The sequence below is a fragment of the Pan paniscus genome, chromosome Y, assembly GCF_029289425.2.
Source record: "Pan paniscus chromosome Y, NHGRI_mPanPan1-v2.0_pri, whole genome shotgun sequence".
NCBI classification, from domain to species: domain Eukaryota; kingdom Metazoa; phylum Chordata; class Mammalia; order Primates; family Hominidae; genus Pan; species Pan paniscus.
The window spans coordinates 9,207,315-9,279,403 of record NC_073273.2 but is presented as its reverse complement, the minus strand read 5'-3'; the positions used below and the strand labels follow the sequence as shown (position 1 = coordinate 9,279,403).

Genomic DNA, 72,089 nt, shown 5'->3' with positions numbered 1-72,089 from the left:
GGATTTAGCACACAAGTTATGTGATATTTTGGACAGAACCCCTCCTGCAAAAAGAATACTGGAATATTTCTGGCCCAGCATTTAGGTGATGTGGCTGTTAGGCCTGATTCATAACCACAGAACAAATTATAACAAATACCTAGGCAGGGCTTGCAGGAATAATAATGACTCTTATATGTGGACTCATCCAACAGAGAATATTTTTACTCTTATAATTCAGTTTAGGGACATGCGTGATGTCCTGAATCACTTTCTTGTACAAACATCACAAAAGATTACAACACACACACATATTTTACAGAGTCTTTGGTTTATACAGAAGGAGTCAAAGCAGGGTTCAACTCAGGTGAAATTGTGAGTCTTGTATGCACACCCACCTGACAGTAAGGACTGTCATCATCTCTCATGGATGAAGTCAACTGTCACACATGAAAACAGGACGTGTGTGGTATTGTAAATCACATCTTTGGAATTTTCTGACAGTGTGATTGTGATATAAATCTTTGCTAAGCACCAGTGTAATTTGACTCTCCAGACTTGTTCCAGCCCATATATGGGATTGTGATATCTACCTAGGCCAACCTCAAGGAGATGTGACTCTCCTGCCTGGGCCCTTCTCTCAGTAAGGATTGTACATATCACTGGATCTAGCATCCAGTTGATGTTCACATTCTTGCCTGTGCCATGCCAACCAAAATTATTGTAAACATATTTGTGTGTGCACCTCATAGAGATGAAACTCTGATCTCTGGAATGGGCCTTGCACAAAGGAAGGATGGTGACATATTGTGAAGCCAGGCATACAGCTGTGGGTACTTTTTGCCACAGCCGTGCCCAAAGTAGGGCATTGTGACATATCTCCGCACCTATTACCTAGGTTAAGCGGCTCTCCTGCTTGGGCCCTGACAACCTGGAGAATGACATATTTCTAGGCCAGGCACACAGGTGATGATACTCTTTTGCCAAGACTATGCTTCACAGGGGACTTTGTGACCTATCTCTTGGGCCAATAAACTAGTTTATGGGACTAAATGCTTTGGCCTCACACACATAGGGCATTGTGACATGAAAGTGAAACCTGAACCAAGGAGATGTAACTCTTTCACCTTGGTTCTGAACTAATCGGGATTTGCAACATACTTTAGGACCCAGTACCCAGGTTATATGGCTCTTCTGTCTGGTTCTGCCCATGTGTTAGATTGAGACATACACCTAAAGAAGCACCAATGAGACACCACTCTCCTCTTCTGCCTGACTTCTGCCTACTGGGGACATTGGGACATGTTTCTAAGCCCATGACCTAAGTAATATGACTCTCTTCCCTTGCCTCAGCCTTTAAAATGCTGAAATTGTGATGTATTTCTGAGACCAGGATTTAGGTTATGTGACTATTTCCTTTTTTCTGAACCATGCCCACAAAGGGAAAATTTCACCTATTGCACTCAGATGATGTTACTCTTCTGCTGCAGTCCTGAATAATGAGGGAGTGATTGCTAATGGTAGGCCCAACACTCTAATGATGCTTCAGTCCTGCCAGTGCCAGAGCCACAGAGGGCATTTTGACATATCTTCAGCCAAATCTGTAAGTGTTTTGGCTTTCATCCCTTGGTTGAGTTTCTTTTTTTTAACAAGTAAAATTGTGTCATATTGCTAGGTCCAGCATCCAGATAACGTGACCCTGCTTTCTGTATTCTGCCTAGAGACAGCACTGTGACATGCTGCGTGCCACAGCACCTAAGTGACGTTACTCTTTTTTGTAATTTTTTGCCCACAAATGGGATTATAAAATATACCTTGCTTCAGTTTACAGGTATGATGGTCAAACTTACATTGTGATTCAGCAAATAGAAGATATTTTGCCTCTCATCGCAAGGCTTAGGGCAATAGGTAAAATCCTGGGTTGCGTATTTGAGGAAAGCTCACAGAACAATAATTAATATTGTATAAACTCCTTGGGTGGTACAGCGTTTCCTAACAAAGCCCAGCAAAAAGTTAAGATTGTGATTCTGAATTACACACACAATTGAAAGTAAAACTTGTCACCACCCCTCATTAAGAAAGCCCATTGCTGAGATACTGAGTCTAACAAGTAAAACAGTACAAAGATGGAATTGTGACTCTCATTTGTGGATTTTGCCACAGGTGCAACCATCACTCATTTTTAGACCCAGCTCACAGGCATAAAAATAAGTCTCATTCCTGAACTAAGCATAAATGAGAGATATTGACTCTCATATCTGGGTTTAAGGCAATATATAATATTCAGAGTCAAAATGAGCATGTGGACCTCAGAGTAGTTTGTGAATCTCATGCATGTTGTATAAAACTCTCAGATGTTCTAGAGGATGTCATACAATGGCCCAGCACACACGTGACAATGTGACTTACATACATATGAGTTAACAGTTAAAGGTGTCACCCTAAAAGATATTGTCATATCATGGGGCCTAGTACCCACGTGTAAAAACTGCTTTGTTTCCCATGTGTGCATTGTGACATATCGTTGGGTCAGAATCACAATAATGTGACTCTTTACTACTTGATCCTGCCAAGTAGGGATACTGTCACATATATCTGAGCCTATTTCTTGGGTGATTTGTCTATTTTGCTTCTGCTTTTTCACCAAAGAACATTGTGACATCATCGGGGATAACATCTAGGAAATGTGACTCTTCTCTCCTGCCTAGGTCCTGCCCACTAAAAGAATTGTGACATAACGCTGACTGCAAAAACTGGGTAATGCAACTCTCCTCTTTATTCTGGAGTCTGCCAAAACAAGGGATTATCACATATTGCTGAGTCCAGCACCTAGGTGATGTGAGTCTTCTCTGTTTCTCTAAGATTATAATGTATCCTGAGCTCACCATCCAGGTGATGAGACTCTCCTGCTCTGTTTCTGCCCACAGGTAAAATTTTGTCATATACCCAGCTTCAGATACCATGCAATAATACAACTATCATACCTGGACCCAAAAAGGAGAGATATTTTGATTCTCATTGCCACTCTTATGGCCACAAGCAAAGTAATGGTTCTCATAGTGGTATAAAGTTCACACAGTATTATGACACTCCAGCGTATCATAGAAAATGTGAGTAGTACAATGAGTGTTATAACAGGGAACAGCAAACCAATGCTATTGTGATTATTGGATTCACACCCAGCTGACGCGACTATCATTCTCTCACAAGAACAGAACCTGCAAATAAAATACTAAATCTCACCAAAAGAGCAGTAAAAGATTGAAATTGTTCCTCTCATATGTGGATCTGACTCACAGGTGGTTTGGGGTTGCATGGTTCAGCACATCTGTGAGGCTGGGACTCTCCCCCTGGAAGGCAGTTATCAAGTGGGATTGCCCTCTTCTACATGGATTATGCCCATTGTTTAGATTGTGTCTCCTCTGTTTCGACCCAACTCACAGAAGGTGTTTACTTTCATACATAAAGCCAGGACTTGTGTGGGGCTGTGAAACTTATTTCAGAATATTTCCTGGTGTATGATTAGGACTTAAAAGTTAGCCCAGGTCCTGAGTAATTTGACTCTCCTTTTTAGGCCATAACCCGAGATGAAATTGTGACATATGTGGACCAAAAACCTAAGCAAAGGTGCCTGGGCCTGCCTACAAATGGCACTTTTACATATCACTGGGATGAGCAGCCAGGAGACGTGTATTATTTGCTTGATTCCTGCCTATATAAAGCATTGTGGCTTTTATCTAGGTCCATCATGTAAGTGACGTGACTCACTTCCACTGCCTTTGCCCTGTAATTATGGTGCATTGTGACACATAACTGGATACTATACTCAGAAAATGTGACACTCCATTCTGGGTTCTACAAACAGAAAGCTTTGTAACATATCACTTGGCTTAGCACTTAGGTGATGTTTCTACTCTCCTACCTCACCCTGACCACAGGGGAGATTGTGACATATTGATAAACCCACCTCCAAGGTGAGGTCATTTTCATACTTTGGTTTTGAACCTAGTGGCCATTGTGACATATATCTAGGCCAACTGCCTAGATGTAGGTAAAGTGATTCTCCTCACCTTCTTAAGCCCTGCCCAACAGAAGAAATTTTGACATATCACTGAAACCAGCTTCCACGTGATATGCCTCTTCTTCCAGGGTCCTGTCCACAAGAAAGATTGTGACATCTCACTGGACCAGCACCCTCACAAGTGATGTGACATTTCTGCTTGCTCTCTGTCCATAGATGATATCATGCCATATACTTGAGAGCAAACAAGAGGACTAATCATGATTGTTAGACCTGAAGCCAGGTCACATCAAAGATGGTGACTCCCATTGCTGAAACTTTCCACCAGTGTTATTGTGACATAGTCTATTTCCCATCTCTTGAGTGACTTAATCATCTTGCCTAAATGTTGCCCACAAATGAGATTTGGACATATTACTGAGCTGAGCACCTTGGCAATTTGACTCTCCTGTCTTAAGAATATCCTCAGGAAGGATTGTAACATGGCTTTGGACCCCTCTTCTAGTTGTCTTACTCTCCTCTGCTGTCTGAACCCTCCTTCCACTGGGGATTCCAGCATCTCTAATCATGCCATCCAAATGATATGACTCTATTTCCTGGTCCCTTCAACATGAGACATTGCGGCATATCTCTGGTCCTAGCATTTAGGTGATATGAGTCTCTTCTTCTGTCTGGAAACTGCTCACAGGAGCATTGTGCCATATATCTGGGTGTAACCCCCAGTTTATGCAACTTTACTGCCAGGAGTATGCCTACAAGGAGAATATTGGAATATTTCTGGCTCAGCATTTAGTGTACTTGGCTGTCGTGCCTATTTCATAATCCACAATGTAAATTGTTACATATACCTAGGTACAACTTAGAGACATGATAATGACCCTCATATGTGGACCCCGTAAATACGGTTAATTCTGAGTCTCATAACTTGCTTCAGAAACATGAGTGATTAAATCACTTTCTGGTAAAAAAGAAGACAAGGAAGGTTATAACAGCCTCAGATGTTTTGTAAACACCTTGGCCCATACAGAGAGTTTTATAACAGAACCCAAGAGAAAGGTGAAACTGTGAGTCTTATATGTGCACTCAGCTGACAGCAAGTACTGTCACCGTCTCACATATATGACGCCAACTGTCAATCATGAAAACAGGACATGTGTGGTATTATAAATCTCATCCTCAGAATTTTCTGCCAGTGTGAGTGATATAAATCTTCGCCAAGCACCTGTGTGATTTTGTTCTCCAGACTTGTTCCAGTCCACATATGTTATTGTGATACCTACCTGGGCCAAACTAGGTGATGTGATGCTCCTGCCTCAGCCCTGCTGTCATTAAGAATCATGACATATCACTAGATCCAGCACCCAGGTCATGTTACATTTTTGCCTAAGCCATGCATAGAGAAATCACTGGGCCATACCACTGTGTCAACAACTTAGGCAACACAACTCTCCTTATTAGAATGGGCACAGCACTCAGTGGGTGATAGTGACATGTGGCTGGGCCAGGCACAGAGGTGACAGGACTATTTTGCTAGTACCATGTCCTAAAGAGGGCATTGTGACAAATCTCTTGGCCTATCCTAGGTGATACTGCACTCCTGCCTGGGTACTGCTTACCTGGATAACAACATAATGCACAGAGGTGATGGTACTTTCTTGCTAGGGCCATGTCCTAAAGAGGTCACTGTGACAAATCTCTGGGCCTATCAGCTAGATGATGTTGCTCTCCTGCTTGGGTCCTGCTTACCTGGATAGTGGACATATTGCTAGGCTACGCACATGGGTGATGGCACTCTTTCACCAGGGCCATGACTCAAGGAGGAACTTGTGACATATCTCTGGGCCAGTCCCCTAGGTGATGTGACTCCCTGCTTCTGCCTTGCCCACATGGAGCATTGCGATATTTTTTTGTACTTATTTTTTGTAACTCTCTTGTCTGTGTCCTGTCTTAAGGAAGTCTTATGACATATCTTAGGACCCAGCATCAAGATAATGTGACTCTTCTGCCTGGCTTCACCTCACATGTTAGATTGTGTCATATACCTAGGAAGCACCTAGGTGATATGACTCTTCTCTTCTGCATGAGTCCTGCCTACTTGGGACATTGGACCATATATCTGAGCCTGTGTCTTAAGTGATGTGAATCTTTTTTTCTGCAAGAGCCTTTAGAATGGGGTGATGTGACATACTGCTAAGCCCAATACTTAGGTAAATTGACTCCTTTTTTCCTGAACTATGCCCATGAAAAGGAACTTTGATGTATCACTGATCCCAGCATGAAGATGACAGTTCTCTTCTTACTAGGTCCAGCATAAAGAGAGAATTATGGCATATTGCTGGGGCCCCCACCCTGATGATGTAACTCTTTTGCCTGTGCTAGAATAACAAAGTATTTTTACATACCATGAGCCTATTCTGTAGGTAATCTTGTTCTCATCATTAGTATGCATTTCTTTTTCCTACATGTTCTACATTTGGGTTCGTGTCTCATTGCTGAGTCCAGCACCCAGTTATCATAACCCCAATTTCTAGACTTGCATTGAGAGGGCCTTGTGATATATTGCTTGGCACAGCACCTAAGTACGCTACCTTTCTGCAAAGTTTTTTTTTTTCTACAAATGGTATGAAATTTACATTCCTTCAATTCAGACGCATTATGATCAAGCTGAAATTGAAATTTCACCAATAGTAGATGTTTTGCCTTTCATGGCTACACTTAGAACAATAGGTAAGGTTATGAGTTGCAAATTTGTACAAAGTTCACAGAAGGTTACAACAGTAACACATAATCTATAAACTCCTTGGTTGGTACACAGAGTTTTATAACAGGGCCCAGCAAAAGTTAAGGTTTTGACTCTTGATTACACATGCAGGTGGGAGAAAAAGTTGTCAAAATCCCACATTTACAAAGCCCACTGTTGAAGTCCTGAGTCTAACAAGTAAATAAAGTACAAAGATGGAATTGTGACTTTCATATATGCATCTTGCTACAGGTGAGATGGTAACTCACTTCTGGACCCACATCAGGGGCATAATAATGTGTCTTCTGTCTGAATCTAGCCTATAAGAGGAATGTTGCCTATCATAACTGAGTTTAAAGCAGTATGTAAGATTGTGAGTCAATAGGAGCATGTAGGCCTCAGAATGGATTGCAACTCTCATGCATGTTGCTTAATGCCTTTGTATGTTGTAGATTGTGTCATAGGATTACCCAGAATACACATGAGATTGTGACTCCTATATACTCACCAAACAAACAGTCAAAGTTGTCACCCTAATAGATGAAGAGATTGTGCCATATCACGAGGCCTAGTACCTCTAGGTGTTGAGAATTTTAGGCTTAAATTCTTTTCCATGGTTGCATTGTAAAACATCCCTTGCTTAGAATCATAATAGTTTAACCCTCTGCTTGGACCCTGACAACAGGGGATACGATCACATGTCTTTAGGCCTATCAGCTAAGTGGTGTGTCTCTCCTGCCAGTGCCGTGCCCACAAAGGACACTGTGACATATCACTAGATAAAGCATCTAGGTAATGTGAATCTCCTCTCCTGCTGAATCCTGCCCACTGAAGAAATTGTGACATACCACTGAGTGAAAAACCTAGGTGATGTGACTCTCCTCTTTGTCCTGGGCTCTGCCAAGAGAGTCCGAGAAGATGTGCTGAGCCCAGTCCTTAGAGAATTTGACTATCCACTTTTTTTAATCCCTGTATTCAGTAGGCATGATGACATATTATTTGAGAGTGTACCCAGGTGATATGATTCTTCTGACTGAGTCCTGCCTACAGTGCAAAATAAAATGTATCCCTGGATCAGAATCCAGATGATGAGACTCTTCTGTCTTGTCTCTGTCCGAAGGTGAATTTGGGACATATACCTGGATTCAGCTCACATGCACAATAATAACTCTATGGCCATGGGTAAAGTTCTATATGACCCACCTGTAAGAATACACAGAAAAGTATCCCACTCAGGCATGTCGTATAAAGCCTGAGTGGTACAAAGAGTGTCATAACAGGCACCCAAAACCAGGTGGTATTGTGACTCTTGAATGCACACCAAGCTGACACAATTGTTATTCTCACACATGAACAGAGCCTACCAATGCAGTGCTAAATATCACACACATAAGACATTGAAGCTTGAAACTGTTACACTTGTACGTGAATCTGATCCACAGGTGTTTGATGGCATTGGAACCATGATTAAGTAGAACTGTGGTGCTGTGTCTCTCTTATTAGAACACAGTCTTCAGGTGGGATTGGGGCTCTTACACATGGATCTTCCCATTGCTGAGATTGTGACTTCTGTACTACGACCCAACTCATAGAATGTGTTGATTTGCATACTCAAAGCTCGGACTTGAGTGAACTGAAAATTATTTCTGAACGTTCTTGAAAGTATGATTGGGTCATGCAACTCTTCCCAGCACATGAGTAATTTGATTCACATTTCTAGGCCCAGACCACAGATGAAATTTTGCCATATGCGGAACAAGCCCCTAATCAATATATAACATCATCCTTGTATCTGCCTATAAGGGGCACTTTTATATATCACTGGGACCGTCACCCAGGTGATGTGATTTACCTGCCTGAAAACTGCCTAAAAAGAGAATTGTGTCTTACATTTAGGTCCATCACATAAGTGATGTCACTCTCTTCTACTGTCTTGGCCCTGCAGTTACAAAGCACTGTGACACATAACAGGCTACTGCACCCAGGAGATGTGATTTTTTGGGGGGTTCTGCCAACATAGTAACATACCACTTGGCTCAGCACCTGGGTGATGTTTCTTCACTTTTCATTGTGTCCTGACCACAGGGAGCTTGGGACATATTCCTGGGCACAGCACCAAGATGAGGGCACTCTTTAGCCTTCTTACTGCAGTTAATGGTCATTGTGACATAATCTAGGCCAATTTCCTAGATGAAGTGAGTCTTCTCTCATGCCAAAGCCTTCCCACAGAGGGCTTTTTAAAAATATATCACTGAAACCAGCATCCAAGTGATCTGACAATTCTGCAAGGGTTTTGCCCACCAGGTGGATTGCGACATCTCACTGGACCTGCACCCATGTAGGTGATGTGAGTTTCTTGCCTTCTTTCTGGCCACAGGTGATATTGTGTCATATACCTGAGACCAAAACAAAAGCCTAATAACAACTCATATGTTTGGAGCCAGGACATGTGCAAGATGGTGACTGTAATTCCTAAATCTTTCCACAAGTGAAATTGTGACACATACCTTTGTCCAGCTCCAGAGAGATTTAATAATTCTTCCTAGGTATAGCCCACAAATCAGATTTTGACAAATACCTGGCCAAGTAACTTGATGATTTTACCATGCTATTTTAACAATGGCCTCAGGAGGGATTGTATCACATTTCTGAACACATCATCTAGGTTACATGATTCTCCTCTCCTGCCTGTACCCTGCTTACATTGGTAATTGTAGCATTTCTAAACACTGCATGTAAATGATACGACTCTCTTTCCTGGGCCCTGTCAACAGGAGGCATTTTGACATATTTTGGGGCCTATCATTTAGGTGATATTACTCTCCTCTTCTTCCTGGACACTGCCCACAAGGGACATTGTGCCACAGAGCTGGACCCAGCACACAAGTCATGTGGCATTTCTGACAGGACCCTGTCTACAAAGATAATATTGAAATATTTCAGGCTCAGAATTTAGGTGATGAGGCTGTTCTGCCTGCTTCATAACCACTCATGGAATTGTAACATATACCTAGGCAAGGCTCGCAGGAATGATAATGACTCTTAGATGTGAACTCAGCAAATAGAGAATATTTAGGCTCTTATAACTAGGTGTAGGGACATGTGTGATATTGTGGATCACATTCTTGTACAAACATCACAAAAGATTACAACATTGACACATACTTTATAGAGTCTTTGGGTTATACAAGCAGAACCAATGTAGCACTCAGCACACAGGTGAAATTGTGAGTCCTGTATGCAAACCCAGTTGACAGAAATAACTGTCATCATCCCACATGGTTGCAGCCAACTGTCACACGTAAAAACAGGACATGTGTGGTATCATAAAACTCACCTTTGACATTTTCTGACAGTGTGATTGTGATATACATATTTGCCAAGCACCTGTGTAGTTGGACTTTCCAGAATGGTCCCAGTTTATATATGAAATTGTGATATCTAGCTGGGTCAGCCTCAAGGGGATATGACTGTCATGCCTGGGCTCTTCTCTCAGTAAGTGTTGTGACAGATCACTGGATCTAGCAGCCAGGTGATGTTACATTCTTGCCCGTGCCATGTCCACAAAAATTACCGTGACATATTCCTGTGTCCACCTCATAGGTGATGTAACTCTCTTCTTTGGAATGGGCCATGCCCAAAGGAAGGATAGTGACATATTGCAATACCAATCACACAGGTGAGGGTATTCTTTTGCCAGAGCCATGCTGAAAGTAGGGCACTGTGACATATCTCTAGGCCTGTCACCTAAGTTATGTGGCTCTCCGGCTTGGGCCCTGCCAACCTGGAGAGTGACATATTTCTAGGCCAGGCACACAGGTGAGGGTACTCTTTAGCCAGGGCTGTGCTTCATAGAGGACACTGTGACACGTCTCTTCAGCTATCACCTGGTTGAAGTGACTCCCTCTCTGGGATCTACTCACATGGAGCATTGTGGAATAAGCAGAGAATTTGTACCTCATTTATGTAACTCCCTTTCCTGGATGATATCCTAAGACAGCCTTGTGACATATCTCAGGACCCAGCACCCAAGGGACATGGCTCCTCTACCTTGTTTCTGCTTACATGTTACATTATGCATATTTGAAGGGAAGCACCCAGGTGATATGACTTTCCTCGTCTCAATGAGCCCTGCCTACTGGAAACATTTGGACATATTTCTGAGCCCATGATCTAAAAATGTGACTCTATTTTTCTGCCTGGGGCTTCACATTAAGAGGATTTTGGCACATTGCTGATCCCAGCACTCAGAATATGTGACTCTCCTCTTGTTCCCGAGCCATGCCCACAAAAAAAGAATTTGGACCTATTGCAGGGCCCAGCATCCCGATGATGTTACTCACCTGCCTGGGTTTTGCACAAAGAAGAAACTATGGCATATTGCATATTGATAAGCCCAGCATCCTTATGATGTGACTCTCCGGCCTGTGTTGGAGCCACTGAAGGTATTTTGACATATCTTCAGCCCATAATGCAGATGTTTTGGCTCTCCTAACTTGGCTGGGTATTTTCTACATGTGAGATGTTGTCATATTGCTGGCTCCAGCACCCGGTTATTGTGACCTAATATCCCCTATACCCTGCCTGAAGAAGGCAATTTGACATATTGCCTGGCACACCATATAAGTGATGTTTCCCTCCTGCATACTTATTTGGCCACATATGGGATTATGACATATATCTTGCTTTTAGTTCACAGGCATGATGATCAAACTTATTTTGGGATTCAGCCAATAGGAGATATTTTACCTCTCATCATCAGGCTTAGGGCAATAGGTAAGTTCCTGGGTTGCATATTTCTACCAAGGTCATAGAAGCTTAACACTGAGTTATATTTTTTCAAACTCTTTGGTGGTAGAATGTTTCATAACAGGGCCCAGCAAAAAGTTCATATTGAGACTCCTGGTTACACACCCAGGTGAAATCAAAAGTTGTCATCATCCAATGTTTACAATGTCCAAGGTTGAGGTCCTGAGTCTAAAAAGGGAATACAGCACAAAGTTGGAGGTTTGACTTTTATATGTTAATCTGACAAAAGTTGGGATGGTGACTCATTTCTGGACCCAGCCCACTGGCATAATAATGGGTCTTCCTCCCTAACCCTGCCTATAGGGAGATGATGACTATCAAACCTGAGTTTAGGGCCATATGTAAGATTGTGAGTCCATAGGAGCACGTAGTCCTCAGAGAGCTTTGCAATTCTTATGCAGGTTTATAAAACCCTCAGCTCCTGTAGACAGTGTTATATATTGGCCCAGCACACATGTGAAATTGTGACGCTAATATACACATTCAGGTAAAAGTTAAAACTGTCACTCTCAAAGATGAGGAGATTGTGTCATATGACTGGACATAGTATGCAGGTGTTGAGACTTTTTGGCTCATATTCTTTCCATGGGTTTATTGTTACATGTCAATGGGACAGAATCATAATAACTTGACTCTTCTGCCTGGGCCCTGTCAATAGGGGATATTATTACATATTTCTGGTCTTTTCGGCTAGGTGATGTGTCTCTCCAGCCTGTGTCCCGCACCCAGAGGACATTTTGAAATATCACTCTGCTCTCCTGCCTGGGTCTTGCTTATTGAAATGTAACTCCGCTCTCTTGCCTGGGTCTTGCTTATTGAAGGAATTGTGACATATGGCTGAATGCAAAACCTAGGTGATGTCTCTCCTGTCTATTCAAGAGTTTATATCTGTGCTGAATTTTGTTTCATGACTTTGGTGTTCTACCATTATACTGGCAGCACAATCCTTTGATTAATGTAGGTTTGCTTTGTGTTTGGAAATTGTTATGTGTAATGCTTCCTACATATATTTTTAAGATTGTCAGGCTTTTCATGGTTTATTGGAATCTCAAGTAATTTTGTGGAGTTTTGTCTATTTTTGGAAAAGTAAAATTAAAAATTGAAAAGGTGTGTGTTGCCGGTGTGCTTCACTTTAAGCAGTATGGACATCTTCATAATATTTTATCTTCCAACCCTTGAAAAACAGCATGCTTAAAAGTGCGTTGTTTTCTGGGCATGGTGGCTCATACCTCTAATCCCAGAACTTTTGGAGGCCAAGTAGGGCTTGAACCAAGGAGGTGGGGATTGCAGTGGAGCTGAGATTGTGCCACTGGACTCCAACCTAGCTCCAGAGTGCCAGAGTGAGAGTCCATCTCAAAAGAAAAAAAAGAAAAAAACTGTGTTGCTTAATTTTTATATTTTTGGAGTTTTTCTGCTTTTCTTTTGTTACTAAATTCTAGTTCCATTCCGTCTGGGCTATAAATAATTTTCCGTAAAATTTCAACTGAAAAATAATTAAGACTTCTTTTGTGGTGTCACATGTGGTCCATCTAGGAAAATGTTTTATGCGCTATTGAAAAGAAAGTCTATTCTGTTGTCTCTATACACTTCTTAGGTGTAATTGTTGTACAGTACATTCAAGTTTTTGTTCCCTTATTGATATTCTGTCTTGCTTTATTTATTACTGAAAGTGGGGTATTGATGTATACTTCCATTATCTCATTGCTGCCTGCCTATTTTTGATTCAATTCTGTCAACGTTTGATTTATGTGTTTGTCCTGCATTTATAGATTCTCAGTGAATGAACCCTCTTACTGCATTTGAATGTCCTACTTTGTCCCTTGTGAATTTTAACATAAAATAAATTATATAAATATAACAGTTTTCAACTTAATAAATTGTTACCTCTTCTCCTCTCATTTGATTAACACTTGCATGGAATGTATTTTTATACTGCCATTTTCAGTCTAATTTTTATTAGATCTGAAGTGAGTCTCTTAAAGGCATGACATAGTTACATCCTGATATAGACTACAATATAGCCACATTTTTTTTTTTCATTTGGAAGGATAATTTTGCAGGCTATAGTATTCTTTATTAGGCTATTTATTTCAGTGTTTTAACTATGTCATCTTATTCCCTTCATGCCCAAAAGATTGACATTCATAAATTTACTGGTAATCTTGCAGAAGCATACATATGAATAACACATCTATTTTTTATTTCTGAATTCCAGATTCTCTTCTTTTCTCTGACTTTCAAAACATTGCTTATGTTTTGTCTTGTTAGAAATCTCTTTGTGTTAACCTTAGTTGAAATTGTCTGAGCTTCTTGATTTTCTTAAAATTTTTTACTAATGTTGAACTGCATATTAGTCTTTTTTTGTGCTTCTGCTGCACAATTTTCATTCCTTTTTGTGACTTTTATCTTTTGTTGGTTTCATTTATTTATTTTTATGCTTTTTTCTTTATTTCTATTTAACTGATTAAGCATCATTGAGACAGTGATTTTCATTTTTTAGCACTTTTTTTTTCTTTTTAAAAATAGATCTAAACTAACCCAAATCGCCTCTGGTAATTTTTATATCTCCATTTTTTATAACTGATTTCTGGATATTCATTTTTATCTTTGATTGAGCCATATTATCTTGATGTTTTGTATATGTTGTAATCTTAGGTTGCAATTTGTATAATAAAAAGCAACATTTCAAAATCTCTATTAAGTGGCTTTGGGGGGAATATGATACCAATTTCTTAGTCTAGAGATTCTTGGAGTCTCTCAAGCCTGTTCTTTGGATGCTTTTTCTGATCTTGTGTGTTTTTTAGTTAAAAAAGATTCCCCATGTGTTTTTTTTTTTCCTTTTTATTACTTATTTATTGATTTGAGTTGGAGATTCACTCTCATTGCCCAGGCTAGAGTGCAATGGCATGATCTTGACTGACTGCAACATCCACCTCCCAGGTTCAAACAATTCTCCTGCCTCTGCCTCCTTACGAGCATGGCTAACTTTTGTATTTTCAGTACAGACAGGGTTTCACTATGTTGACCTGGCTGGTCTTGAACTTCTTACCTCAGGTGATCCACCCACCTCAGCCTCCCAAATAGCTAGAATTACAGGTGTGATCCAATACTCCCAGCCGTTCCCCATATTTCTCATTGAGATCCTGCAGTCAGCTGGATACCCATAGTCTGCCTATGATACTGAAGTCTTTCTTTTTTTGTAACAGTTATTTGTCTTTAGTCTCAGTCAAAGTATACCATCTTTCCTTTCAACACTGTCTTGGAATATAGGAATTTGTCTTTGGTAAAAAGTCAAAAAGCCAGAAGCATGGACATGTCACTGTTTTATTTATTTTTGAAGGGGTAAGACAGGAGTTGTCAGTCTCTACACTTTTCATAGGATAAAATATGTCTGTAGTGGGTAAATATGAAATACTTTTATTACACTTCTATGTGGTTCTTGGCATTTTGCTCACTTGGTGCTGCAAATGCTTAACTGAGTCTTGGACTTCTCACAAAGGCATTTTGGTAAGTATATTATGTTAAACTTATATGTTTATAAAGGAATTAGGCCCTGTGTTATTTTATTGTCACCTTGCTAATGTGCTTTGTATAATTACACATTTGTCAAGTGTATTCACCTGAGTCTAATGAGGGAGAAATTTTGTCTTTTGTTTGTTTGTTTGTTTCAGCTGGCTGTTTTCATTTTACTACAGAGATATTGATGGAGCACAAAATAAAAGATTCATTCCAAAATGTGACTGATAAAATATGAAAGCTGTGACTTTAATAACTTACTTTTAAAGAAACACTACCAAAGTGTGGGTTATTGCAAGGGCAGAAAAGCAGTTTTAATGGCTTTCCTCAATGTCTGTCATCTACTCATAGCAAAACAAATGCGGCAAAGCTTTTGAGTTGTGCTCAAACTTCAGTGAACATAAAAAAAAAATTAGTGGGAGAAATGCTACAAATATGAAGAACGTGGCAAATACTGTACATTGTTCTCACATTTTACTATAAAAAAGGAAATTCCTATTGCAGAGAGATGACACAAATGTGAAGAATGTGGCAAAGCCTTTAAAAAGTTATCAAGCCTTACTGAACATAAGAAAGTTTATACTGGAGAGAAATCTTACAAATATAAAGAACGTGGCAAACCTTCACCTGCTCCTAAACCTTTATTAAACACAAGAGAAATCATGCTGGAGACACATCCTAAAAACGCGTGGAACGTGGCAAAGCCTTTAAGTGCTTCTCAGACCTTACTAATCATAAGAGAATTCACACTGGAGAGAAACCCTACAAATGTGAAAAATGCGGCCAAACATTGAGCTCATTCTCACACCTCATTAGACATAAGAAAATTCATACTACAGAGAAAGTCCACAAGTGATAAAAATGTGGAAAAGCCTTTAACAAGTCCTCATATTGTGTTCAACATCAGAGATTTAATACTGAATGAATGCAATATAAGGGTAACGACTGATGAAGACCATTTACTTAACATCTTGGAGGGTCTCTAGAACTTGGTTTATAATCTGTATGTTTCTGTATTGGGTGCATATATAGCACTTTACTCTTATGTAATGTTCTTTTTTGTCTTTTTAAAAAATCTACGTTGACTTAAAAGTCTGTTTTGCTAGAAACTATAATCTCAACCGCTGCTTTTTTCCTGTTTTCTATTTGCTTGGTAGATTTTTCTTTTTCAATTTATTGTTATCTTATTTTAGATGGGTGTCTCAGTTACAGCATACCCTTAGCTATTAACTCTGCATTCAATTTGCCACTCTGTTTTTTAACTGGGATATTTAGCCCATTTACATTTAAAGTTAGCATTTTTATGCGTGGATTTGATTCTGTCCCTGTGATCTTAGCTGGCTCATTTACACATTTATGTAGTTGCTTTATAGTGCCAGCTGTTTATGTACTTTAGTGGGTTTTTTTGGGTTTTTGTTTTGTTTTGTTTTTATTTTGTTTGTAGTGACTTGTAATAGTCTCTTATTTAATGCTTTCTTCAGAAGCTCTTGTAAGGCTGGTCTTGTGGTAACAGAGTTCCTCAGCGTTGGCTTATCTGAATAGGATTATATTTATTTTTTACTTCTGTAGCTTACTTTGGTAAGATATAGAATTCTTGTTGTGAGAAGTCAGGGACTCTGAATGAAGGCACCTGCTGAAGCCATGGCAGAAGAACATAAATTGTGAAGATTTCATGGACATTTGTCAGTTCTCCAAATGAATACTTTTATAATTTCTTATGCCTGTCTTTACTGCAATCTCTGAACATAAATTGGGACGATTTCATGGACATTTATCACTTCCTCAATCAATACTCTCATAATTTCCAATGCCTGTCTTTACTTTAATCTCTTAATCCTTTCATCTTCATAAGCTGAGGATGTATGTCGCCTCAGGACCCTGTGATGATTGCGTTATCTGCACAAATTGTTTGTAAAGCATGTGTGTTTGAACAATATGACATCTGGGCACCCTGAAAAAGAACAGGATAACAGCGATGTTCAGGGAACAAGGGACACAGCCATGAGGTCTGACTGCCTACGGGGCCAGGCAGAACAGAATCATACTTCTCTTCTTGCAGGAAGTGAATAGGAGAAATATCCTTGAATTCTTTTCTCAGCAAGGAATAGCCCTGGGAAAAAAAAGGCATTCCCAGGGGGAAGTCTCCAACATGGCTGCTCTGCGAGTGTCTGTCTTATGCAGTTGAAGATAAGGGATGAAATACTTCCTGGTCTCCTGCAGTGCCCTCAGGCTTGCTAGGATTAGGAAATTCCAGCCTGGCAAATTCTAGTCAGATCTGTTGTCTGCTCTCAAACCCTGTTTCCTGTTAAGATGTTTATCAATGACAGTGCATGCCCATTGGGACATGGACTTTCATCAGTAATTCTAATTTCACCTTTGCCTTGTGATCTTGCTCTGCCCCCTTGCCTTGTGATCTTTTATTGCCCTATGAAGCATGTGAACCCTGTGACCCACTCCCTATTCATACACCCCTCCCTTTTTGAGATCCCTAATAAAAACCTTCCTGGTTTTGTGGCTCAGGTGGACATCACAGAACCTGCTGACATGTGATGTCACTCCGAGAGGCCCAGCTGTAAAATTTCCCTCCTTTTTTTTTTTTTTTTTTTTTTTTTTTTTTTTTTTTTTTTTACTCTTTCCCTTTATTTCTCAGACCAGCCAACACTTAGGGAAAATAGAAAAGAACCTATGTTGAAATATTCGGGCTGGTTCCTCTGATAATTCTTGTTTGGAATTCTTTTTTTTTAGAGAATGTAGAATATTGGCCCCTAGTCTCTTTTGAGTTGTAGGATTTCAGCTGAAAGGTTTGTTGTTTGTCTGATGGTCTTCTTTTACAGGTGGCCTGGCCTTTCACTCTAACTGCCTTTAGCACATTTTTTTCTTTCATTTTGACCTTGGAGAATCTCATGATTTTGTGTCTTGAGGATGACCTTCTTGTAGGGTATCTTACTGGGGTTCTCCACATTTCCTTCATTTGAATGTTGACCTCTCTGTCTAGGCTGGAAAAATTCTCATGGATGATATCTGGAAATAGGTATTTCAAGTTGTTTTCATTCTTCCCATCAATTTCAGATGTTCTTTTTAATCATAGATTTGGTTTCATTACATAATCCTGTATTTCTTAGAGACTTTGGTTCATTTCTCTGTATTCTTTTTTCACTATTCTTGTCTGTCTTATTTCAGAAAGCCAGTCTTGAAGTTCTGAGATTCTTTCCTCTGCTTGGCCTATTCTGTTCTTAATACTTTTGATTACATTATACAGTTTTGTATTGTGTTTTTCAGCTCTATCAGGTTGACCACATTTTCCTCCTGATTGGCTGTTTTTTTCCATTAATTCCTGCAATTTTTTCCCTTTATTGCATTGGGTTGCAACTTACATTTGTAGTTCAATGAAATTTATTTCTATCCATATTCTGAATTCTACTTCTGTCATCTTAGGCCTTGCTGAAATGACCAAATTACATAATTTGGTCATTTGGATGAAAGAAGTCACTGTGGTTTTTTGTGTTTTCAACATTTTTGCACGGATTTTGTCAAATCTTTGTGGGCATATCTTTGAGGTTGCTGACATTTGAATGGAGTTTTTTTTTTAAATCCTATTCAATGGACTGTAATATCCAATTGTGGTATAAAGTGGATTCAGCCTACAGGCTTTGTTCCTGGGAATTTTTTTTTTTTTTTTTTTTTTTTTTTTTTTTGGTGGCAGGGAGACAATGCTCAGCTCACAACTCAGAGGCTGCATACTCTGGGGCAGTTGTATTTATTTCCAACCATCTTCTCTGGCTCCTTGATATTTCAAGTCCATCACTCTGTAGGACTAGCATGCCGCAGCTGCAGCAAAGTGGTAGTGGATATGGGTTTTCTGCCTGCCTCTTGGCATTTACCTTAGTGTCAGGAGCAAAGAAGTTGGGAGGTGAGTGAGGAGGTAACTGCTGGACACTGTGTGTGCTGTTGCACTAATAATGGTTGGTTGTGTTAGCTTGGTGCAGGAAGCTGGCCAGTGAATGTTTGATGCCTTCTTTGTGCCCCACCAATAAAGAAGTGATTGTTCAGAGTGTGGGAGAATACACAGTTCTCTGCACTGTGTTAACACAAAGGCAGAGTTGTGCCTTTCTGACTCTCTGCTCACCAAAGCTTCATCTACAGTGGAAGCTGCTGTGGGTGGCAGGGGAATACTGCATTCTTATTTGCTGATGGATCAAGCAAAGTCCAACCCACCTTTGCAGACATGTGCCGCCAAAGTAATATCAGGAGTTGCCATGGTCTCTGGAGAAGCTGCAGTATGGGGAACATACCTGTGTGCTGGCGCAGCCACAGGGGCTGCTTTGCTGGAGCAGTTAGGGCTTAGGCATCGTCCACCAATGCAGATGCCATGGTATGGTAAACTACTCTTCCAGAGGAGCTGAGACTGCCCTGTAAGTGGCTGCAGCCAGACTGGGACCCTGGGAGAGACCAGCAGACCAAGGAGTGCTCAGTTGGAGCAGCTTCTTCTCATTTGCAAGACTATCCTGCAGAAATTAGGTCCAACAGGTTCTCTAGGGCTAAAGTCTCTTATGAGAGAAAGTTTAGCCTAGAGAAATGGCCATCATTGGCCACACTTTCCGACAGATGCTTTTGTGCCAAACCCACTGGACACCACATAAGCTGGCTTGCTGGCCCACCTCTTTGCTTCTCTTCTGGGGGGCTGCATCTCAGAGAGATGTAGGTCAGCAATCCCTCAGTGCAGTCAGCCCAGGATGGAGGAGCTCTGCTTTTGGCCAAGTAGAGGTTCACTGTCTGGTGAGGAGCAGTGAGGAGTGTGTGAAACCCAAGGAGGATGGACTGGCCTCTTCTCCTTGGGTAAACTGCAGCTTGTTTAAGGTGTGAATAACGCACTTAAGTTTTTGGACTGTTCATTAGCCTGAGGGAAGCAAGGACAGTTCTACTGCAGGGGCAGTGGCAGAAGTATTTTCAATTGCTGCTGGAGTCTCTGTCCAGGGAATTGCTAACTTGCTACTGGCTCAATAACTCTGGGAATGATTGGCTAGTGGGCCAGTCCTGGAGAACCTTCCCAGTGAGAATATAGGAGAACAGGCCCTTACGTAACAATCTGGCCACTTTCTGAAGGGCTGCTGGATTATCCTGAGTGTCCATTGCAGTTTCTAGTCATCTCCAATTTTCCAGTATCTGAAGTTATCACCAGTAAATGCTGCAAAACAACAACAATGGCAACATGCCCTTTTCTCTGGGAGCCCTATCCCAGGGAGGTTAGACCTGTTTCCAGCACAAAAGCACATATAGGAGGTAGCTAAAAATCTCAGTTGAAAGATCTTACCCAGTGAGGGTGACATAATTGGGGACCTACTTGAAAAGCAATCTAGCCACATTTCTGTAGGACAGCTCTGCTGGGCAGAGGTACCACTTCCACCCTCAGTTTATTTGGATTCTCAAAAGCCAGAAGGCTGGAACAGCTAAGTCACACAAACAGCAAAAAGGGCAGCTCACTCTTCCCTCCAGGAACTGTATCCCAAAGACATTTCAAAATTCCATCGATCAAATAGCACCAGTGGTGGTAGATGGACACCCTGGTTGGAAAGTATTTCCCAGTGAGGAGGAATGAGATTGCAGACCTGCTTTAACAGGCAATCTGGACATGTCTTTTTACAGCACCTGTACTGTGCTAGGAGATTCTTTCTGTCCCCAGTCGGCTTGAGCTCTTCAAAGCCTGAAGGCTGGAATGGCTAACTTGCCAAAGCAGCAAAGAGGGTGAGCCACCCCTCTTTCTGGTAGCTCCATCACGTGGAGGTGAAATGCTGTTATCAATGGTTGGCTGAAATTGTAAGCCAGTAGATCTTACCCTGTGATGAATTGTGGAAATGAGTCCTACAGACCATCGCTGCTCAGGCCCCTGGATTCTGCCTGTTTCCTATGGGAGTGTACAAGAATGTAACCTCCTGCTTTGCTGGAGTTGCAGCTAATTTTTCTTGGAAGCCTGGAGAGCCAGACTATCTAAGGCTCTTGAATCTCTGCACTGGCCTGGGTGACTGCTCTGCTGTGACTCCATGTAGCTCTATTTGTTAAACGGAAGGCCATAATGAAGTGGGTTAATGAGGGTATCTCCTTACCTGAGGGTTGCAAAATCAGTGACAGAATTGTGGGTTGCCAGGGTCACACATGCAATTACTGATTTACTGGGTGGAAAGTTTCCCTTGGCTTCTTGTTTTTCCCGGATGGCCCATTATTCTACCTTCCTTTACTCCATTCTCCATTAGATAAGTCGTTTCTTTGATTGTTCCCAATGCTAGTACCTGGATGTTTCAGTTTAAGGTGCTGTATTTATGCATATTTTGCATTTCTCTCTGTGAGAACTACGCAGTCCAGCAGATTCTAGCTGGCAATCTTGACTACTTTCCTTTAAAAGAAACCTACTTTCTTATTTTAAAAGAAATTTGGCCAGGCCAGTGTCTCAAGCCTGTGATCCCAGTGCTTTGGGACACTGAGGGGATCAGATCAAGAGGTCAAGGGATCAAGACCATCTTCTCCAACATGGCAAGACCCCATCTCTACTAAAAATACAAAAAAATTAGCTGGCTGTAGTGGTGAGCGCCTGTGCTCTCAGCTACATGTGAGGCTGAGACAGGAAGATGGCTTGAACCTGGGAGGTGAAGGTTGCAGTTAGCTGAGATCGCACCACTGCACTCTAGCCTGGCAACAGAGTGAGACTCCATCCCAAACAAAAACAAAAAATAAAATGTAATATTGTTTTCAAAAGCAAATATTGATGTAATTTAACTCTTACATTTGATGCTCTCTTCATTTCTAGTGTTTATGTGAAAGAACATGGTCAATTGTTGCTGTACCAGAGTTATGAGAGGTTCTTCTATATTAGATAGACAGATTTATATTCTTTTTCATGGAAGGTTAAGAAAACTGAAATCTAATGTAAATGAAGAAAATCTTAGTAGAAAGGCTACTTAATGGTTGGTTTACAGCAGTATTTTTGTTTTGTTTTGTTTTGTCTTGTTTTTGTTTTTGTTTTTGTTTTTTTGGAGTTGGAGTTTCACTCTTGTTGCCCAGGCTGGAGTGCAATGGCCCAATCTCTGCTCATTGCAACCTCCAATTCCCAGGTTCAACCAGGTTCAAGTACTTCTCCTGCCTCAGCCTCTTGAGTATCTGGGATTACAGGCATGCACCACCACGCCTGGCTAATTTTGTATTTTTAGTAGACACGGGGTTTCTCCACGTTGGTCAGGCTGGTCTCAAACTCCCGACCTCAGGTGATCTGCCCGCCTCAGCCTCCCAAAGTGCTGGGATTACAGGCATGAGCCACCGCATCTGGCCATGTTAACAGCAGTATTATATGTGACAGGATGATAGGAATGTTTTAAGTGATCAGGATAGCATTCTGCACAGTAGGAGAAACCATATGAATTTTAGAAGAAAATTCCTTTACCATTTGCAAATTAATGTAATTAAAATACAGTGAATTTAAAAATGCCTTTTTAATGGCAATGTGTGAACTTAATTTGTTTTAATAAACCAAAATTGTTGTTTTTGTGTTATGGCTATTTTACATTGAATGTGTATTTTGCCACTGATGTTAACTTTTCCCATCTTACTCAAGGTTGTAGGTAACAGATGGTAACAATATACTATCTGGTGACAGTGAAATAACATCTCTAGTGGTTACTTTGTTAGTGGTCTTTAACTGAAAATAATTTTGAGAATATGGTTTCTAGCACTTACATTTTTGTTTTTCTTGTAACTACAGATTATTATGATGGTTGCAATGAAGACTTTGAGTATAATGGAACTACATGTTTCAGAATTCTGAACAACTATTTAAAACATTTTATCCTACTTTTTTTTAAAAATATGACTTCTCTGGTCTGCTAAACATATACAGACTTTCAGTTTTGGTTTACATGGTTTTAAATATACAGATATATCACTGTAAAATAAACTTCAGGTGTAACAGATTTATAGAGCATAATCGTATTTGTTTATGGTCACATACCTACTTTGAGAAGAAAAGAAAAATATTAGAATGAAATAGGTAGTTATACAAGCATTGATAAGTCACCAGCAAACCAGAATCTTCAAAGAATTTGAAAGCAAATTTATTTTCTCTGCTTTGTATTAAACGTATTTATCTAATATGTCATTGCTCCTGGCTTTGAAATATCTTATGCAAATTACTTTTTTTATATCTGTTCATTTGTGGCTAACTGTAAACATAGTACACAATTTTGTTCTTGTCCAATTTTGTAAAACATTATTTGTATAATTTCCTCACAGATTATGAAAGTGGCTTTGGTAAAATATAATGGTGTTCACAAAATAACTTTCACATGTGAGTAATTTCACAGTGTGTGCATTATTGAATGTTATTTATTTAGTATATTTTATATTTTGTTTCAATTAGGAAATGCGATTAATCCAATTTTTGTTTAGTTATTGTTCATTTTACTTCATAAAATTGATATAATTGAGTTGATTAAATGCATAGGGCCAATTTATTCAAGTAAATAGTTGAATGTTTAATAAGTCATGAGGTCTTTTTGGCATATACACGAAGTAAAAAAGACAAAACTAGCTATGTAATAGAAGCTACATGATTAAAAAATATTCTTTTTAAAATTAGCCTACTGTCTCTAGTGAAAAATTGAAAACATCTATAATAAATGACATTAATTGTTCTCAAAAAGAGATCAAAATTGTATGAAAAACTTGTAAAATTATTGGATTATGGTGCTACATTTAAACATCTATGGAGGAAGGCAGAGCGCTAGCCTATGCAGTCAAACCTGGAATGGCTGACACATGTTAAGGGTATTCACCACAGGTATTGAAACCTAAAATGCCCTGAACTCTTTTCAGTTAGATTAACAAAATATGGTTTTAGTCTTCCTCCTCTATATTCTGGCATAGAGAGAATTATCATGCCATTTTTTTACATTTGATTTTAGGTATTTTTTCTTTCTTTGAGATGGAATCTCACTCTGTTGCCCAGGCTGTAGTGTAGTTGCACAATCTCGGCTCACTGCTACCTCTGTCTCCTGGGTTAAATCTATTCTTTTGCCTCAGTATACCAAGTAGCTGAGAATACAGGTGCCCTCCACCAAGCCTGGCTAATTTGTTGTATTTTTAGCAGAGACAGTGTTTCACCATGTTAGGCTGGATGGTCTTGATCTCCTGACCTTGTGATCCACCCACCTGGGCATGCCAAAATGCTAGGATTACATGCATGAGCCACCACACCCGGCCTTATTTCTAGGTTTTGAAACAGCTCATCCTCAACTTAATGTCTCTGAGGATAGAAATACTGTGTGATATGGAAAAACAAAACAAAACATTTATTATAACCTAAGTAGTCTTCCTTTCTGCCCTGCTGTCCTGGACTTTCAGAAGTGTAGTTCTGGCAGACATTACTGAAAGGTTGATGTGGGAAACAAGCTTAAATGAAAATGGGTTGTGTGTGAAGACTGTCTTTTTAGGAACTGGCAGGATTAGCCTTCAGTTCTGGGTAGATTTTGGGCAATCAGATGATATATAAAGAGTGGTTATGTTGTATCAGGTCATAAGAAACGCTGGATTCTGCCAGTAGTAAACCTCTGTAAGAGTGGTATTTTTTGGACTATGAATTGGGTAAATTTTTAAATATAATTGATAGGTTTGTTCTGTATATTTTCAATAATTCTTTCACAAGAGCTATTTGCTTTATTTCTATACTGATGCAGATTCTGAGCATCTTTAATTCTGTTCATTATCAGATACTGAAAGATAAAGAATAAGTAAATGAATCTCTTTCAGTTTTTGTCATTAATTTAGCCAGTAAATATAGTCTCATTTCTATCATCTTTAAGTTTTACTAATGAAGGCCAGAATAGATTTTTTTCTCCTAAAATTTTAGCAACTATAAAAGCATGTTTATAAATTCACTTTTATAGATACTATAAATATCAATTGTCAAATGTGTTGATTTCTAAGATAAAATATGTGAGAATTATACTACCCAACATGACCAATAAAATGTTTTTAAGTTGTCTATATAAAACATCTATCAATTTTGAATTGCATAGCTAGCTAAATTTTTTTAAGATTGAGGATAAGATGAAAAATAATTTATACAAGTAACACAAACTAAGTTTACTGAAATTGTTTACTCATTTAAGAAATCTAATTGCATTTTAAATAAATTGCTGTCACTTGTTAGTAATTGTGTATCACATTTTTAAAATATTTTTCTCTAAAACAGGTAACAGTTGGAACAAAGAAGAAAACAAAAATTCAATGATTGTCATAAAAATAAGTTTGAAGAAAATGAAAGGTTTATTTGATGACCTAATTAAAATAATGTAAAGGATTAACAATTTTGTTTTTTACACATTTTTTTTTTTTTTTTTTGGCAAAGGAATCCCTGACATAGTAATCTGCAGAAAATACTACTAATTATATTCTTGAGACACTCTTACTGAATTTGGCAGTTTGAGAATCTCCAGCACAGTCCCAGGATTCCCTAGGAATGTCTTCTAGGAGAACATCCCATGGAAATGAAGCAGAAGGCCATGTCCACACACACACACACACACACATACACACACACACTCACACACACACACAATTGGATGTTCACCCCTTAGAATCCAGTGGTTGCAAGTTGCAGAAAAAGTAGGCTGTCCTCGGAGGTCCAGGGAGGGGCTATGGTCACCATCCTAGAAAGGGGGCCTGGACTTCCAGTGAGCCCTCCTGCCTGGAAGGGCCTCAGAGGGCCCTGTGCAGGCCAGCCTGGGTGCTGTGTTCTGTTCCTGGACCTTGAATCCTGCCTCACCTGCTAGCTTTTTTCACAAAGAAATCAGGATGGCAATGCCCAGTGCAGTCCCACCTGAGGAAAGAAATCAAGAGTATCAAGTCCCACAGCCATCTTGTAACATTAAGTGACTTATTGATTTATTAGTCAATAAGTTAGAGCAGATTAATTAGTCAATGAGTTAGTGCTCTCTAACTCCCTAAGATTACAATCTAAAAGGAAAGCTGGGTGGCATCTGCATGAGGCTGTGCATTGGAGAAAGGATAGGTCACCTGGGCTTCAGTTAGCATGTTCCCCTAGCCAATCAGTGGAAGCACAGGATGAAACTGGAGGTGGTGGGTGGGCACTGTGCAGTGGCCAGGCAAATGTGGGGTGAGCAGCCAGTCACTGAGGGGATTTCATTGCCCATTTTTTGATGAGCAAATTGAATCCCCAAAGCCACAAGGCAGGAGGGGCAAAAGCACTGGCCTGAGGCATTACCATTTTTCTTCACTGGCACCCATAAGTTTCAGACCTCCCTGGGCTTGCCTTGAGGAAGAAGATGCCTCTTCCTTGAGAGTCTAGGCACAAAAGCAGCCAGTCATGTGTGGCAAAGCCACCCACAGCCCATTTTATGGGCTCATGTGGGCCTCCTTAATCCACTGGCCTGTGAAACCCAACTGGAATTCCAGAGTCCAGAGTTCACATTTGGTTCTAGAACCAAAATTTTAGTACTCAGGCCAGAGCCAAACTGGACCTGTTAATTCCAAGACACAAGGCTCAAATCAGAGAACAGACTTGACTGTTCAGCTGCACCTAGGCAATGTGTATACTCTTCCAAGCAGATCCCATTCTCTTCCTGCTTCCAATTATTTCACCTGCAAGTTGTTATTTGTACCAACTCTTTCTCTACCCCGCATATCCTATGATTTTTTGAAACTTCTGTGAAGACCGCATGAGCTAAGCATTACGGGTCACCGTGCTCTAGCCTACTCAGGCTGTGCCAGGAAGGAGATCTCTCAACCTTTCTTGACACTTAAGAGAGTCATGAATAAATAGTACCAACTCTATGAGGAGGGCTGTCACATATTCAGACCCTTTTCTGGTCTCCATACTAAAATACTCTTTTCTGGTCTCCTTATCAAAAGATGCATTAGAATGACAAGGAAAATAAGGCACCAAGCTGGCAGTTCTGCTTTTTAAAGCACAGCCTCAGCCTGGTCACAGTGAACCACAATTTCAGGGTCTTGTTCAGCATGTCATACTTTGGAAAATAGTGGAACTGGGGCCCCATATTGTCGTGGTCCGGTGAATATGGAGACGGTCACCTCAGCAGCCTGTATATACCCAGTCACACCCGTAACAAAAACAGACTCTACCAACTAAGAAGCCATCACATTAACTTACACAACTGTACCTGCAATGTGCACACACATCAGGACTTTCAGATAAACTCCTGCCAACACAGCAATTCAAGTAAAGCAATGACTATTTTGAATCTAAAATCTCAGGAAGAAGAAACTCCACTGCCTAAACCAGCCTGTATGATGGATGAAACTGACGGTGTTATCTTGACTTGGGCATACCTGGTTACTGACCCTCTATAAATAGATACTTCTGAGTGTTCAGAGTTCCAAATCTAAAAAACCTTGTCATGGTCAACCTGGAGCTTACTCTTTATCTATGAGTAATCTGAGATACTGTTCTGAGTTCTATCGGAGAACAGTATCTCAGAGAGATCTATCTAAGACGGTGAAACCCAGTCTTAGCCAGGATGGTCTCGACCTCCTGACCTCGTGATCCACCCGCCTCGGCCTCCCAGAGTGCTGAGATTACAGGCATAAGCCACCGCGCCAATAATGTCTGAGCCCCTGTTCTGTCCCATCATGTGGCATAGGAATACAGGTCACACAAGGAAGTGAGGCTATTCCATTTTTGTTAAATGAGGGCTGACAGGTGAAAGCTTGTTCAGAAAAAAAAGTGCTAAATAAAAAGGCCATACAAACTGCATGTTTTTTGCAAGTGGGCATGGTTATTCAGCTAGGCCCACTGACACTGTACTTTCTGCTCTCTGTGGAAGTTTCCACTAAAAGTTCATATCTCATTTACTGGTTCTGAGTCTCTTCTTTGACATCTTGATCCTTGTGCCATTTCAATGGGTGTCGAGTTTGACACAACTTACCCCATAGTGAGGAAGGATTTCAGACTCTGCTCAGTGTGCTTCAAAGCTCACCAAGGCATCAACTATAGAAGGATGAATTTATTCTTTTTACCACTCTCATCCAGGCCTCTTTTTTTAAATGTACAATCAGTGGAATACAAAGAAAGACCAGTAAGAAACATATCATGGTCAGAAGCAAGATTAATGCCAAAATGAGCTGTGACTGCTTTGGTAGTAAAAAGTAGCATTTTTTCTTTATCCTCTGGGCAGCCCTCAACTTCTTTCACCACTTTTTGGCTTCAGCAATGGTTTTTAAGCTCCATTCTGCCTCTGGAGGAACCATAAGCCACGGTTGGCAAATGTCTTTACTTAATCCTGCTGCAAGAAAGCTTTCTCCTGACAAACATGACCTCTGTGATTATGAGCTTATAAGAAATCTAAACAATGCCCAATCTTAAAACTTATGAAACGGAGTTGAGTAGGTCTGAGGGAAACAATTTCCCACAATTTCCTTTGGCAAGTTCAAAAAATTGTGATGGTAGACAAGTGTATAGAAGAGGACAGCATAGTATAATTCCTCATCATGTGAGTTTACAGCCAAGAGTTTTTAATCCTAGCTGTGAGAGCTCCAAATAAAAACCAGAAGTTAACTCATTGCATCTGTCAATGACTAATTGAACATTTTGTCTATCACAGTGAGGAGTCTTCATTGAGGATTTTCCCATTGAATATATAGAGATAAAGACTGGAAAAGGTAAAATAGCAACTCCATGAAATCCTTAGATAAAATGTAGAAATGTTCATCTCCTCGTATCATTAGCATTTTTTGCACATATTTGCATGTATAGCTACCCATAAAGCTGATATTTTCTTTTTTTTTTTTTTTTTTTTTTTTGAGTTGGAGTCTCGCTCTGTTGCCCAGGCTGGAGCACAGTGGTGCGATCTCAGCTCACTACAAGCTCCGCCTCCCGGGTTCAGGACATTCTCCTGCCTCAGCCTCCCGAGTAGCTGGGACTACGGGCGCACGCCACCGCGACCAGCTAATTTTTTGTATTTTTAGTAGAGACGGGGTTTCACCGTGTTAGCCAGGATGGTCTCGATCTCCTGACCGCATGATCTGCCCACCTCAGCTTCCCAAAGTGCTGGGATTGCAGGCATAAGCCCGCACCAATAAATCAGTTATATGTCAAGTTAATATAAAAAAAAAATTCAACCAGGCGTGGTGGCTCACACCTGTAATCCCAGCACTTTTGGAGGCCGAGGAGGTTGGATCTCTTCAGGTCAAGAGTTTGAAACCAGCCTGGCAACTATGGTGAAACACCATCTCTACTAAAAATACAAAAAAAAAAAAAAAATGATGGGCACTTGTACTCTCAGCTACTTGGGAGGCTGAGGCAGGAGAATCACTTGAATCCACGAGGCAGAGGTTGCACTGAGCAGAGATCATGTCCCTGCACTCCAGCATGAGTGACAGAGCAAGCTTCTGTCTCAAAAAAAAAATAAAATAAAATGTAGAGACACACATATGATCTAGACATGTCCTGGTGGAGTAAAGCGTGTATGATCCTGTTCTGGGAAAGGAGAAGAACAGTCAGGACCTTGGATTATGTTTGGGAGATCCATTGGGACACTAATGAAGAGGCAGTCAGTTCTCGGCCTAGCAACACTGAGGCTTGCAGGGGGCTTCTGAAAGCAGCAAAACCGGCCCGTGACACTGAATGCTAGATAGGCCTGTAACAGTGAAAGATCTGCCCAGAGATCTTAGCAATCTTACTAGGATGCCATGACTATGATTTGGATTGAAGACTCTGGGGCAGAGTAGCTGAGAGAGAACCTCAGCAAACACGAGCCTTGATGACTATGGCTGGGGCAATCTAAAATATCTTATCTCTTCTGTTTTATGAAGCAGAACATAGAAAGGTAAATTAAAAAAAAAATCAAGAGAAATAAAATGTAAAAATAAATTTAAAGCAAGTGAAAAATAGTAAGGACAAATAAAATAAACCAAAATAGAGAAAAACAGAGAAATGCAATTAAGATAAGTGAAAATAAAATGAAGATAAACAATAAATACAAAAAATAAAAGAAATAAACAGAAATGAAATAATTTCCAATAAAAAATTTCAGAATAAGGAGAAAAAATAAAAAAGAAATATGGATTAAAAAATAAGATAATATGAAGGAATATGACTAGAAACAAATAACAGAAAAAATATAAAATCAAATAAACTGCTAAAAACAAGATACAAGTTGAAGTATATTTGAAATGAAGAGAATGTAATGAGAAAAAAGAAAAATAGAAATAAAATTAAATTAAATTAATAGATGAAATAAAAAATAAAGAGAAACAAAATAAAGATAAAGAGAATGCACAAAAATAAAAAGTTAAATAGAGAAATAAGACGTCAGGTTAATCTACAAAACATTTCACCCAACAACAGCATAATACATAATACTTCTAATTGTATATGACACATTTTCTAAGATAGGCAAACTTGTGAGGTAGCATGCTAGTTTTAGCATATTTAAACTGATGGTAATCACAAAAAGTATTATTTCTGACTACAATAAAATACAACTGAAAGTTAAAACAAAACCATCATGTTTGCATATATTTGAAAACTGGACATATTCTTGAGTATACTATTTTTCAAGTGTTAGAACGTGCAAGTTTTTTAGATGTTAATGGTATACCAGGTGATATATGGATCAATGAGATGTTTAAAAATGGTGATAGTTTTTGCAGAAGTACTAAATTATTCTAAAATGTTTGAGTCAATATTTACCTGTGTAACTCAGGCTGCAGTATAATATCATAATCATGACTTACTGTATCTTTGACCTCCAAAGCTCAGTTGATCCTCCTACCTCAGCCTCACAAGTGCTGAAACTGCAGGTGCATGTCGGCATGCTCAGAATGTTTTTGTATTTTTTTTTTTTTTTAGAGACAGGGTTTCACCATATTTCCCAGGCTGGTCTCAAACTCCTAGGCTCAAGCAACCCACCTACCTTGGCTTGGCTCCCCAAAGTTCTAGGATTACAGGAGTGAGCCAACACATATTGCCCTATGATTTCTATAAACACTCAAAAAACCACAAGTAACCAAACAACCTGTAAAAAAATAAATAAACTCAGAGGAATAATTGTTTTGTATTTCAAAACATATTGCAAAGTTACATTAATCAAAACAGTGTGGTGCTGGCATAAAGACAGAAAAATAAATGTTGAAACTGATAAGAGAAGGCAAAAATAAATCCACATGCATATACTCAGCTTATCATAAATGAGGGTTCCCAATCCTCATGTTGCAGAACTTTCTCCTTACTTCAGCAAAATTGGGTTCTTCTCACATGACTAGGAAAGATTAGGCCCAGGGATACTCTGAAGGATGAAGGGTAGAGTTGATTGGGTAAAAAGAAGAAAAGAAAAACTGTCAACAGAGTGAGTGGGAGTCCTTTTTACAAGTCCCACCTCCTGGGTAGATTAACACTAAACCATCACGTAAGAACTGCAGAGGCCAGTCTCCTTCTCCCTGCCCAAGGAGTGAAGTTTCCCTGGCTCTAATCACTTCCCCCAGTGTGGACATGGATACTATTCAGAGAGAATCAGTTGAAAAAAGGCAGGCTTCATCTGGGAGAAGCAGTCTGATTTTTCAGTCTTTATGCTGTTTTAGGCTTGAAGATGGGGTTTCACCCAGGACCATTGGCTGTTTTCTAACTCTGTTATTTCCCCATATAAAGAAGTACATCTAACTGCCATTAGAATGAGGAGAAGGATCAGGACCAACACCACTTTTAAGAGCTTCCTATTGACAGGGGGCACTGTTTTGGAAAACTGGCAGTCAGATTTTCCTAAGAGGCCTACCTAAGTGTCTCCAGTGAAAGGGGCCTTGTCTGAGGCTCTGGTGGCATGAATTTGGTAACCTAAATGAGAGAAGAATCAAATTGGGTTATTAAAAATCATGTATTAAAATAAAGTAAAATAAAACAAGGGGAAGGTGGCAAGGACGGCTAAAAAATTCCAAGGTATTTTTCCAGTTTACATAGGAAGGAGAAGGACAAAAGCACAACTTGAAAATTTTCTTTCACCCTTTTGCCCGCATGTCTGGCTTCTGTGTTCTTTTGCCCTGAGTCCAATCCTAAGTTAAGCCAACCAGTCTAAGGTTGGAGAATGCATCTGAGGTGACTGTCCCATAGTATGAAGTCATGATTACCTGTCTGTAAAAAGAAGACAGAGGAGAAAACAAGGTAAAAAGTAAGCATTTTTTCAAAGGAGGCCCAAAATTTCAGGATGCATTTAAAAGGAATATAGACTGATAATGAATGGCTACTCATCTAGAAGGAGAGTGAAGACCCTGTATCCCTGATTCCTTTATCTTTCTAGGAAATATCCAGTGTATGTTGAGGGATAGAAGAAAGAATGTTGTCTTTCCCCCTTGCATCCTTGTATCCCCGAGTTCCAGGGATTGTGATAGGTTGCAACCCATGGATGTCAAAGCAGCTTTCACTCACGTTAACAGGAAGGCCTGTTGGGGGTGGAAATATCTGCTCTTACCTACATATGTCCTATCTTCCCTGCTCTCAGTAGTTCTGGAGTTCATTAGACTTCATTTATACAACAGATACTATCATGGCCTTTATCCGTGAAATGTGAGGCTTGGCTTAATCCACTGGAATTAGTCATGCTCACTTCCACGGTGAATTTTAACCACCATAATCATCTGCCTCTGGATTTCTCAGATCCAGTATTCTTTCTTAGGGCTTCAACCTGAGGCTTGGAATTGAGGTTGGGACAAAAATGTTTCTCAGGGGATTGCATGGACTCCTCATTAGCAGCTAAACGCTAAGATAAAGCTGTGGAATTGAGTCCTCTTTCCACAAGGAAGAGAAAAAAATGCTTGTGACAGACCCAGATAACTAGTGGCAATAGTTAACTTTGCTAAGATTTGGGGGCCACCCTATTTATTTTCATCACTGAAAAATTTGCAGGATAATTGCCCAGAACTAGAATATTAAAACAGATTTTTCATCACTCATCCCTTTTTGTTTCTTCTGAGCTGCGGTTGAAGACTGCAAGTTTTTTCATAGGAATAAGCATGGTTGGTCTAAAATGTAGGCAAAAATTCAAACTTCATGGTTTTAAAATTTAATGACAAATGTATAAGTTTTGATACATGATCTTTCTCTATCCAGTCCTCTAATTAAAAAAAAAAAATCATGAAGACCTGCCGGTAACAATATTTAATTTGTTTATTGATTTGTCATATTTTGCCTTAGCTGTGTTGAAGTACATATCATCTATACCTAATTTGTTCAGTTGTTTTTAATTACAAAGTCATGTAAAATTTTCCAAATACTTTTTGTTTATCTAGAATAAAAAATAAAGATGTGTAGCAGTAAACTTAATTAAAAAGAGAAACACTCTCTACACTATAAATTATAAAACATTGATGAAAAAAGTAAAAAAAAGATATTTTTGCTCATGAGTTATTAAAAATATTGCTAAAATGGCTATGCTACACAAGGAAATCTACAAATTCAGTGCAAACTCTATAAAATGCCAAGAACATTTTTGAACAAAAATGAAATTAAGAGGCATAAAATTTATGGGGAACCAAAAAAACACTCCCCAAATAGCTGTGAAAAAAGAACAAATCTGAAAATATCAAACTACCTGACTCCAAAACATACTGCAAAGCTATAACAAGCAAAACAGCATGATACTGGCATAGAAAACAGACACATAGACCAAAGTATCCAACGATCCCAGTAACAAAATTCATAAACCTAGAGCCAAGTAATTTTTAAGTTGCTTAGAACATACATTGAAGAAAAGACAATCTTTTCAATGAATGGTGCTAAGAAAATTGATTATTTAAATACAGAGGAATACAACTAGTTGCCTACCTGTTACCATATTAAAACAATTTAAATAAAAATAAATAGAAGATTGAAATGTAAACTCAAACTTATAAAACTATTTGAATAAGACATAGAGAAATTCTTTACTAAACAGGACAGGAAAAAAATTTTAAATAAGATCTCAAAACCACAGGCAAGAAAAGCAAAAGCAGACAAATAAAATTAACAGAATCTAAAAAAAAATTTACATAGCAAAAATAAATTAACAGAGTGAAAGGACAACTTACAGTGTGGGAGAATATACTGGCAAAATATACATATCACAATGGAAAAACATAAAGATATATAAGAAACGTAACAGCAAAACTAACTCACAATTTAGCAATAGGCAAGATACACTATGTGACACTTCTCCAAAGAAGACATGCAAATGGCCAAGTACATGTAAAGATGCTCAACATTATCATTAGAAAAATGCAAATTAAAGCTACCATAAGATACCAAATGACTCCAGTTAAAACGGCTACAATTATAAATAATACGTGCCTGGCCCTTTCAACAGGAGGCATTGTGACATATCTCTGGGCCTATTATTTAAGTGATATACTCTCCTCTTCTGCCTGGACACTACCCATAAGGGGCATTGTGCCATACAGTTGGGCACAGCCCCAAAGTTATATGATTTTTCTGCCAGGAGCCTGCCTACAAGGAGAATATGGGAACATTTCTGCCTCAGCATTTAGGTTATGTGGCTGTCATGCCTGTTTCATTACTGCAGAGTAAATTTTGACAAATAATTAGGCACAGCTCAATATTCTGACAAATCACTAGGCATGATAATGACTCATATGTGGACCTCCCAAATAGGAGTAAGTTTGACTCTTGTAACTCGCTTTAGCAATGCAAGTGATGTCTTAGATCTCTTTCTGGTAAAAGGGTCACCGAAGATTATAACACCCTCAGATATTTTACAGCCCTTGGCTTGTACAGATAATGCCATAACAAAACCCAAATGAAAGATGAAATTGTGAGTCTCATATGCACACCCAGGTGACAGGAAGTACTGTCAGCATCTCATGTATATGAAGCCTACTGTGAAACATGAAAACAGGACATGTATGTTATTGTAAATCTCATCTCTGCAATATTCTCCCAGTGTGAATGTCATACACATCTTTGCCAAGCATCTGTGTGATTTGACTCTCCAGACAGGTTCCATCCAGCATGTATATGAGATTGTGATCTCTACCTGAGCCAGCGTCTAGGTGATGTGATTCTCCTGCCTGGACCCTTTTTTCAGTAAGGATTGTGACATACCACTGGATCTAACATTCAGGTGATGTTACATTGTTGCCTGGACCATATTCACAGGCATCATTGTGACATATTACTGTGTCCACCACTTAGGTGATGTAACTCCCCTCTCTGGAATGGACCCTGAACACAGAGAATGGTAGTGCCATATTGGCAGGCCAGGGCATACAGGTGATGATACTCTTTTGCCAGGAATATATTTCAAGGAGGTCATTGTGACATATCTCTGGGCCTGTCACCTAAGTGATGTGACCGAACGCTTGGGCCTCACCTACATAGATCGTTGCAACGTAAAAGTTAGACCTGCATCAAGATGATGTAACTCTTTCAATCTAGTGCTGTCCTAGGGAAACTTGTGACATATCTCAGCACCCAGCACCCAGGTGATGTGGCTCTTCTGCCTGGGTTCTCCCCATGTGTTATAAAGAAGCACCTACGTGATATGACCCACATTTTCTGCCTGAGTCCTGCCTACTGGGGACACTGGGACATATCTCTGAGCCCATGACCTAAGTGATATGACTCTCGTCCCCTGCGTGGGCTTTTAAAATAGTGGGATTATGACATATTGCTGAGCCCAGCATTTAGGTTGTGTGACTCTACTCTTTTTTTTGAACCATGCCCACAAAGGGAAATTTTGACCTATTGCACCCAGATGATGTTACTCTTCTGCCAGAATCCTGAATAAAGAGATAACTATTGCATAGTGGTAAGTCCAGCACCCTGATGATGCTACTGTCCTGCCTGTGCCAGAGCCACACAGGGTGTTTTGACACATCTTTGGCTTATTCTGTAAGTGTTTTGGCTCTCATCTCTTCATTATGTTTTTCCACATGTGGAATTGTGTCATATTGCTGGGTCCAGTATCCAGTTAATGTGGCCCTCTTTCCTAGACTCTGTGTAGAGAGAATATTGTGACATGTTAATTGCCACATCTCCTAAGTAATGTTACACTTTTTTTTTCTAATTTTTTGCCCACAAATGGGATTATGGTTTATATCTTGCTTCAGTTCACAGGCATGATGAGCAAACTTATACTGGGATTCAGTCAATGGAAGATATTTTGCCTCTCATCACTAGGCTTACGGCAATAGAAAAAACTCTTGGTTGAATATTTCTACAAAGCTCACAGAAGTTTACGACACAAATTCCTGTGGTATAAACTTTATGGGTGGTATAGAGCATTTTATAACAAGGCCCAGCAAAAAGTTAAAATTGTGACTCAGTTTCACACCCAGGTGAAAGTAAAAGTTGTCACCATCCCACATTTACAAAGTACACTATGGAGTTACTGAGTCTAACATGAGAAAACAGTACAAAAATGGAGTTGTGACTCTCACATGTGGATCTGGCCACAGGTGTAATCGTGACTCATTTTTGGGCCCAGCTCACAGGCATAAAAATGGTTCTCATTCCTGAATGTGGCCTAAATTAGAGATATTGACTATCATACCTGAATTTAAGACAATATATAAGATTGTGAGTCCATATGAGCCTATGGGCCTCAGAGAAGCTTGCAAATATAATGGATGCCGTTTGAAGCCCTTGGATGTTGTAGAGGGTGTCATTCGGTGGTCCAACACACACGTGACAGTGTGACTTTGTTACAGATGCCAAGCTGACAGTTAAAGGTGTCACCCTCACACATGAGGAGCTTGTGTCATATCACTGTGCCGAGTACCCAGGTGTTAAAACTTTTGCTTTAATTGTTTCCCGTGTGTGTATTTTGACATATCATTGCATAAGAATCATAACAGTGTGACTCTTTTGCCTGGACCCTGACAGCAAGGGATATTATCACATTTCTCTGAGCCTATCAGCTAGGTGATTTGCCTGTTTTTCCTGTACTTTTGCCCCAAGGCACATTGTGACATCAGTGGTCATAGCATCTAGGAAATGTGACTCTCGTCTCTTGCCTAGGTTCTGCCCACAAAAGGAATTGTGACATACTACTGAGCGCAAAACCTAGGTAATGTAACCATCCTCTTTATTCTGGAGGCAGCCAATAGAGGAAATTATTACGTATTGCTGAGCTAAGCACCTAGGAGGTGTGACTCTCCTCTTTTTCTTCAACCTTGTCTACAGTCGACATGGTGTCATATTCATTGAGGCTGTTCTCAGTTGACATGACTCTTCTGACTTGGCCTGCCTATGAAGGAGATTATAATGAATTCTGTGCTTGGAATCCAAGTAAGGCAATTATGCTGCCTTGTTTCTGCCCACAGGTGAAATTTTAACATATACCTGAGTTCAGCTTACATACACAAATATAACTATCATATCTTTACCCAGAAGGGAGACATATTTTTACTCTCATGGTCAGTCTCATGGCCATAAGTAAAGAAATGAGTCTCCTAATTGCATAAAGTTCACAAAGGATTATGACACTCAAGCATATCATATAAAGTCTGAGTGGTACACAAACTGTCATAACAGGGAACAGTAACCAGGTGCGATTGTGACTCTTGGATGCATGCCTAGCTGACACGATTGTCATTCCCTCACAAAAATATGATCTACAAATAAGGTACTAAATTGTTACAAAAAAGATCAGTTGAAGGTTGAAATTGTTTCTCTCATACACAAATCTGACCCACAGGTGGTTTGGTGATACATGATTCAGCACAACTCTGAGGCCGTGACTCCCCTACTGGAACACAATCTTCAAGTGGGACTGGGCATCTTATACATGGATCTTTGCCCATTGTTGAGATTGGGACTCCTCTGCTTTGACACAACTCAGAGGAGGTGTTGACTCCTCCTGTACGTACGTGAAGCCAGGACTTCTGTGACTGTGAAACATTTCTGAATATTTCCTACTGTGTGATTAGGACATAAAAGTTAGTCCAGCTCCTGAATAATTTGACTCTCTTCTTTAGGCCCATGACCACAGATGAAATTGTGATATACATGGACCATACACCTAAGCGTAGGTGCCTGGGCCTGTATACAAAGGTCACTTTTACATGTCACTGGGAACAGCTCCCAGGTAACGTGGATTATTTGCCTAATGCCTGCCTATGAAAAGCACTGTGGCTTATATCTGGGTTCATCATGTAGTGATGTTACTCAATTCTACTGCCTTGGCCCTGCACTAACGGTGCATGGTGACACATAACTGGGTACTGCTCACAAGTGATGGGACTCTCCATTTTGGTTTCTGCCATCAGAAAGCTTTGTAACATGTAACTTGGCTCAGCACCTAGATGATGTTTCTCCTCTCTTGCCCTGCCCTGACCACAGGGGAGATGGTGACACATTGCTAAATCCAGCGCCAAGTTAAGGTCACTTTCAAACTTTGGTCCTGCACATAGTGGCCATTGTGACATTTATCTATACCAATTGCCTAGGTGAAGTAAGTCTCCTCTCCTTTCTAAGCCAAGCCCAAAAGGGAAATTTTGATACATCATTTAAACCAGCATTCAGGTGATGTGATGCTTCTTCCAGAAGTCTGCCCACAATAAAGATTGTGACAGCTCACTGGACCAGTACCCACCCAGGTGATGTGACCTTTTTGCTTGCTGTCTGCCCATGGGGATATTGTGCCATACAACTGAGACCAGATAAGAGGACTAATCATGACTCTTAAACCTGGAGCCAGGTTATATGCATGATGGTGGCTCCCACTCCTGGAACTTTCTACCAGTGTTATTGTGACATATACTTCTGCCCAGTTCCTCAGTAATTTAGTAATCTTGCCTAGGTATAGCGCACAATTGAGATTTGGACATATATCTCAGCTGAGCACTTTGGTGATTTGATTCTCCTGTCTTAACATTATCCTCAGGCACGTTTGTAGTATGTCTCTGGATCCATCATCTAGGTTACCTCAGTCCCCTCTCCTGCCTGAATTCTGCTTCCACTGGGTATTGTAGCATTTTTAAACACTGCATTCAAATTATATGAATTTCTTGCCTGATCCTTTCAACAAGAGACATTATGACTTACCTCTGGACCTATCATTTACATGATATGACTCTCCTCTTTTCTGGACCACTGCCCACAAGGGGTGTTGTGCCATACAGTTGGGCATAGCCCCAAAGTTATGTGATTTTTCTTCTAGGAATTTGCCAAAAAGAATAATATTGGAAGATTTCTGCCTCAGCATTTAGATTATATGGCTCTCATGCCTGTTTCATTACCACGGTGTAAATTGTGACATATATCTAAGCACAGCTCACAGGCATGATAAGGACTCCCATATGTAGAACCCTCAAATAGGAGTAATTTTTAATCTCATAACTTGCTTTAGAGTTATTTAAGTGATTAAGTTTCTTTATGGTAAAAAGATTGCAGAAGATTGTAACAGCATAAGTGATTTTAAAAAGCCTTCATCTTGTACAGAGGGTATCATAACAGGACCTATCACTAAGGTGAAATTGTGAGTCATGTCATATGAACACCCAGCTGACAGTTAAAGACTGTAACCGTCTCATATATATAAAGCCAACTGTCACTGATAAAAATGGGACATATGTGGTATTGTTAGTCTCATCCTGGGAATTTTCTGCCAGTCTGACTGTGATATAAATCTTTTCCGAGCATCTGTGTGATTTGACTCTCCAGACTGGTTCCAGCCCAGTGATGTTATTTTGAAATCTATGAGGGCCAATCTCTAGGTGGTTTGACCCTTCTGCCTGGGCCCCACTCTCAGTAAGAATCAGCTGAGCCATGCCCACATAAATTATTGTGACACATCACTGTGTCAACCACTTAGGCAATATAACTCTCCTCAGAATGGGCCCTGAACACAGTTGGGGATAGTGACATATGGTTGAGCCATAAGTCACTATCCCCAGCAACCAGACAAGAATGTGACTCTCTATGCACACCTAGTTGATACAATTGTGATTCTCACGCATAAACAGGGCCTAGTAATGAGATACTAAATCTCACACATAAAAGTCATCAAAGATGGAAATCATTACTCTCATGTGGGGATTAGATTCACAGGTGTTTTGGCAACATTTGAACCATGGTTCAGCATGCCTGCGGTGCTGTGTCTCCGCTACTGGAACACAATCTTCCGATGGGACTGGAGCTCCTATACATGGATCTTGACCATTGTTGAGATTTTGACTCCTCTACTTCCACCAAACTCATAGAAAGAGTTGACGACTTACATACAGGAAACCAGAACTTATGTGGAATGCGAAACTTATTTGCAAACTTTTCTGAGAGTGTGATTGGGTCAGGTAACTTTTCCCAGCACATGAATGATTTGACTCTTTTTCTAGGCCCAGACCACAGATAAAATTGCGCCATAAGTATAACAAACACCTTTGCAATATATAGCATCTACCATGTCTCTCCTACAAAGGGCACTTTTATTTATCACTCGTATCGTCACCCTGGTGATGTGAATTATCTGCCTAAAACATGGCTACAAAGGGAATTGTGTTTTATAACTAGGTCCATCACATAAGTGATGTGACTCCCTTCTACTCCTTTAGCCCTGCACTTACAATGCATTGTGACACATAACTGCATCCAGGTGATGTGATTCTTTTGGGGGGATTCTGCCAACAGAAAGCATTGAAACATAACGCTTGGCTGAGCACCTAGGTGACGTTGGTTCACTTTTCCTGTACCCTAACCACATGGAGATTGTGACATATTGCTGGTCCCAGCACCAATGTGAGGTCACTCTCCAGCTTTTGTACTGCCCAGAACAGACATTGTGACGTAAATCTAGGCCAATTGCCTAGGTGAAGTAAGTCTCTTCCTTGCCAAAGTCTTGCCTACACACAAAGTTTTCATATGTCACTGAAATCAGCATTCAGGTGATGTGACCCTTCAGCCAGTGTCCTGTCCACAAAGTAAGTTGTGATATCACACTGGAGCCAAACCCTCATAGGTTATATGAATTTCTTGCTTTCCTTCTGGCCAGGTAATATTGTGCCATATACCACAAACCATAGCAAAAGTCTAATAACAACTCATATGAGTGGAGCCAGGACATATGCAGGATGGTGACCCTTATTCTTAAGCCTTTCCACAAGTGTAATTGTGTCTTATACCTTTGTCCAGCTCCTAAGTGATTTAATGATTCTGCATAGGTATAGCCCAAAAACAATAGTTTCATAAGTACCTGAGCCAAGTAACTTGGTGATTTGACTGTGCTATCTTAACAATGTCCTCAAGGGGATTTGTAACATATTTCTGGACCCATCATCTAGGTTGCATAACTCTCCTCTCCTGCCTGTACCTGGCTTCCTTTAGTAATTGTAGCATTTCTAAACACTGCATCCAAATGATATAAATCTCTTGCCTGGGCTCTGTCACAGGAAGCACTGTGACATATTTTTGGGCCCATCATTTTGGTGATATGACTCTCCTCTCCTGCCTGGAGACTGCCCACAAGAAACATTGTGACACAGAGCTGAATTGAGCACACAAATACATGATATTTGTGACAGAACCCTGCCTACAAAAAGAATACTGGAATATTTCTGGCCCAGCATTTAGGTGATGTGCCTGTTCTGCCTGTTTCATAATTGCAGAGGGAATTAAATCCTATATCTAGGCATGGCTAACAGGAATGATAATGACTGTCATATGTGGACTCAGGCAATAGAGGCTATTTTGACTTTTATAACTAGATAACTAGTTTTAGGGACATGACTGATACCGTGGACCATCTTTTATACAAAGGTTGCAAAAGATTACAACACTCACACATATTTTACCAAGTCTTTGGGTTACACAGAGGGAGTCAAAGCCGGGCTCAGCACACAGGTAAAATTGTGAGTCTTGTACTCACACCCAGCTGACAGTAAGAATTATCATTACCTCACATGGATGAAGTCAATTGTCAAAGATGAAAATAAGAAATGATTGGTATTTAAAATCTCACCTTTGGAATTTTCTGACAGTGTGATTGTGATATAAATTATTGCCAAGCACTTGTGTAATCTGACTCTCTAGACTTGTTTCAGCTCATATATGGGATTGTGATATCTACTTACGCCAGCCTCAAGGTGGTGTGACTCTCCTGCCAGGGCCCTTCTCTCCGTAAGGATTGTCTTATCACTGGATCTAGCACCCAGGTGATGTTACATTTTTGCCTGTGCCATGCCCACCAAAATTATTAGGACATATCCCTGTATTCGCCTCATAGGTTATATAACTCTCCTGTCTGGAATGGGCCCTGCACAAAGGAAATATAGAGACATATTGCAAGGCCAGGCACACAGGCAAGAGAACTATTTTGCCACAGCCATGCCCAAAGAAGGGAATCATGACATATCTCTGGGCCTGCTACCTAGGCTATGTGGGACTCTTGTTGGGGTCCTGTCAACCTGGAGTGTGACATATTTCTAGGCAAGGCACACAGGTGATGGTACTGTTTTGCCAGGGCTATGTTCCATAGAGGATATTGTGACACATCTCTGGGCCTATCACCTAGGAGATGTGAGTCCCTCCTTGGACCCTACCCACATGGAGCATTGTGACATGAGCAGAGGACCTTCAATTAGTTGATGAAACTCTCTTTGCTGGGTGCTATGTGAAGAGATCCTTATGAAATACCTCGGAACCCAGCACTCAAGTGATGTGGACCTTCTGCCTGCATGCTGCTCTCATGTTCCACTGTGACATATTCCTAGGGCAGCATCTAGGTGATATGACTCTCCACATCTGCCTGAGCCCTGACTACTTGGGACACCTTGTAATATCTCTGAGCCCTTGACCTAAGTGATGTGGCTCTTTTGTTGCCTGGGCCTTCACAATAGGTGGATTTTGGCATATTGCTAAGCCCAAGCACTCAAAACATGTAACTCTCCTATTTTTCCTGAATTATACCCACAAAGAAGAAATTTTGACCTACTGAATGGCTCAACACCAAGGTGATTTTTTGCTTCTTCCTGGATTATGCATAAAGAGGAAATTATGGCATATTGCATATTGCTAGGCCCAGCACCCTTATGACTGTGACTCTCCTGCCCATGCTGGAGCCACCGAATATACCTTGACATATCTTGGGCCCATTATGTAGGGGTTTTGGCTCTCATAACTTGGTTTGGTATTTTCCACATGTGAAATGTTGTCCAATGCTTGGTCCAGCACCAGGTTAATGTGACCCAAATTTTTATACCCTGCCTAGAGAAGGCATTGCGACATATTGCTTGGTACATGATCTATGTAACGTTACCCTCCTGTCTTGTTTTTTGCCCACATATGGAATTATGACATATACCTTGCTTTAGTTCACAGGCACAAAGATCAAACTTATATTGGGATACAGCCAATAGGAGATATTTTTCCTCTCATTGTTTGGCTTAAGGCAATATTTAAGGTCCTGGGTTGCATATTTGTACTAACACACATAAGCTTACAACACTAACTTATATTGTATAAACTCTTTGGTGGTAAAGAGTTTCATAACAGGGACCAGCAAAAGGTTCAGAATGGGACTCTTGGTTGCACACCCAGGTGCAATTAAGAGTTGTCACCATTCCATATTTATAATTCCCACTATTGAGGTCCTGAGTCTAACAAAACAATACAGTACACAGTTAAAATTGTGACATTTACATGTGGCTTTGGCCACAGGGGAGATGGTGATTCATTTCTGGACCCAGCCCACAGGCATAATAATGAGTCTTCTCCCTTAACCCTGCCTATAGATGTTGACTATCAAACGTGGTTTAGAGCAATATGCAAGATTGTGAGTCCATAGGAGCAGGCAGGCCACAGAGAGGTTTGCAACTCTCATACAGGTTTCATAAAGCCCTCGAATATTGTAGAGAAAGTTATATATTGTCTGAGCATACATGTGAGATTGTGACTCTAATATACATGCTCAGCTAAAGGTTAAAAATGTCATCCTCGAAGATGATGGGATTGTGTCATATCACTGGGCCTAGTACCCTGGTGTTGAGACTTTTTGTCTCAAATCCCTTTCTGTGGGTGCATTGTTACATATCGATGGGTTAGAATCATAATAATTTGACTCCTCTGCCTGGGCCCTGTAAACAGGGAATATTATCACATATCTCTGGGTCTATCAGCTAGGTGATGTGTCTCTCCAGCCTGTGCTTTGCTCCCAGAGGACAGTTTTAAATATCACTGAAACTAGCATCTATGTAATGTAACTCTTCTCTCCTGCCTTGGGTCCTGCTTACCAAAGGAATTGTGACATATGGCTGAATGTAAAACCTAGGTGGTATGCCTCTACTCTCTCTTCAACAGTTTATATCTGTGCTGCATTCTGTTTTATTACTTTGGTGCTCTCTTTTTATACCAGTACCAGAGTGCTTTGATTACTACAGGTTTGTTTTGTGTTTGGAAATTGTTAAGTATAATGCTTCCAATATTTTAATTCTTTTTAAAGATTGCCAGGCTTTTCATGGTGCCTTGAGATCTTACATAACTGTGTGGGGTTTTTTTCTATTTTTGCAAAAGTATAATTGAAAATTGAAACAGGGTGTGTTGAATGTGTTGGTCACTTTAAACAGCTTGGGTATCTTCACAATATTAGGTCTTCCCACCATTGAAAAAGAGCATAATAAAAAGTGTGTTGTAGCTGGGGGTAGTGGCTCATGCCTCTAACCCAGAACTTTGAGAGAGGCCAGGAGGATGCATGGCTAGTTCAGGAGATCGAGATCATCCTAGCCAACATGGTGAAGCCCCGTCTCTGCTAAAATACATAAAATTAGCTGGGTGAGGTGGTGCATGCCTATAATCCCAGCTACTCAGAGACTGAGGCAGAAGAATCGCTTGAACCCGGAGGTGGAGGTTGCAGTGAGCTGATATTGCACGACTGCGCTTCAGCCTAGTGAAAGAGATACTCCATCTCAAAACAAAACAAAACAGGAAATTGTGTTGCTTAATCTTTATAAGTTTTGAATTTTTCAGCTTTTCTCCTGTTACTGATTCCTAGTTTCATTCCATTTGGGCTGTAAATAATTGTAAAATTTTAGTTAAAAAATTATTAAGGCTTCTGTTGTGGTGTCACATGTGGTCCATGTAGAAAAATGTTTTCTGAGGTATTGAAAAGAATGTGATTCTGTTGTCTGCATACATTTGTTAGGTGTAACTATTGTGTAATGCATTCAGGTTTTTTGTTCCCTCGTTGATAGCCTCTCATTATTTATTTACTACTGAAAGTGAAATATTGATGTATGTCCATTATTATATGGTTGTCTATTTTTTCTTCAATTCTGTCAATGTTTGCTTTATGTATTTGGGAAAATTGTCATCTATTTATAAGTTCTTAGTGAATAAACCCTCTTACTATAATTGAATGTCCTACTTTGTCTCTTGTTAATTTTCACATAAAGTAAATTATATGAAATATGGCAGTTTTCATCTTAAGGAATTGTTGCCTCTTCTCCTCTCATTTGGATAACACTTGCATGAAATGTATTTTTATCCTGTGATTTTCAGTCTTTTAAAATTAGATACGAAATGAGTCTTTTGAAGACATGACATAGTTAGATGTTCTTATAGATAGTGATAGAGGTCTTTTTTTTTTTTCATTTTGAAGGATACTTTTGCAAAATATAGTATTCTTGTTTAGAACTTTTTTTTTTTCAGGGTTTTACCAATGTCATCCTACCCGCTTCTTGCTTGAAAGATTTATGTTTATAAATTTACTGGTAATTTTGCAGAAGCGTGAATATAAATAATACATTTGTTTTTTTTTTCTTTCTGCATTCTTCATTCTCTTTTATGTGACTTCCAAAACGTTGCTTAACTTGTGTCTTGTTGTAAATCTCTTAATGTTAATTTTATTTGAAATTTGCTGAGCTTATTGATTTTCTCATTTTTTTTTTTACTAATGGTGAAGTACATACTAGTCTTTTTCTGTATTTCCACTCCACAATTTTTATTTCTTTTTGTGCTTTTTATTTTTTGTTGGTTTAATTTTTGTTATTTCATTTATTTCCTTTTTCTTAATTTATTTATTTCCATTTTACTCACGGAGCATCACTAAATCGGCAATGTTAACTTTTAAGGGTAATTAATTTTTTTAAGAATATATCTAGACTATAACTCATATTGTCTCTGTTAATTTTTACATCCCCGTTTTTTAATAATTGATTTCTGGATGTTTATTTTTATCTTTGATCGAGCCATATTATCTTGATGTTTCATATATGTTGTAATCTTAGGTTGCAATTTGTATAATAAAATGTGACATGTCAAAATCTGTATTAAGTTTCTTTTGTCTGGGGGAATAAAGTACACATTTTTTAGGCTAGATATTCTTGGGTCTCTAAAGCTTATTCTGTAAATGTTTTCTCTGGGCTTGTGTGTTTTTTAGTTTAAAAGGTTTTCCCATATTTTTTCTTTTTTCTTTTCTTTTCTTCTTTTCCTTCCTTCCTTCCTTCTTCTCTCTTTCTTTCTTTCTCTCTGTTTCTTTCTTTCCTTCATTCCTTCCTTCCTACCTATCTTCTTTCCTTTTCCTTCCTTCCTTCCTTCCTTCCTTCTTTCTTCCTTTTCTTCTTCTTCTTCTTCTTCTTCTTCTTCTTATTATTATTATTATTATTATTATTATTCTTCTTCTTTAAGTTTTAGGGTACCTGTGCACAACGTGCAGGTTTGTTACATATGTATACATGTGCCATGTTTGTGTGCTGCACCCATTAACTCGTCATTTAGCATTAGGTATATCTCCTATTGCTATCCCTCCCCCTCCCCCCACCCCACAACCGTCCCCGGTGTGTGATGATCCCCTTCCTGTGTCCAAGTATTCTCATTGTTCAATTCCCACCAGTGATTGAGAACGTGGGGTGTTTGGTTTTTTGTCCTTGCGATAGTTTGCTGAGAATGATGGTTTCCAGTTTCATCCATGTCCCTACAAAGGACATGAACTTATCATTTTTTTATGGCTGCATAGTATTCCATGGTGTATATGTGCCACATTTTCTTAATCCAGTCTATCGTTGTTGGACATTTAAGTTGGTTCCAAGTCTTTGCTATTGTGAATAGTGCCGCTATAAACATACATGTGCATGTGTCTTTATAGCAGCATGATTTATAATCCTGTGGGTATATACCCAGTAATGGGATGGCTGGGTCAAATGGTATTTCTTTCTGTTTTGAGTGGGAGCTTCACTGTTGTTACCCAGGCTGGAGTACAATGGCACAATCTTGGCTCACTGCAACCTCCAGCTCCTGGGTTCAAGCAATTCGCCATCCTCAGCCTCCTGAATAGCAGGAATTACAGGAGCCTGCCACCACACCAAGCTAATTTTTGCATTTTTAGTAGAGACAAGGTTTCACCATGTTGACCTGGCTTGTCTTGAACTTCTCACCTCTGGTGATATGCCTGTTTCAGGCTCCCAAATTGCTGATATTACAGGTGCGAGCAACCGCTCCCGGCATTCTCCATGTTTCTTATCGAGATCCTATAGTCAGTTGCTATACCCCTTTTCTGCCTTCACTTGAAACAGTCATTTAACTTTGGTCTCAGCTATCCAAAACTGTCAGTTACCAACTTTCCTTTCAACACTGCCATGGAATATAGAAATTAGTTTATTGTAAGGTCTCAAAAACCCAGAAGCATGGACACAGGTGTCACTATTTTATTTATTATTGGACGGTGGAGACAGGAGTTGGGAGTCGATATTTAAAGTCATGATAGGATGAAGAATGGCTTTCGTGGGTAAACACAAAATACTTTTATTAAACCACTATGTGGTTTTTTGCATTTTGCTCCCTTCGGGTGCTGCAAATTTTTACCTGGTTATTAGATTTCTCACAAAGGCATTTTGATCGGTATATTTCTGTTAAGTTTAAATTTGTATTAAGGAATTAGAGCCTGTGATATTTTATTGTCACCTTGTTAATGTGCTTTGTTTAATTATATATTTGTAAGGTGTATTCACCTGAGTCTAACGAGGGAGAGATTTATAGTCCTTTTTTTTTTTCTTAGCTTTCTCTTTTTATTTTACTGTAGAGCTATTGCTGGAGTATGACATAAAAGAATCATTTCAAAAAGTGATCCTGAGAAAATATGGTAGCTGTGACCTTAATGGTTTATATTTAAGGAAAGACTACCAAAGTGTGGGTAATTCCAATGTGCAGAAAGCAGTTATGATGGGCTTTTTCAATGTTTGTTAATTACCCTTAGCAAAACCTGTCAACCTAATAAATAAGGCAAAGCTTCTGAGTTGTGCTCAAACTTCACTGAACATAAAAAAAGTTTTGGTGGAGACAAGTGCTGAAAATGTGAAGAATGTGGCAAAGACTGTAGGTTGTTCTCAGATTTTACTATAAAAAAGAGAATTCATACGGCAGATAGATGGTACAAATGTGAAGAATGTGTCAAAGCCTTCAATATTTCTCAAACCTTGCTGAACATAAATTTGAGTTTAAAATGGAGAGAAACCCTACAAATGTAAAGAATGAGACAAAACTTTTTCCTGATGCTCAACCCTTATTAAACACAAGAGAAATTATACTGGAGACAGACCCTACAGATGTGAAGGATGTGGCAAATCCTTTAAGTGCTTCTCAGACCTTACTAATTAGAAGAGAATTCATACTGCTGAGAAATCCTACAAATGTGAAGAATGTAACAAAGCCTATAGGTAGTTCTCAGACCTTCATAAACATAAGATAATTCATACCGCAGAGAAAACCTACAAAGGTGAAGAATGTAATAAACCCTATAGGTGGTTCTCAGACCTTAGTAAACATAAGACAATTCATACTAGAGAGTCATACTCTACAAATGTAATGTCCATGGAAGAGGTATTATGTAGTTCTTTGTCCTTAGTAAACATAAAATAGTTCATACTGGAGAGAAACCCCACATCCATGAAGAATGTGGCAAAGCCTTTACCCGCTCCTCAACCCTTATTAACCACAAGAGAATTCGTATGGAAGAGAGACCTTACAAATACAAAGAATGTGGCAAAACCTTTAAGTGCTTCTCAGACCTTACTAGTCATAAGACAATTCACACTGGCGAGAAACCCCACAAATGTGAAGAATGTGGCAAAGCATTGAGCTCATTCTCACATCTCATTAGACATAAGATAATTCATATAGAGAGAAGCTCCGCAAGTGTTCAAAATGTGGAAAAGCCTTCAATAAATCCTCATTTTGGGTTCAACATCAGAGACTTTATACTGAACCAATGCGGTATAAAGTTAGTGACTGTTTAAGAACATTTAACTTATGGTCCTGGGGAGTCTCTAGGAAGTTGCTTCATAATCTGAGTGCTTTTTTGTTGGGTACATATGTAAGTGTTTACTATTATGTAATGCCATTCTTTGTCTTTTTTAAAACCTATGTTGACATAAAGTCTGTTTTGCCAGAAACTAGGATTGCAGCCCCTACTTTTTTTCTGTTTTCTATTTGCTTGGTAGATTTTTCTTTTTTCCTTTTTTCGAGCTTATTTGAGATGGGTGTCTTGATTATAGCACATCATTAGATATTGATATTTTATTCAGCTTGCCACTCTGTTTTGTAATTGAGGAACTTAGCCCATTTTCATTTAAGGTTAGTATTCACATGTGTGGATTTGATTCTGTCACTATGATCTTAGCTGGCTATTTTGCACGTTTATGTGGTTGCTTTATAGTGTCATCAATTTACGATTTTTAGTGTGTTTTTGTAGTGACTGTTATAGTCTTTTTCTTATTTAAAGTTTTCTTTAGAAGCTCTTGTAAGGCAGGTCTGTGCTAAAAGATTTCCTCAGCATTTGCATATCTGAATAGGATCACATTTATTTTTCACTTCTGAAGCTTACTTTGGTTGGATATAAATTTTTGATTTGGAATTCTTTTTTTTAAGAATGTTGAATATTGGTCCCTAATCTCTTTTGACGTGTAGCATTTCAACTGAAAGGTTTGTTGTTTGCCTGATGGCCTTCTTTTAGAGGCGACCTGGCTTTTTAGTCTAGCTGCCTTTAATACATTTTTTTTCTTTCATTTTGACCTTGGAGAATCTCATGATTACGTGTCTTGAAAATGACCTTCTTGTGAGGTATCTTACTGGGATTTTCCCCATTTCCTGCATGTGAATGTTTGCCTCTCTATATAGGCTGGGAAAGCTCTCTTGAATGATATCTGAAAATAAGTATTTCAAGTTGTTTTTATTCTCCCCATCACTTTCAGGCACTCTTTTTAATCATAGATTTGGTTTCATTACATAATCCCATATTTCTTAGAGGTTTTGTTTATTCCTCTTTTTTTTTTTCACTCGTCTTGTCTGTCTTATTTAAGAAAGCCAGTATTGAAGCTCTGAGATTCTTTCCTCTACTTGGCCTATTCTGCTGTTAATACTTGTGATTACATTACAAAGTTTTCATATTGTGTTTTTTCAGCTCTATCAGATTGGTCACATTTTCCTCCTGATTGGCAGTTTTTTTCTATCCATTCCTGCAATTTTCTTCCCTTCATTGCATTGGGTTGCAACTCCATTTGTAGCTCAATGAAGTTTATTCATTTCCGTATTCTGAATTATACTTCTGTCATCTTAGGCCTCGGTGGACATGTAATTTTTTCATTTGGATGAGAGATGTCACTGTGGCTTTTTGTGTTTTCAACATTTTTGCACTGATTTTGTCTAATCTTTGTGTGTGTATCTTTGAGATTGCTGACCTTTGAATGGGGTTTTGGGTTTTTTTTTTTTTTTTGATCCTATTTAATGGTCTTGAGTATTTGATGTGGAATAAGGTGTTTGCAACTAACAGGCTTTGTTCCTGGGAGATTTTTTTTTCTTTTTTTTTTTTTTTTTTTTTTTTTTGGTGGTGGAGCGGCTATGCTCAGCTCACTGCTCGGAGGCTTCATACTCTTAGGAACCTGTATTGAGCTCCAGCTGTCTTCTCTGGCTCCTTGATATTTAGAGTCCACCACTCTTTGTGACTAATGTGTCACAGCTTCAGAAGAGTGTTAGTGGATATGGGGTTTCTGCCTGTCTTTGGGCATTCACCTCAGTGGCAGGAACAAAGCAGCTAAGAGGGGAGTAGGCTGTATCTGCTGGAGACTGTGTGTGCTGTTGCACTAAAGTTGGTGTTGCATTGGGCAGGATGCTGGCCAGTGAATGTTTTGATGCCTTATTTGTGCCCCCTCATGAAATTCTAATTGTTCAGAGTGTGGGAGGATACACTGCTCACCACACAGTGTTAGCAGAAAAGCAGGGGTGAGGCTTTCTGGTTCTCTACCCACCAGAGCTTTATCTACAGTAGAAGTTGCTGAGGGTGGCAGAGGCATACTGCATTCCCACTTGCTGCTGGGGCAAGCAAAGCCAAACCCACCTTTGCAGACATATGCCAGGAAAGTAATATGGAGAGTTGCCATGGTATCAGGGGAAGCTACAGTATGAGGAAGATACAAGTGGGCTGCAGAATGGGGAAGATACATGTAAGCTGCAGTGATAGGGTCTGCCTTGCTGTAGTTCTTCAGGGGTCAGGCATGGATTACCATTGCTGATGCTGTGGTATTATCTTCCAGGGTAACTGAGACTGCCCTGTAAGCAACTGTAGCTAGACTGGGATCCTGGGAGAGGCCCGAAGACCAAGGAGTGCTCGGTTGGACCACCCCTTCTGATTTGCAACATTATCCTGTAGAAATTAGTTCCCCTCAGGCTAAAGTCTCTTATGGGAGCAAGTTTAGTCTATAGAAATGGCCATCACTGGCCTTATTTTACTATAGATGCTCTTGCACCAAACCCTCTGGAAACCATATGAGCTGGCTTACTGCCCCACCTCTTTGCTGGTCTTCTGGGGGGCTGCACTTGAGAGAGATGTAGGTCATCAATCCCTCGGTGCAGTCAGCCCTGGATGGAAAATATGTGCTTTCGGCCAAGTTAGGGGCTCGCTGTCTGGTGAGGAGCACCGGGGAGTTTGTGAGCCCCATGGAGGATGGTCTAACCTCCTCTCCTTGGGTATAATGCAGCTCATTTGAGGTGTGAATAAGGCAATTAGGGTTTGGGATATTTCATTAGTTTGAGGGTAGCAGGGACAGCTCTTCTGCACAGGCAATGATGAAATATATTCAGTTGCCCCTGGAAGCTGTGTCCATGGAGTTCCTAAGTTTTTGCTGGCTCAATAGATCTGGCAATGATTGGCTAGTGGCCCAGGCCTGGAGGACCTGCCCAGTGAGAATATATAAGAACAGGAACACATGTAACAGTCTGACCCCTTTTGTGAAAAGCTGCTGCATCTGCAATACGCTGGGTGTCCACTACAGTATCTAGTCACCTCAGATTTTCCGGTACCTGAAGTTATCACCAGTGAGTGTGCAAAAAAAGCAACAATGGCACATGCCCTTTTCTCTGGGAGCTCCATCCCAGGGAGGTATAGACCTGTTTTCAGCCCAAAAGCACTTGTAGGAAGTAGCCGGAAATGCCTGTGGAAAGGTCTTCCCCAGTGAAAAGAAAATGACTGGGGATCCACTTAAGAAAGCAGCCTACTGGGTGCAGCAGCTCTTGCCTGTAGTCTCAGCACTTTGGGAGGCTGAGGTGGGCGGATCAACCTGAGGTCCGGAGTTGGAGACCAGCCTGAACCAACATGGTGAAACCCCATCTCTACTAAAAATACAAAATTAGCCAGGTGTGTTTGTGTACGCCTGTAATCCCAGCTAGTCTGGAGGCTGAGGCAGGAGAATCATTTGGACTCAAGAGGCAAAGGTTGTGGTGATCTGACATTGCTTTATTGCATTCCAGCCTGGGCAACAAAAGTGACACTCTGTCTCAAGAAAGAAGGAAGGAAGGAAGGAAGGAAGGAAGGAAGGAGAGAAAGAAAGAAAGACAAGAAAGAAAGAAAGAAAGAAAGAAAGAAAGAAAGAAAGAAAGAAAGAAAGAAAGAAAGAAAGAAAGAAAGAAAGAGAGAGAGAGAGAGAGAGAAAGAAAGAAAGAAAGAAAGAGAGAAAGAAAGAGAAAATGAAAGAAAAGGAAGGAAGGAAGGAAGAAAGAAAGAAGGAAGGAAGGAAAGAAAAAGAAAGAAAGGAAGGAAGGAAGGAAGGAAGGAAGGGAGGAAGGACTGTAACCATCTTTTGTAGAACAGGTCTGCTGTGCAGAGGTACCACTTCCATCCAGTTTATTTGGATTCTCCAAAGCCAGAAGGATGGAACAGGTAAGTGACACAAACAGGAAAAATGGCAGCTCACTCTTTGCTCTAGGAACTATAGCCCAAAAAATTTTCAAAATTCCATCAACCAAAGAGTACCAGTGGTGTTAGCTGGAGAAACTCATCAGGAAGTACTTTCCAGTGAGGAAGAAGGAGATTGGGGACCTGCTTTAACAGGCAGTCTAGTCTAGCCATGTCTTTCTAGAGCACCTGTATTATGCTTTGTGATTCTAGTCAGCTTGGGCTCTTCAAAGCCTGATGGCTGAAATGGCTAAGTTTCCCAGGCAGCAAAGATGACGGCCCACTCCTCTTTCTGGTAGTTCCATCCCAGGGAGATGCAGTGCTGCTACCAATGGTTGGCTGGAATTCTAAGCCAGTACATCTTACCCTGTGAGGCACTGAGAAAATGCGTCCTACAGACCATCAGTGCTAAGCACCCTGAATTCTGCCTTTTTCCTATGGATATGTTCAAGATTGTAACCTCCTGCTTTGCTGGAGTTCCAGCGAATTTTTCTGGGAAGGCTAGAAAGTCAGCGAATCTAAGGCTCTTGAATCACTGCAGTCTTGAGTGGCTGCTCTGCTGAGACTCCCTGTAGCTATGTGCATTATACAAAAGGCCCCGGTGAAGTGGGTTTATTAGGGGATCACCTTACCTGAGGGTTGCAAAGATCTGTGGAAGAATCATGGGTTCCCAGGATCATGCATTCACTTACTGCCTTACTGGCTGTGAAGGTGTCCCTGGCTCCATGTTGCTTTCAGGTGTCCCAGTGTCCTGCCTTGCTTTACTCCATTCTCCTTATGTTAAGTTGCTTCTTTGATTAGTCTCAATGCAATTACCTGGTGTTTCAGCTGAAAGTCACGTATTTATGCACACCTTGCATTCCTGTCTATGAGAACTACAGAGTCTAGCTGCCTCTTTCTAGTCAGCAATCTTGATCACCTTCCTCTAAAAGGAATTTACTTTTTATATTAAAAGAATTTAATATTTTTTGAGAACATATATTTTCAAAAGCAAATATTGATGTAATTCATCTCTTACCTTTGGTGATATATCTTTATTTCTAGAATTTATGTGAAAGAGCATGGTCAATAGCTGCTGCACCAGAGTTATGAGAGCTTCTTCTATATTACAAGGACAGATTTATACACTTTTCCATGGAAGATTAAGAAAACAGAAATCTAAGATACCTGAAGAATTTCTATGTACAAAGGCAACTTAGTTGTTGGTTTACGACAGTATCATAAATGACAGGATGGTAGGAGTGGAGTAAGGGCAACATTCTGCATAGTGAGAGAAACAATTTGATTTTTAGTTGGACATTGCTTTACCATTTGCAAATTAAGGTAATTGGAATAAAGTGAATTCCAAAATGCTTTTTTAATGAAAATGTGTGGACTTAATTTCTTTTAGTAAATCAATATTGTTATTTTGTTAAAGCTATTTGACATTGAATGTGTATCTTGCAACTGATGATAAGTTATCCCATCTTAACCAAGGCTGTAGGTAACTGATGGTAACAATATACTACTGAGAGACAGTGGAATAACATCTGTAGTGATTCCTTTGTCAGTGGTTTTTAAAATGAAATAATTTGGAAAGTGTGGTTTTTACAACTTACATTTTTTTTTCCTTGTAACTACTGGTTATTATGATGGTTGTAATGAAGATCATATTAGTATAATGGAGCTCTATGTTTCTGAATACTGAACAACTATTTATAAAATTTGATCCTACTTTTTCTCTATTAAAGGTATGACTGCTCTGCTCTGATAAACACACACAGACCTTTAGTTTTGATTTACATGAATTTAAATATAAGAAATATATTACTGTAAAATAAACTCTAGGTATGTAACAAACTTATAGAAAATAATCATATTTATTTATGGTTGGTTACATTGAGAAGAAAATAAAAATATTAAAATGAAACAAATCCTTTTACAAGTGTTGACATCTTACCAGCAAGCCAGAAACTTCAAAGATTTTCAAAGCAAATCTATTTTCTCTGCTTTGTATTAAGCTCCTTGATTTAAAATGTGATTGCTAGTGGCTTAGAATCATCTTCCGCAAATTTTTCTTTTTTTGTAGGTTTGCCTGTTGCTCACCCTAGACATAATATATAATTTTCTTTTCATCAAAGTTCATAACACTTTCTTTGGACTGTGCTTGGTGGCTCATGCCTGAAATCCCAGCACTTTGCGTGGCTGAAGCAGGTGGATCTCCAGAGATCAGGAGTTTCAGACCGGCCTGGCCAACACGGTGAAATGCTGTCTTTACTAAAAATACAAAAATTAGGTGGGCATGATGGCGGGCTCCTGTAATCCCAGCTACTCAGGAGGCTGAGGCAGGAGAATCACTTTAACCCAGGGCATGAACATTACAGTGAGCCAAGATGGTGCCATTGCACTCCAGCCTGAGCAACAAAGCAAAACTTCATCTCAAAACAAACAAACAAACGAAAAGACATTCTCTGTACAATCCCCTCAGAAATTATGAAAGTGACTTTGATAAAATGTAATGCTATTCGGAAAATAATTTTTACATGTGAGTAATTTTACAGTGCGTGCATGGTATGCTATTTATTTAGTACGTTTTGTATTTTTTCAATTTTAGAATTCTATTAATCCAATTTTTGTTTACTTATTGACTATTTTACTCTATAAAGTTGACAGAATTGAGTTTATTAATTTTATTGGGCCAATATATTTAAGTAAACAATAGAACGTTTAGTAAGTCATGAGGTCTTTTTGACATACACATGAAGTAAACAAATACAATACTAGGTACGTAATGGAAGCTATGTAATTAGAAATAAATATTCCTTTTAAAATTAGCCTGTGGTCTCAAGTGAGAAATTTAAAATATCTATAGTAAATAAATGACATTAATTCTGCATACGAGGAGAGCATAATTGTAACCAATGCTGCACTAGTGAATCTCACAATTGAAACAAGATTAAGAGATGGACGTTTTAGCAAAACTAAGTGAAAACGTTGTAAAATTTTCAGATTATGTTTCTGCATTTAAACATTTAGTGAGAGAAGTAGTGCACAAGTCTATCCAGTCAAACTTGAAATGGCTGACACATGTTAACGGTATTCACCACAGGTATTGACACCTAAAATGCCCTGAACTCTTTTCATTTAGATTAACAAAGTATTGTTTTTGTCTTCGTCCTCTAAATTCTGGCTTAGACAGAATTATCAAGCCATTTCATGTAGATTTGATTCTAGATTATTTATTTATTTATTTATTTACTTATTTACTTACTTACTTACTTACTTACTTACTTTTTGAGATAGAGTCTCACTCTGTCACCCAGACTGCAGTGCAGTGGCATGATCTTGGCTCACTGCAACCTCCACCTCCCAGGTTCAAGTGCTTCTCCTGCATCAGCCTCCCTAGTAGCTGGGACTACAGGTGTGTGTCATCACGCCTGGCTAATTTTTTATATGTTTAGCAGAGGCTGGGTTTTACCATGTTAGCCAGGAGGGTCTAGATATTTTGACCTTATGATCTTCCCTCTTTGATCTCCCAAAGTGCTGGGAGTACAGGCATGAGCCACCATGCCCAGACTGGATTCTAGATCTTGACACAGCACATTTTCAACTTAATGTTTCTGCAGATAGAAAAGCTGTGTAATATGGAAGAACAAAGCCAAACATTTATTACAGTTCAAGGAGATTTTGTTTGTGCCCTGCTGTCCTGGATTCTCAGAAGTGTAGGGCTGGCAGACATTACTGGAAGGCAGAAGTGGGAAACAAGCCTAAATGAGAATTCCGTGTGCGTCAAGTTTGTCTTCTTAGGAACTGGAAGGATCAGCCTTCAATTCTGGGTAGATTATGGGCAATTGGGGGGGTATATAAAGAGCGGTTACGTTCCATCAGGTTCTAAGTCAATCCACCTTCTGCAAGTAGTAAAACCCAGTAAAATTAGTATTTGTTTGAAATATGAATTGGGTGATTTTTAAAAATAATACACATAATAGGTTTGCTCTGTATATTTTTTAATGATTCTTTCACAAGAGCTCTTTAGCCTTATTTCTTTACTCAAGCAGATTCTGAATGTCATAAAATCTGCTTATTATCAGATACTGAAAGATAAAGCAAAGAATCTGTTTAATTTTTTGTGGGAAATTTAGCCTGTAAATTTAATCTCCTTTGTATAATCTTTAAGTTTTACTGTGGAAGACTAGATTTAGGTTTACTAAGTTTTTGGCAACTATAAAAGCATATTCATAATGTAACTTTAAAAGATACTATGAATATCAATTTTCAAGTGCATTGATTTCTTTTTTTACTTGAGAAAGATAAGCTATTTGAGAATTATATTACCCAACATGTCCAAAAAATGTTTTTAATTTGCCTATTTAAAAAAATCTGTTGATTTTGAATTGCATACCAAGATAACCTTATTTTAAGATTGAGGATAAGATGAAAAATAATTTATGTAAATAACATAAACTAAGTTTACTGAAATTATTTACTTATTTAAGAAACTTGATTAAATTTTAAATAAATTGCTGTCACCTATTAGCATTTGTGCAGCATTATTTTTAAGATTTGGTGTCTAAAACAGGTAACGATTTGGACAAAGAAGAAAAGAAAAATTCAATGATTGGTATAACAATAAATTTCAGAAAATAAAAGCTTTGTATGATGATCTAATTAAAATAATGTAAAGGATAAAAATTTTAATATTTGTTTTTACACATTATTTGGCAAAATCAACCCTGAGATAGCAATGTGTAGAAAATACTATTAATTCTGTTTTTGAGAATCTTATGGACTTTAGCACTTTGAGAACCTTCACTATAGGCCCAGGATTCCCTAGGCATTTCTTCCAGGAGAATATCTTATGGAAATGAAGCAGAAGGCCATGACCACAAAGATAAACGGATGCTCATCTCCTAGAGACAAGTAGGTGCAGGTTGCAGAAACAGTAGGCTTTTCTTGGTGGTCCAGGAAGGGGCTATTCCCACCATCCTAGAAAAGGGGCCTGGAACTCCATTGAGCCCTCTCTCCTGCAGGGACCTCAGAGGGCATTAGGGGAGGCCAGCCTAGGTGTTCTGTCCTGTCCCTGGCCCTTGGGTCCTGCCTCATCTGCTATCTTTTTCCACAAAGAAATCAGGATGGCAACCCACAATGCAGCCCCACTAGAGGAAGGAGATAAAGAGAGTCAAGGCTCACACCCATCTTGGAACATTAAGTGACTTACTGATTAGCTAGTCCAAAAGTTAGAGCAGAATTTGGTGGTGTGACACCCTAAGATTACATTCTAGGAGAAACCTGTATGGCACATGCCTGAGGCTGTGCGTTGAAGGAGTGTTAGACAGGTCACTTGGGCTTCAGTGAGCCTGTGCCCCTAGTCAATTCATGGAGACACGGGCTTGATAAGAGCAGGCAACAAGGGTGCAACACAGCAGACATGCTTAGCTGTCAGTTGGGCAAGGAGGGGTAGGCATCAGAGTTCCCTGCAGGGGAGAACCCTCTTAGGGCCCTGAACAGATTCTTCAGTTTTTTGAAGCACAGGCTGTACTTGGAGCTTCAGGGGTGGCACTGTCCTGTGGCATGGTAAAGGTGGGGTAAGCAGTCAGTCACCGAGGGGCTTTCATTGCTCATTTTTCTGGTGAGCATGATTGAGAGCCCAAAGCCACAAGCCAGGAGGAGCAAGAGCACTGGGCTGAGGCATCACCTTTTTTCTTCACTGGCTCCCATAAGCCTTCCTGGCATGCCTTGAGGAAGAAGATCCCTTATCCTTGTGAGCGTAGGCACAAAAGTCATGTGAGGAAAGCCCAACAACAGCCTCTTTTGTGGGCGCACCTGGGCCTCCCCACTCCAGTGGCCTGTGAAACCCAAATGTAATTCCAGAGATGAGAATTTAAATTTGGTTCTAGAAACAAAGAGTTCAGCTCCGAGGCCAGAGCAGAAGTGGACATGTTAATTCCATGACACAAGGGCCAAATCAGAGAAATGGATTGACTGTTAAGCTGTACCCATGCAGTGTGTGTACTGACCCAAGCAGGTCCCATTCTCTTCCTGTCTCCAATTATTTTACCTACAACTTGTCATTTGTACCAGCTCTTTCTCTATCCCCCACATCCTGTGGTTTTTGAAATTCCTCTGAAGGCTGCATGACTAGAGTTAAGGGTCACAGCACTCTAGCCCACTCAGGCTGTGCCAGGAAGAGAGATCTCTCAACCTACCTTGACACTTAAGAACCATGCATAAATAGTGCCAACTCTAGGAGGAGGGCTGTCACATCGTCAGACTGTTTTCTGCTCTCCATACCAAAAGATAAATTAGAATGACAAAGAAATTAAGACACAGACCTGGCAGTTCTGCCTTTTAAGGGCCAGCCTCAGCCTAGTCACCGTGAATCACAATTTCAGGTTCTGCGTCAGCGTGTCCCACCTTGGAAAATAGTGGAACTGGGACCCCAGAATGTCATGATCCAATGACAGTCTGGAGAAGGGGCACCTCAGCAGCCTGTACAAACCCAGTCACACCTGTAACAGAAACACACCCTACCAACTAAGAAGCCATCTCATTATCTTAGACAACCATACCAGCAATGTGCACACACAATGGGCCTTTTAGTAAACTGTCAACTCAAGGATTTAAGAAAAATCAAACCATTTTGAATTTAGAGTCTCAGGAAGAAGACCCTCCACTGCCTTAACCAGCCTGTATGATGGATGAAACTGACAGTGTTAACTTGACTTGGGCATACCTGGAGACTGACCTTGTATTAAAAAAAAAAAAAAAAGCTTCTGAGTGCCCAGAGATCCAAGATAAAAAACCTAGTAGTGGCTGAGCTGAAAATTATTCTTTATTTATGAGGAATATCTCAGTACCAGGTCTGTTCCATCCTGTGGCATGGAATACAGGCCACACAGGGGACTGAGGCCACTCCTTTTTTGTTAAATAAATGCTGACAGGTGAAAAGTTGTTGAAAAAAGTGCTAAATAACAATGCTATACAAACTGCATGCTTTTTGTAAGTGGGAATGGTTATCATGCTAAGCCCACTGACAGTGGACCTTTTCCCCTCTTTTTAAGTCCCCAGTAAAACTCCGTATCTCATTCACTGGTTCTAAGTCTCTTCTTTGACATCTTGAACCTGGTGCCATTTCTATGGGAGTTGAATTTGATGCAACTTATCCCATATTAAGGAAGGATTTCAGACTCTGCTCAATGTGCTTCAAAGCTCACCGAGGCATCAGCTAAGAAAGATGCTGTTGTTCTCTTTACCACTCTCATTCAGGCCTCTTTTCCTTAGATGCACAATCAGTGGTGTACCAGGAAAGATGACTAAGAGAAACATCGTGGTCACAATCAAGATTAATGCCAGAATAAGCAGTGACCACTTGGAAATCAAAAGGGAGCATTTTTCAATGCCCTCAAATTCTGTCTTCGGTTCCTGGATTCAGTAATGGTTTTGAAGATCCATCCAACCTCTAGAGGAACCATGGGCCCTTAGGAGGTAAACACCTACACTTAATCCTGGTTCAACAAAGCTTTCTCTTGACAAATGTGATGTCCGTGATCGTGAGCTTCTAAGCAATCTGCACAAAGCATAACCTGAAAACCTATAAAAGGGAGATGAGTAGGTATGAGGGAAATAATTTTCCACATTTTTTTCTTGGGAAATTCAAAAAATTGTGATGGTGGGAAAATGTGCAGAAGAAGACAGCATATTAAAAGTCCTCATCAGGTGATTTTTACCACCAAGAGTTTTTAATCCCAGCTATGAGATCTCCAAATAAAAACCAGAAGTTACTTCACTGCATCTATCCATGATTTATTGTACAATATTTTGTCTATCACAGTGAGGGGTCTTCACTGAGGATCTTCCCATTAAACATATAAAGATAAAGAAAGGAAAAGGTAAAATAGCAACTCCATGAAATCATAAGATAAAATGTAGAAATATTCATCTTCTCACATCAATTGCATTTTTGTACATATATGAATGTGTATCTACCCATAAAGCTAATATATTCAAAATAAATCAAATATATGTCAAGTTAAAACTTAAAAAAATTTTTTTTGACTGGGTGCAGTGGCTCACACCTGCAATCCCAGCACTTTGGGGGATTGAGGAGGGTAGATCATTGAGGTCAGGTGTTTGAAAGCAGCTTGGCCAACGTGGTGAAATCCCGTCCCTACTAAAAATACAAAAAAGAAAAAAAAAATTCCTGGCATCTGTAATCCCAGCTACTTTGGAGGCAGAGGCAGGAGAATCACTTGAAACTGAAAGGCAGAGGTTGCAGTGAGCTGAGATCACATCACTGCACTCCAGCCTGGGTGACACAGCAAGACTCTGTCTCAAAATTTTATTTTTTAACGGCAAAAAGATTCACATATGGTGCAGACATTACTTGTTGGAGTGGAGTGGGTGTGGCTCTGTCCTTGTAAAGTAGGAAGAGCAATCAGTGCCCTGGATTGTGTGTAGGGAATCCATTGGTACACAAATAAAGAGGCAATCAGGGCTTCAGCCTAGCAATACTGAGGCTTGCAGGGGGCTTTCGAAAGCAGTGGAAATGGCCCGTAAAACTGAATGCTAGATGGGCTTGTAACAATAAAAGATCTGTCCAGGGATAACAGCAGTTCTGATAGGAGCCCCTGACTATACCCTGCCTCAGCAAAATGTAGACAAATAAAGAAAAAATAATTCAAGAGAAATAAAATTTAAAAATAAATTTAAAGCGATTGGAAAATAGTAAGGGCAAATAAAATAAACTGAAACAAAATAGAGAAAAGTAAAGAAAAATATAACTAAGATTAGTGAAAATAAAATCAAGATGAAGATAAACAGTAAATACAATAAAATTGAGAAATAAGAAAATTTTAAGAATAAGAAGAGACAAGTGAAAGTAAAAAAGAAATGCAGAGAAAAAATAAAATAACAAAGAGATATGCATGGAAATAAATAAAAGAAACAAGAAATTGAATAAAATTACAAATGACAAAAATCTAGAAAATTTGAAATTGAGACTATAATGAAAAAACAAAAAATAAAAAATGAAATAAAATTAAATTAATAGAAAAAAAATGAAAGTAAATAAAAATAAAGGGAAACAAGATAAAAACAAAGACAAATGTACAGAAAAATAAAAGATTAAAAAGGAAAATAAGATCTAGGGATAATCTACAAAACATTTCACGCAACGATAGCATAATACATAATATTTCTAATTACATACAGTTTATTTCCTAAGATAGGCAAACTTCTTAGCTAGCATGCAAGTTTTAGCATATTTGAACAAATGGTTATAAGAAAGTATTACTTCTGACTACAGTAAAATATAACTGGAGGTCCAAAACCAAAAGAAAGCTAGCATGTCTGCATGTATATGAAAAGTAGACAAATTCTTCCGCACGCTATTTTAAAAGAGTTAGAACATGCACGTTTCTTTAGACGTTTATGGTATTCAAAATGATCTACAGATCAATGAGACCTCTTTCAAAAAACCAATGGTAGTTTTTCCAGAAGTACTAAAATATTCTGAAGTGTTGGCATCAATATTTGGCTGTGTCACCCAGGCTAGAGTGCAGTGTCCTAATCATGGCTCACTGCATGTAGCCTTGAGCTCTGAAGTTCAATTGATCCTCCCACCTCTGCCTCACAAGTAGCTGGGCCTGCAGGTGCATGCCACCACAGTCAGCAAGATTTGGGGGTTTTTGTAGAGACAGGGTTTCACCATATTGCCAATGCTGGTCTCAAACTTTCTGGACTCAAGCAATCCACCTGCCTTGACTTCCCAAAGTTCTGGGATCACAGGAGTGAGCCACCAAATATTGCCCTATAATTTTTATAAATGCTCAAAAACCACAAGTAGACAAACAACCTGGGAAAATATAATAAAGTCAGAGTCATATATTTTTTACTTTAAAACATATTGCAAAGTTACAGTAATCAAACAGTGTGGTGCTGGGAAAAAGACAGAAAAATAAATGTTGAAAGAGGTAAGAGAAGCCAGAAAGTAACCCACACGCATTAACTCAGCTTATCTTAAACGAGGGTTGCAAATCCCCATGTTGCAGAACACTGTCCTTACATCAAAAAAATTGGGTTCTGGTCACATGACTAGAAAATATTAAGTCAGGGACACTCTGAAGGATGAGGAGTAGAGTTGATTGGGGAAAATGGAAAAAAAAAAAAAAAAGAAGAAGAAGAAGAAGAAAACTTTTAACAAAATGAGTTGGAGTCCTGTTTACAGGCCCCCACCTCCCAAATTGATGAACACCAGACCATCACAGGAAACTGAAGAGTCCAGGCTTCTCCTCCCTGCACAAGGGGTGAACTTCCCATGGATCCACTCTCTTCCCCAGTTGTGCAGGTGGATATTACCGAGAGAAAATCAGTTGGAAAAAGGAAGGCTTTATCTGGAGCCAACAGTCTGATTTTTCAGACTTCAGGCTGTTTTAAGCTTGAATGTGTGGTTTTGCCAAGGACCCTTGGCTCTTTTCTAACTCGTTATTTGCCCCCTTTAAATGAGTACATCTGACTGCCATTAGAATAAGGATAAGGATTAGGACAAAAACCACTTTTAAGTGCTTCCTGCTGAGAGGGGGCACTTTTTTTGTGGAAAAAAATGGCAATCAGATCTCACTAAGAGGCCTATCTAATTGTCCCCAGTGAAATGGGCCACTGTTCAAGGCTCTGGTTGAGTGACTTTTTGAACTTTGGTAGGCTGAAAATAAAAAGAATCAAACTGGGTTATTAAAAAACATGTACTGAAATGACACAAGGAGCAAATGGCAAGGTCAGCTCAAAATTTCCAAGGTCTTTTCCCTTGAAAAGGGAAGGTCTTTTCCCATAGAAAGAGGAAGGACAAAAACTCAAATGGAAAAAAAAAAATTGTTTGGCCAGCATGTCAGTCTTCTGGGTTCTTTTGCCTTGAGTTCGATCCTAAGCAAACCAGTCTAAATTTTGGGAAATTAACTCTTCCAGGCTTCGAGGATGCATCTGAGGAACGTGTCCCATAGTATGAAGACATGATTACCTATCTGTAAATAGAGGACAGAGGAGAAAGAAAAAACAAAAAACATTATTTTCAGAGAAGTCCCAAGGGTTTAGTTTGCATTCAAAAGGCACATAGACTGAAGACAAATGGCTACTCATCTAGAAAGAGAGAAGCAGTTGTCCCTGGTTCCTTTCTCTTTCTTGCAAATTTCCAGGGTATGTTGAGGGATAGGAGAAAAAATCTTCTCTTTCCTGCTCCTATTCTTCTATCCCCGAGTCCCAGCGATTGTAACAAGGTCCATCCATGGGTGTCAAAGCAGCTTTCACCCATGTTAACGGAGAGAACTAGGGTGGTTGAAATGTCTGCTCTTACCCAGATATGCCCTATCTACTCTGCTGTCAGTAGCTCTGGGGTTCACTAGACTTTATTTATGCAAAGGACACTAGCATAATCTTTATCGATGAAATGGGAGGCTTGGCTTAATTGTCTGGAATTTGTCATGCTCACCTGCACTGTGCCTTTTATCCTCCATTATCATCTCCTTCTGGATTTCTCAGATCCGGTGTTATTTCCTAGGGCTTCAACCTGAAGCTTGAAATTGAGGTTGGGACAAAAATGTGGCTCAGGGATTTGCATGGACTCCATATAATTAGCTGAATTTTTAGATGAAGCTGTGGGATTGAGTCCTCTTTCCACGAGGGAGAGAAATAATGTCTTGTAACACACCCAGATATCTAGTGGCTCTAGTTATGCTTGCTAAGATTTGGGTGGGCACACTATTTATTCCCATAACAATGCAGGGTTTGCAGGATAATTGCCCAGAACTAGAATATTAATCCAGATTTTTACCAGTTTCATTTCTTCTGAGCTGCAGTTGAATATCACTAATTGGCTTACAAGAATAAGCCGGTTTGTTCGAAAATGTAGGAAAAATGCAAATCTAATGAGTTTAGGATTTAATGACAACCATATAATTAGTTTTGACAAATAATCTTTTCCATTCAGTTCTTTTGTTGTTGTTGTTGTTAGAAACAAATAATGATAGAACTGAGTTCTTTGTGAAATCAGCTTTAGTCGTATGCTTGGATTCATTATTTACATAAAGCGCAGCAAGAAAAATTATTCCTACATAGTTATTTTACATTGGCTTTAATAGAACTCTTCCACAAGAAATTTCAGAGAGGACTTTCTGAAGTCAAACCCAGCCATGGTTTTGTACCATCAGTTAGCTATGAGTTGGGTGATCCTCTTCTCTTATGGTCCCAAAATAAACTTGGAGCTCCTGGGCCTGTCCAAAGTGTCATTCTTTACTTACCACAGATCTGGAACCCCGCACAAGGACTCTGTAGATAAGGTATAAGGCCAGTTTATCCAAGGGGCTATTATTGGCTCTGCAAGTTGAGCTTGACTGCTTAGAGGGAAGCAGAACTTTTCAATCAAGGCCTTGATAAAGCAACCAGTTTCTCTAACTGTGTCCTGTTGCAAATAAAATAGACTATTATTACACTGATTCAAAGAGCTATATTGCCATAAGTTAAGAACACTCATAACTATTTTTCAAATTCTGAAGAAGCCAGGAAGAGAGAGATAAACATGATTCAAATTTTCTTCACAGGAGTACACCTTACTCAAATATTAAAGGCTGTAAACAGCTCAAAATAAGTTTCCTTGACTATGGTAAACAATACATGAGTCAGTAATGTTACAAGCAAAAATAGGAAAGATTACTTCATGTTTCTATCAGTCCAGTCCATTCAGTTAACTCTTGTTTTGTTTAATATTCATAAACATTTTAGCTCTTCATGGGTCCTGGTAGGTTTTTCCTGTATTCCTGTCACAGCTCCAAAGTTTTCAGAAGCCTGCATTTGTGAGCACCAGTCAAAGTTCTATAGCTGATTAAAAAACATTTTTGGAAAAATGTCAAAACCAGATGACAATTGTCTGTGTTTAACAAAACATCCAGAGTAGTTACAGTCAGAAAGATGATTGACAAAAATTTTGGTTAGGTCTATGGTTTGCAATAACTTAACATAACAGCATTAATTGTGGTTGATAGCATATACGTCAGACATTAGAATTTTAGAAATTCCATACAATTTAGGAACACGTATTAGTATTATTCATGAAAATGCCATCTAAAGAATATTGAAAACCATTTTTGGGATTCCTTGTAACTAAACACGTTGTATGATCCTGTATAAAGCTCTCGTGGATACTCCAGGCACCCTCTTTAGCATTCAAAAACCAGGAATTAGGAAAGACCATTTTGTAATCAAAGTTTGATTTTGAGAAGGATATTACATGTTAGGAGTTTAAAATGCTTGATGTTATAAAATAAAATTCCAGATTACCATCAGTTATTTATTTAACAAAAATAATGACCTATAAATAAAAAGGCAGAAACTTTTACATTATTTAAAAATTTTCCTTCAGAGCAGATTAGTGCCTTAAGAGTACTTTTTGTGCTTTCATTTCAATGCTCAATTTACAAAAAACAAAAAACAAAAACAAAAAAACATATAATATCCTCTTGAATTTAATTGATGTTCACACACAGAATTTCTTGGAAAGATTTATTTTTACAATTCTTCCATAACTTGCTTGAACTTTCAGCTTTATCATCTGTAATTCAAAAGGGTTGTTTGATCCTAGGCAAGAATTTATATTTGCATGCCTTCTTATAATCTTGTATTAAAAACACATTTTACTGTCCTTACACACCTTGTCTGGAAATGTACTTCCAGTGGTTTCAATTACATATTATCATGGTAAATTTTAGCAATTTTACCTTTAATGTAAAGCCAGGTAAATTGTCCTAATTATGTGCTAGGAGCAGCCATAATTAAGGGTGTGTTTAGTTCCATTTTTCCTCAGGCTTGACCAATTGTGAAGCAAAGTTGAACTGTTTTCAAAAACCAAAAAAGCAGTTATAACCTTAAAACTTTCAGCAAACCTAGTATCTGACCTGCATAATTTAGTCCACCTACTCACATATTGATGACATTTGTGTTTTACTGATAATCTTAAGGCTGTTTTTATTTCTCAAGCATTAAAGTCATGTGAACTAAAACATACACATCTTTCGTCTTTCCTTCAGAAATATTTGATCCAAGGGCTTATCATTTTCTCAGTAAATTTATTGGAGCTCTTTTACACACATACAGGCAGAAGAAAAACCCGGTACCTATAAGATTTTAAATTTGCCAATTTCCTGATTGAATTACTGGCCTCTCATGCACCCATTTTTTTCTTTGCTTGTTCCCCTTCCTTGACATTTCCATGGCTCCACCTCCTTTTCCCAGTGCGCGTGTGGGCATTACTCAGAGAGAAACAGTCAGGAAAGGGCCGATTTTATCTGAAATCAGTAGTTCAATTTATCAGCCTTTAGGCTGTTTTAGGCTTAAAAGTGGAGTTTTGGCCAGGACTCTTGACTGTCTCCTGTCTCTATTACTCAAAATGAGAAAAGGTCCCTTGGCTATCTCTGGTCTCTATGACTTCACATGAAGAAAGAACAGTTTATTTAACAAATGAGGTAGAGAATACTGAATACGCAAACAAAAAAACAATTTTTGAACCTTACCACAAGGATGAACTTAAAATGAAACAGGACTTATTTTTATAGCTGTTGTAAATAATTTTTTTCTTGAACTTTTCTTTCAGATGGCTCATTCTTGGCATGTAAACATGCTCCTAATTTTGTATGTGAATTTGATATAATGCCACTTTACTGAATTTCTTTATTAATTCTCAAGATTTTTAGTGTACTATTTAGTTCTGCTATATAAAAAATTGTATGATCTGCGATCAGAGACAATCTGACTTTCTCCTTTTTCATTTGGATGTCTTTTATTTCTTTCTCTTGCAAAATGATCAGGCTGAGAATTCCAGTACTCTGTTGAATGAAAGTGGTAAAAGTAGACATCATTGTCTTGCTCCAGATCTCAAATGAAAAACTTTCCTATTTTCCTGTTCAGTGTGATATCAGCTAATGAATTTCATATTTTGCCTTAATTGTATTCAGGTAGATAGCATCTATACCTAATTTCTTCTGTTGCTTTAATCACAAAGGCATGTTAAACTTTTCCAAATACTGTTTTTTGCATCTGGAATAAAAAATAAAGGTGCCTAGCAGTAAAACTAATTAAAAAATAAACACTGTCCACACTGTAAATCATAAAACACTTATAAAGAAAGTAAGACATGAAGAGTTTGAGAGATATTTTTGCTCATTAGTTATAAAACATATTGTTAAAATGGCTTTGCCACTCAAGGGCATCTACAGATTCAATGCAAACTCTATAAAATACCAAATGATATTTTTTTCACAGAAATGGAAAAAACAGGCCAAAAATTCATAGAAAACAAAAGAAAACCTCTCCAAATAGCCAAAGTAATCCTATGAAAAAAGAACAACCTGAAAGCATCAAAGCACCTGACTTTAAAATATCCTACAAAGCTACAACAAGCAAAAGAGCATGACACTGGCATAGAAAACAGACACATAGACCAAAGTATGCAGCGATCCCAATAATAAATTCAGAAACCTAGGGCCAAGTAATTTTTAAGCTGTTTGGAATACGCACTTAAGAAACGACAATCTTTTCAATGAATGGTGCTAGGAAAATTGATTATTTAAACGAATATAACTAGATGCCAACTGGTTACCTACCATATTAAAACAACTTAATTATATATAATTAGAAGACTTAAAGGTACAACTCAATCTTAAAAACTATTTGAATAAAACATAGGGAAATGATTTACAAAATAGGACAGGAAGAAAATGTAAATAAGAACTCAAAAGCATAGGCAACAAAAGCAAAAGCAGGCAAGTGAATTTAACAGAATCTAAAAAATATTACATAGCAAAAATAAATTAATAGAGTAGAGACAACTTACAGTGTGGGAGGATATATTTGCAAAATATACATACGACAAGGGATAATCACACAAAATATATAACAAACACAAAAGCAAAAATAACCAGAATTTAGTAATACATGAGAGACCTTAAGTGAAATTTCTCCAAGGAAGACATACAAATGGCCAAGTACCTGCAAAGATGGTCAACACTATTAATTATTAGAAAAATGCAAATTAAAGCCACAATAAGATACCAGATTACTCCAGTTCAGATGGATATAATCAGAAATAATACGTTAATACGTTCCTGCCACTTTCAACAGGAGGCATTGTGACATATCTCTGGGCCTATTATTTAGGTGATATGACTCTCCTCTTCTGCCTGGAAACTGCCTACAAGGGCCATTGTGCCACAGAGTTAGGCGTAGCCCCAAAGTTATGTGACATTTCTGCCAGGAACTTGCCTGAAAAGAGAATATTGGAATATTTCTGCCTCGGCATTTAGGTTATATGGCTGTCATGCCTGTTTCATTACCACAGAGTAAATTTTGACATATGACTTGGCACAGCTCACAGGCATCATAATGACTCTGATATGCGGACCCCAGAAACAGGAGTTAATTTGACTTTTGTAACTTGCTCTAGAAACACGAGTGATGTCTTAGATCTCTTTCTGGTAAAAAGGCCACAGAAGATTATAACAGCCTCAGATATTTTATAAAGCCCATGACTTGTACAGAGAGTGTCTTAACAGAACCCAGAAGGATGAAATTGTAAGTTTCACATGCACACCCACCTTAAAGTAAGGACTGTCAGATCTCACATTGTCACTCATGAAAACGGGACATGTGTGGTATTATAAATCTCATCTCTGGTATATTCTACCAGTGTGAATGTGATACAAATATTTGCAAGCATCTGTGTGATTTGACCCTCTAGATTGGTTTCAGCCCACATAAGGGATTGTGATCTCTACCTGGGCCAACTTCTAGATGATATGACTCTCCTCCCTTGGATGTCCTCTCAGGATTGTGACATATCACTGGATGTAAAACCCAGGTGATGTTACAGCTGCTAGAGGATGTGACCATCCTGCCTTTGCCATTCTCTAAGGATTGTGAAATATTACCAGATCTAACACCCAGATGATGTTACATTCTTGCCTGTGCCATTTCCGCAGACATCATTGTAACATATCACTGTGTCCACCACTTAGGAAATGTAACTCTCCTCTCTGGAAAGGACCCTGAACACAGCAGGTGGTAGTAACATATTGCTAGGCCCAGGCACACAAGTGACGGTACTCTTTTGCCAGGGCTGTGTTTTAAACAGGGCATTGTGACATATCTTTGGGCATATTACCGAAGTGATGTGACTCAAAGCTTGGGCCTCACCCACATAAGGCATTGTGACATAAAAGTTGAACCTACACCAAGGTGATGTAACTCTTTCACCTTGATTCTGTCCTAAGGGAGCCTTGCAACATATCTCAGGACCCAACACCCGGTTGATGTGGTTCTTCTGCTTGGTTTCTGTCTATGTCTTATACTGTGACGTATACCTAAAGAAGAACCTAGGTGATAAGACTCTCCTTTTCTGCCTGAGTCCTGCCTAATGGGGACACTGGGACATATCTCTGAGGCCATAACCTAACTGACATGACTCTCTTTCCCTGCCTGGGCCTTTCAAATGGTGGAATTGTGACATATTGCTGAGCACAGCATTTAGGTCATGTGACTCTCCTGTTTTTATCTGAACCATGCCCACAAAGAAAAATTTTGACGATTTGCGCACAGAGGATGTTACACTTCTGCTACGACACTGAATAAAGAGGGAATTATTGCATACTGGTGGGCCCAGCAGCCTGATGATGCTACTGTCCTGCCTGTGCCAGAGCCACAGAGGGTATTTTGACATATCTTCGTCCCATTCTGTAGGTGTTTTAGCTCTTATCCCTTGGCTAACTTTTTCTACATGTGGAATTGAGTGATACTGCTGGACCCAGCACCCAGTTAATGGCCATTTGGCCACCTTCAAACCACACTGAGACGGAAGCTCGGTTTTTGTGCAGTCCAGCAGTACAGAGAAACAGCAACCCAAAGTCTTGGGTTGGGGTTGCTTGTGCCCAGAGACCAAAGCATACCACCTCCTCCACTATCCTAGTGTGGGAAGGAGGGTCAGGATGCACATGCATCAAGCACCCACTGCCCAGCAATCACTACCACAGGCAGCAGGGAGATGAGGCAGGAAGGGTGAGGAAAGTAGCAGTTGGAATGTGTGTGTGCAGAAAAACTACTAACCCTCTTATTTCAGCCACAGTTAGCTCACTGCAAGCAACAGAAATCCACTCTGGGCAACCTAAGCCAAAAGGAAGATAAACTGAAGAACCAGAAGACAGAAAGGGAAGAAGGGGGATGGTGGCAGAAGGTACTTGTGGGAGAGATGGATCTTTCTCAAACCTTTTATCCCTGCCTGTTATTTAATCATGATTGGGTTCTTTGGGAAGAGGGTACGGCTGGCCAGGGGAGAGCAGGATACCGTGAGTGGTAGCTTCCAGGCATCTGTCTACCAACACAGGGGAAGGAAGCACGTCCCTCAAAGAAAGCCAGGATGCTGGCACCAGAAAAAGGGTGAAGGATGCTGAGCATGGGGAGGACAGAGATGTCTCTTCTCTCTTTGGGACTGTATCTTGTCACCTGTAAAGTGGGGGAAAACTGTGGCTACATTGTGAAAATTTAATGAGATAAAACAGCACAGTGTGGCTTATGGGAAGTCCCTAATATATAATAATTTTAAATAATTGTAGCTAAATAATTTTAGCTTATCATCTTAATTTTTGATTCAGCTCTCTCTGAATTTTACATCCTAGCACAGATCAATGATCTTGCAGCTCCAACCACACCATTTTGAAGTTCTGAACCTCTACCTAGAGAAAGCAGTGGATCTTTATACATTCGACACATCCCTTCCCTCTAGAGTAATAAAAAATAAACCTAGCTTTGCATAAGTCTTTTTCTGTAGGCTGGGTCTCTGGAGTAAGTGAACCCCATGGCCAATCCA

General features: G+C 39.4%; 1 pseudogene; it reads left to right on the top strand.

Moving 5' to 3' along the window:
• Positions 1 to 18,884: 18,884 nt before the first annotated feature.
• Positions 18,885 to 60,629, top strand: LOC129395680 (zinc finger protein 736-like; annotated as a pseudogene).
• The last annotated feature ends 11,460 nt before the right edge of the window (positions 60,630 to 72,089 follow it).